The 72089-nt window shown below is 39.4% G+C and overlaps 1 protein-coding gene and 3 pseudogenes across 1 annotated transcript; 2 read left to right on the plus strand and 2 right to left on the minus strand.

Annotated features, from left to right (window-relative positions):
- Window positions 1–1891: 1891 nt before the first annotated feature.
- polr3a (polymerase (RNA) III (DNA directed) polypeptide A) lies at window positions 1892–51226 on the minus strand. Its single transcript, XM_088323733.1, has 31 exons — window positions 50908–51226; window positions 49186–49321; window positions 48966–49103; window positions 45937–46108; window positions 45701–45855; window positions 44211–44450; window positions 42036–42198; window positions 41085–41221; window positions 40910–41013; window positions 40703–40844; window positions 37054–37194; window positions 36904–36973; window positions 35060–35187; window positions 33635–33773; window positions 32651–32815; window positions 32406–32578; window positions 29726–29837; window positions 26737–26855; window positions 26525–26662; window positions 25304–25474; window positions 20342–20455; window positions 16676–16762; window positions 16523–16605; window positions 16291–16461; window positions 13105–13198; window positions 12936–13028; window positions 11876–12040; window positions 8841–9005; window positions 8619–8750; window positions 6560–6692; window positions 1892–4091 (listed from the first exon to the last, which is right to left on the minus strand). Exons 1-31 carry the CDS (start codon window positions 50949–50951, stop codon window positions 3943–3945), a joined length of 4173 nt encoding a protein of 1390 aa, XP_088179859.1. The 5' UTR covers window positions 50952–51226; the 3' UTR covers window positions 1892–3942.
- LOC148346936 (U2 spliceosomal RNA) lies at window positions 18674–18832 on the minus strand (annotated as a pseudogene).
- A 13370-nt stretch (window positions 51227–64596) lies between the features above and the next one.
- Window positions 64597–64731, plus strand: LOC148346937 (U2 spliceosomal RNA; annotated as a pseudogene).
- Window positions 64732–64936: 205 nt separating this feature from the next.
- On the plus strand, window positions 64937–65059 carry LOC148346938 (U2 spliceosomal RNA; annotated as a pseudogene).
- The last annotated feature ends 7030 nt before the right edge of the window (window positions 65060–72089 follow it).

The raw sequence follows: 72089 nt of genomic DNA on the forward strand, positions 1-72089 counted from the left end.
ATAATGATATATATATATATATATATATATATTTTTTTTTTAAGCGCATTTGCCTGAAATTTAGACATTTTCAAGTTGCGCGCCTTGTTGTTTAGAGGCTATACGGTCGCATCCCTTCTCTGCTCCGTTTGTGAGAGTGTGTCTGCGCGGCGTCAAGGAGAGGAGATCAGCGTCTTAACCCAGCCAACGAAACACAGGCGCGCGATAAACGAATGACTCCAGCAAAAAAATGTTGTTCTTTTCCGCCACCGTGGGCAAATGACTGGGGCTTTGTGCAAAAAAAAAAAAAAATACCGTGCTGTTTGTGCATTATGCTTCGAGAGCATTAAACCCCGCCCATCAAGGGTTAAACGTCAATACGTAACGAATCATGAACATGAATTCAAGGACGAGTCTGACAAGGCGGAGACATTAAAACGCGCTGTGTCCAGGTACCGCAAACAAACACAGACACTGAAAACCATTGTCACTGCTAAAAACGGCATTGCTCACTTGCATAGCAAAGCACGGAAAATATTTTACTGAATGCGATTAAAGAAGCGTTCTTTTCGAGCTCGGAGGTTTTGTTTGGTAGCTAGCCAAACAAATGAACAATAAAAAACAAGAATAAAACACATCCACATGTCAGCCAGAAGTGTTGAACGTCAAGAAAAGGGGCTGGCAGAACACGTGTGTGTGCGTTTCAATTTTTTGATTATAGTTCATTGTTGATGAAGAATGGTTGATTCTTGTGGTCAAAAGTCATGGATGTCAACAGGCCTTTCCACACGTTGCTCAAATTCATTTTTTAGTTTATTCATGAACAAGAATAGTGGTAGATAAATAGGTCAATTATAGGATTTCAATGTCTATCCATGTTGTTTATTTGGACTGGTGTAAAATGACAGCTCTGTTGGATATTAAAAATGTTGTGTGAGTCATTAATCTTGGTGTTGCACACGGATTTACAAGGAAATTTGAAATTGGCACTCCTCACCGAAAAGGTTGCTGACCCCTTCTCTGTTATATAGTGAAAGATCAGAACTGAGAAAAAAGTTTTTCCTACTGTGTTGTCAAGTTTGCTCCCCATTGCGCTGCTGAGCCATCAAAACAACTGCTGCCTATAATAACCTCATTATTGTTATGTAAATCAATGTGATGATATATATTGTGGAGGAAACTGGGCTAAACTTGAGAGTAAGTGAGGAAGAAATGGCCGTAGTGTGAGTCCACCCGTAGATGGTCATCTAGTGTTGAGTTTTTTAGCAGTCTTAAGAGCGAGATATGACTACCGTATTTTCCGGAATATAAATCGCTCCGGATTTTAAATTGAACCAGCCAAAAAATGCATAATTAAGAAGGAAAAACATATACAATTTGCACCCGCAATTAAAGTAAAAAAAAAAACAAAAACAAAAAAACAGCGACTTTTAGTCCAGAAAATACGTTCCACTAGTTTTTCCTATTGTGCTTGCTTCATGATGAAACTGACAATATATGCTATGTGACTTAATTGTACTTATGTGTTCGTACTTTATGTTTTATGTATTCATCCATGAAATTGTCCAGGAGATCTTAGTAGGGTTAACGTGGTTTCTGTTTTTAAAACTTAAGATACACTCCTCGTGCTAGATTTGTTATACAAGTGAATTTTATTTTTATGTGATTTACTATGCTGGTATTTTTTGTAAAGAACTTGGTTTTGAAAGATGTTATAGTGATATAGTTGCTATCGTGAGTATTTAAAATAAACTACTATTTTTTTAATGATACTTGGACTGAGATGATTTGTTCATCTCCTGGTTTTGGGGAGATCGAAACACATTCGGGGATAACATTTTTGTCTTTTTAGATTTAGTCATACGGATTAAGTGCCCAATTAAAAGTGAAATTAAGACAAGTGAGTCAAATATTACTGCAGCGATTGGATTTATTTCCGTAATATATTTGCAATCAGATTGAAGAAAATCCAATTGAAATGGTGGCATGAATACGAAACAAAACTGTTGCATAAGTGAGAAATCTAAAAAGCATTATTTGTAGTGTCTTCTTGACAGTGATTTGACAATTTCACAAAAGGATTTTACAGTGCAGTGGAACCTCCAAAGATGAATGCAATACTTTTTCAAAGCAAAATTCCTTTAGCAGAACTCTATTTGGCCTTTTTAAGCATTATTCAAGTATAAATAATAGTTAACAACTAAGGAATACAATTGAAAATTTACACATAAGAAAATTACAGTGACATCTCAAAAAGTTCTCTCAGATCATGATCTTTATCAAAATTAATGGAAATGCCTCAAAAATTTCTGAACCACCCTAAATTATGTAGTGTTGCAGTCTTGAGAAGGACATATAGATACATAATCGGAATTTTTTTAATTCAATGTTGTAATTGAACTGAGAGCGCTGCTCTATCTGATGAGGCTATCGCAGAAACTGGGCTTAGCAGAAAACAGTCATCAAAATAAGAGCACAATTACTGTCAATAACCACGTATGCACTGTAAAAAATAGGATCTCTGTCCAGAAAATAGTTGTGTATATATATCATAACATTGGATGCATAAGTGGGCTCAAAAAACCCGGTTGGATTGTTGTTCTTCAAAATGTTTGAAATTTTAAATATTGTAATATTGTCGTCTTCCAGGTCTTCCTCCTTAAACATGTTTATAACATGCCATTGGTATTTTTAGTTTATTCCCCACTAATTTTTGACCCCACTAATGAAAGAGTGTATATACTGGTAGGTCATGCGAAAAAAGCATTATTGGTTTTCCAGAAAAAGGTTGAAGACTGTTAAATATTGACAATATTTGAAGCGCTTAGTCTTAGTTTTTGAAATCACCAATTAGTTTGTATTGATACCACATAATGAGTTAGAGAATAATAATCACTAATGAGCCAATAATTAATGAAAACGTTTTCTCGTATGATAGTGGCCTTACTGTTTACAGATTTCTTCTTACCAAAATCTGATGCATTTGTAGGGAAACATTAACGAGAAAAAACACTGGATTTCAAAATTATATCATACGCAATATATGCCTTAAAGTATTGTAATTATCGCAAACGTATAAGTATAAGTATTTAAGGCCATCATTGCGTGCAGTTAAATATTGGACTATAGAATATAACAAATTCCCATATTAAAATGTTAATAAAAATATGAAAAACTGAGCACCTTCCTACCTCTCGTGCATAAAACAGACAAACAAACAAAAAAATTCAGCAGTGCCATTTACGCATGATGTTATCGATACGGATTGTAAAAAATGTAAACAAAAATATTGCTTTGTAATTGTAAGCATGATTGTGGCATTTCCATTGTATTGTGTTTTCAAGACTATAAAGCGCTCCTGATTATGAGGCGGATCCTCAAAATATCCCTTTGTATTTCTTTTATATATAGGGCGCACCGGACTATAAGACAAATGACATAAGAACTGCTGTAAGACCGAGAGGTTACAAATATTGGGAAATTTGGTTTCACAATTAAATTAATTTGATTCATGTATATATGGTCTAAATATGTAGAAGCATTTCCGATTTTATCTATGGGAATTTTGTATCAATAAGGCGCATCTGATTATGAGGCGCAATATCAAATTTCTGGCAATTTTTGGGTGATCAGGTGCTCCTTATAGTCTGGAAAATACAGTATGGAATTACTTCTTTAGCCGTTTTTTTGGCTGTGGTAATTGCATTCAACTGGAAGTTCCAATGGAAGTAAAACAAATTAGGGATCAATATTACCCATTCGTTGAGGGAATCAAACAGTACTAAACAAAGCGAAGAAAAGTCAAACGTCAGTTCATATAAACACATCAAAACAAGCAATGGAAAAATTCCCTCCCTAAATGTCCGTTTGTTTTCAAGGCAACTTAAAAGGAGAAAAAAAATGCAACATAATGAGGCACTTACAGATGGGCACTGGGGTGGAGAGTCTCCATTGCCCAGGCTATTACGAGACAAGAGGTAGGTGAAAGTCGGCATTGTCAAACAGCAGCAGCCTCTTGGACAGTGAGGGCTCCCTGTCCGCCTTATGAAGCAGTTTGAAGAGCCCTGTGCCGATGTTCATCGGAATACCCATGATGATGCACTCCGACACGCCTGCAAATGAGAAGCAGGTGTGATTGATGATGTTGACATCAGAATGCACTACGGTCAACTTCAAAATTTTGATACGTATAAGATCCAGTATAGCCATTTATGAGAGCTATTGTGCAAGAGTACTGCTGGACAGTGGCTTGGTGAGGACGGCTTCATTTTACATTTATTTATTTAGATATTTATTTATTCATGTACAAGCATAATGGCCAGGCGTTTCTGGGCATTCTACTTGAGCGAGGTTGTTGGGCCCGTGGTTTGTTGAATAAGCACTAAGCGACCCACTTGGAGTAGCAAAGAGCCACATGGCAACGAAAATAATGTTAACATAACATGTTCGAAAAGGGGTAGTAAGAAGCAGACGCTTATTTTCCCTACCCCTTCATCTTCCCTATTAATTACATTTTACAGATAGCCCCTCTAGTTATGTATTTATTTATATACATAAATAATTAGGATATAGATATGAAATTTACAAGAATACATTAAACAAAGAGCTTATCATGGCTACAATATTTATTTTCCAACAAAAATAGGAACGCCAAAAGGCATGCAAAGCATTTTGCTCAAAGTGATATCCAAACGTTTTCCACCAGTGATTTAGGATCGAGTATTGGTATTGTGACATGCCTAGGTCCACGGCTCATCTCTACAAAGCGGCATGACACTTTACACCCAAAAACAACAGTAGCCAGATTATGAAAGTGCTGTATCTGACTCAGACCAGGAGGGCTCTCCTGCTACTGATATTCATTGGAACCATTACTTTGGTTTCATATAGGGGAGAAAACCCCTACCCAAAAAAACGGCCTTCAGAGGGATGTGCGCCGCCAGGCTGTACTAGCCCAAGACATACCACAGAAAGTGCTGCCCCTATGACCCAGGTGGTAAAGGGGATCCAAAAACCATGATACTTTACATGAATACTTGAACAAAGATAACAGTTTCAGGAAAAACGGAATTCTCTGCAACTAGTACTGTAACGCGTTATTCATAAAATGTAACTCAACTATTACAACGTGGTGCGTTACTATTTTACTTTTTAAAAATAGACAATACATTTCAATGTGTTCTTCTGTACTCTGACAGTTTTCTTTAGCTCACAAAGTGACATACAACAATTATACCGCCACCAACACAATGCTATGGCACTTACAAGGGCAGGTTTGTTTAAATATGACTACAAAATAAAACTGAATACAGTTCCGGTGGCACAATGACACTAAACTTCTAGTGTCTTGTGATATTCTGATATTTTACTTACTGTATGTACTGGTATATAAGCTGTTTTTTTTACATCTGGCTTATGCGAGAACACTAAAATTAATGGGATAAACAGAATCACAGAGTGATCACAGAATTCATGTTTAAAGAGTGCTGAATGTTGGTCTTGTTTTTGCAATACACCATGCCTAGAGGGGGAAAATGTCTTTGGTATTACCCAGAGATCAAGGGGTTTGAAGACTAGAGACATTATGGATATGAAGTGTCTCGGCTGTGTTAATTTGCAAGCTCTCAAGATTAGACAAGCCAAGAAATATGCAGGCTTCACTGCTTCCAAAGGTTTGTGTACCACTTTTCTTCTATTTCTTTTATCAAGCAGTTTTGGGAGGTCAGGTTTAATGCGAGTATGCATGTTTTAGCAGTTTTGGTCCTCCCTACTATTGCTAAAGGTTACAAAGTAGAGATATTTCTTTTTAACGCGAAAGGAAGAATCATATTATTTTAGTAGGCTGCATGTATATTTAGAAATATAATAAAGTATGTTAGTGGCTTTGCAAATACAGAAACCCCTCGCTACTTCGCGCTTCGGTTACCGATGGTTCACTGCTTCACAGATTTTAATTTAATTGTCCTTATTCTCATTATCAACGTAGAGTTAATTGTGGTCTGACAGACCATAGAGTAAGTACTGCACAGGGCAGATAGTATGTGTGTGTGTGTGTGTGTGTGTGTGTGTGACGGTTCGCGCCACCAAAAATCAGTACAGGTTGTGGGATTGAGGTTGTTGTTCAAGTTAAAATAGGTGGTATAAAACAAGTGCCAAGAAGTAAGGATGAGATTTCATGAGAAAAGTTTAGAATTGACAGTCGACAAGGTTTTAAGTACTTTTTCAAGCACTCCATTAAAATGTGAATCATTTGGCTCAATATATACAAAGGACACTTCAGACTTTTTGATTGTTTTGTTCAATGTTATAGGTCGGGGTTCGCGCCCCGGCCGAGTCATTCCTAAGACTTAAAAAGTGGTCGGCGGCGCCCTCTGTTGGCTGCGGCTGCATCGGCTCGCTACAACGGGTCAGGTGCAATCGACATTTCGTTCTGTGTACATTGTTACACAGAATGACAATACAAGGAAATTATTATTATTATCAATAAACATGAGTTCAAAAAGTCTAAATGTCTCTCAGAATTCCCATGCAACTGTTCAATATTATTGATAAAAAAAAAATATATGGCAAATGGGCTTACCACAGACAGAGTCCTTCTGGCCGAAGTAGGCAGCATCAAAGAGGTGGTCGGCCGTTTTCTCAAAAGATGCCAGCATAAGGACACTTTCCTTCATTTTGGCCAAGCCAAACCTCGTTATGCCGAGTATTTCCCCCTGTTTTAGGGCCAGATGGAGGATAGTAAATGTGTATATCAAAAATCCCATTTCTACTTATATCGTTATTCAATTAATTTGTTCCCCTTAGGGAAATTTATTTCCACCAACTGTACCAGGGGGTACAGTCAGTGCTATCGCAGCAGATTGGCAGCAAACGATCTATTTAAAGTCCTTGGGATTCCAAGGCAGTCTCGCATCAGAGTACTAAAGCGAGTCCCGGCCCTCCTTAGCTTCTCAAGATCGAGCATTCTCAGGATGGTATAGTCATAAACAGGTCACGAGTGTAAAAGGGGCGGCAGTAGCTCAGGAGGTAGAGCGCTCGTCTTGGGATCAAGGGATCCCAGTTCGAATCCCGGCTCGTCCGTGTTAAATGTCGAAGTGTCCTTGGGTAAGACACTGAACCCCTAAGCAGGTTAGCGCCTTACATGGCTGCAAGGCCGCTATTGGGAAATGTGGAGCACATTTTAAAGCGCTTTGGGAAGTCAGTGACTTGAAAAGCGCTATATAAATGCAGATCATTTCATTTCATTTCATAAAAAAAAAAAAAAAAAAAACCTTCTATTTTTGCTTTAAGCCAGTATTTTCAGAATCCTTCTCATGTTCTTTCATGTTGCTCAAAAGCAATTATTGTGCTCTGTTTGATGTACAGAAATAATTAGCAAGGCTCACTTCGCATAAAACATTCGAATGTGCATTGTTTGATCATGTAAAGCTGAAGTCAATAGGAATTAAGGACTAAAATGTATGTGTGTATTCCCTACAATTCGGTCAGTGTTACCAATAACCTTAAAGGAAGTGTCAAATTCTTAAACATGCAAAATTTAAAGAAATAGTCCATTGTTGTTGCATCAAATCGATATGTATTTTATTGGCAAATTCCCATTATTTTTCCAGTTAATGTATTTTGAAGACAGCATGTTTTGTCTTCGTCATCCCGAACAGTGACGTATTTCGAGGAACATTAGCGCCCTAGCAAGCCAGTCGCCATATCACTTTACATGTTAATTCGTCAAATAAGTTACTTGTGTTTGTGGAGAATGCCTAGGGGTTATGTCGCAGGTAGGTGCAGTAATGGTACAACAAAGGGCAAGCAGCCGAAAATGGGCTAAATAGCAAAATAAAACAAAAACATGGAGAACCACCAACGGGGCTAACCAGGACTGATCAAAAAAGAAAAATGTGCGGTTGGCCGACTAAAAAACACGCAGTGAGCAGCCAGGCTAACAAGGGACCAACAACAAAAAGTGGCAATGGTTACAGCGACAAACACGATGCTAATCTGGAACAAACAAACCAAAGACACGGGAAAACCGGCGCTAACGCCATGCTATCCGATGAAAAAACACGCAGTTAGCCACCAGGCTAACAGGGAACCAACAACAAAAGGTGGCTAAGGCGACAGTGATAAACGCAAAGGCCAGGAATAAATAATGGGATAGACGCTTAAGCCTGGCTAGCCAACAAACACCAACCAGAAGCAAACAAAACAGGAAACCATTTGGCAACGGGCAGCTAGCCAGCCAAAATTATATCGACCGTGACACCTGCGGTTAAAAACACAAAAGCCACCATCGCCTACCTCTAAGCAAAAATGAGCAGTATGCAATGGTTGTTCACTATAATCGCGGATTATTTCGGAGCTGCCTCACATGTCGTGTTAATAGGACGCCATTTTGAAAGTGTTGTATTAGTTCAATTACATCACAGCTCAACAGGAAACAAGCAAGATAGGTCAACTTGGAGATTAATTTCTAAAGTACCCCAGCACGGATTTTTTGCAATATATTTACATACCTGTGGGGAGGGAAACAGCACATTCTGTGCCTCGTTTAAAACATTGTAATTCTCTTTGGGAATACCTTTAGGTACAGAAGCCACAACATTTGAATCAATCAACCCGAAAACACAAACATTAGCTTGCACCTTATAGGACATGAGGTCAGCTAGAAGCATGACGTGCCGCCGGTCGATACTCATCCCGTGGTTGACCATGGTGTACTGGATTTCATTAATGATTGTCGACCTGGCCGCCTCAATTCCCAGCGTCCTTTCGACCTGCGTTATAAAGAAAAAAAACTTGACAATCAGACGGTGTCATGACTAAGTGAGACTCGGGTCTCAAAAACATTTGCCATTCATTCGCACCTCATAGGTGTTGTTGGATGTGGTCCGGCTTCCGTTCACGCCATGGGTTGCCATGACAGCCCTTAGATTGTCTCCCTCCACCAGCAATTTATATTTGTTTCTGCCACTCTGCTCATCGATGTGGATGACGGCCCGTGCAACCTCAGGTATACCTTGAACAACCACCTTCGGAACACATGGCCAACATTTCATGATTATCTATTCTACGCTGTGCAACTGTGTCCTCTATGGTTATGTACATGTGCAAGGACACTTGCATGTGCGGATATTTTGAAAGACTAAACATTCAGTGAACAGGTCTAAAACAAAATGAGCCATATTATCTGAATTAAAACCTGAACAAGTCAATTGATTGGGCAATGCAAGTTAATTAGCAAGGATTACCATAAATTCAAAACTACCGAATGCGCATAATTGAAAGGCGCATGCTCCAAATTTAACAGCCGAGAAACGAATTCACGAGCATTTCGTATATTTTAAGCCCAGTGCACACCTGGCTCCAACCGTGTGGGGTATTTGGCATCGTCGCCTTTAGATGAAGAACACCATGCCCCCTCACATACGATGCAGTTTTTAGCTGCATTGTTTTTGTCCTCTGTGTTGTTTTAGGACCAAGTGTCTGTTCGATATTACAAAGACGAGCACATATTTACTACTGCGCCAAAAAAAAACGCAAATAAGTGTTATGTCGTATAAAATGAGAGCCCTATATTTCTAGATGACAGCACCAAGGAAACCATATTGTGGATAGTAGTGCCAGATTGCAACACAGATGTGTCTTTTTGTGTTGTCAATTGTGGTTGCCTCGGTAATAGACCAAATTCCTCAAGGATTAAAGGAAACTTTAGCAGCCTGAAATTGACGCCAATGATACGGAAAGAAAAATGTAGCGGACGTATAAAGTGATTGACAGGGTTGGGTAGGGTTACTTTAACTTGATTACTTTCAATTACATTTGGATTACTCCAATACCAAATATGCTAATAAAAGACAAAAGAAACTAAATATGAATAAAATTATGACTCAAAAACACATGGTAAGCTTTCTCTCCTGGCTTTGATCTCTTTGATCTCCAGCAAAACTAAAATGCAACAGAAAACAAAATGAAAATAAATCCAAACAGCTTGCCAAGATCATTTTTGCCGTTCCATGTGTTCCGTTACTCCCCAAGCCTGCACAAAATTTAGTAATTTTATTCATATTTCGTTTCTTTTGTCTTTTATTAGCATATTTGGTATTGGAGTAATCCAGAAGTAATTGAAAGTAATCAAGTTAGAGTAACCCTACCCAAACCTGGTGATTGATTTGTGGGAAAACAAGTAGAAATATCATGATTATGTTGTAAATATTGAATAAAGTACTGTCAAACCTCATGTTTTGCTTCTGTTATTTATTATGCAGAGTTCATAAACCTTTTTAATAGCCAAATTCAAGCATTTTTAAGGGCTCCCAAAGACAATCTCAATTCCTCCAGTATCATTAAAAGAAAAATATTTGGTGTGTAACATGTATTTCTAAGGCTCAGAAATATATGTATGATTTGCATATGCATTTTTTTTAACCTTACGTGTGCAATTTACAATAATAATAATAATAATAATTTCCTTTGTATTGTCATTCTTTGTAACAATGTACACAGAACGAAATGTCGATACACCTGACCCGTTGTAGCGAGCCGATGCAGCCGCAGCCAACAGAGGGCGCCGCCATTTTACCAATAAGGTATGACTCGGCCGAGGCGCGAACCAGCGACCTCCCAGATCTTGAGCAAATCTCGAACAAATTTGTTTTTGAGACAAATGTCTCCCTATTTAGATGTTGGGTAAAAATGGTAATATATAGCGAACATACTCAGTTTCTTATGATGAAATGAAATGATCTGCATTTATATAGCGCTTTTCAAGTCAATGACTTCCCAAAGCGCTTTACATTGTGCTTCACATTTCCCAATAGCGGCCGTGATGTGTGCAGCCATGTAAGGCTGCTAACCTGCTTATTGGGGGTAATTGGGGGTTCAATGTCTTACCCAAGGTCATTTCGACATGTAACACGGACAAGCCGGGATTCGAACTGGGATCCCTTAATCCTAAAACGATCGCTCTACCTCCTGAGCTACTGCCGCCCCCCTCTTAAAGTTATGCTAATTACTATTTAACACTGGGAAACGCTACATTAATTTTTTGCATGGCCCCTAATAAATGTACGTAATTGACATACATTTCTTGAACTAATACACATTTCCCAGTGCCCCGTGTAGGTGTAGCATTCACATGGCTTCTTGGACGCGACCCATAGGAGGGCGATGCCACTTCATAGGACAATGCAATACGAACTATTGCTAGCTGCAGGTGCAATGGCAAACCGAAGCCACCAGAGAGCAGTGTCGGTGTCATTTTGAAGCCAACTTGTTGAGAAGCATGGCAACAATTTCGAGGATTTATAATAATAATAATAATAATAATAATTTCCTTGTATTGTCATTCTGTGTAACAATGTACACAGAACGAAATGTCGATTGCATCTGACCCGATGCAGCCGCAGCCAAGAGAGGGCGCCGCCGACCACTTTTTAAGTCTTAGGAATGACTCGGCCGGGGCGCGAACCCGAACCTCCCAGTCTATCAGCACTTCAATCAAAATTCAAGCATTTTCAATCCTTGAAAATACAACATTAAAATCTAAGCATTTTCAAGGATGTTAAGCCCTCAAACGAACCCTGATTATGTGAATAATGATTGTAACACATGGAATAATTTCTTTTGAAAGGCGTCATACATTGTTCCAGACGTCGCTGCTTTGTTTCATATTTAGAATGCATCGCCTGTGAAAAAGAGCAGCTCGCTGTTTTTCTCCGGGCCGTCACAAAAAAAGAAGAAGCCGGACGATATTTAAAGCTGCTCTGTTTAAAATCAAGCAAAAAGTAGCGGCTTGTAGTCGGTCATTTAACTAAGATACAAAAACACTCTTCACTTATATTATATTGCTACCAAAGGATTTCCTAAACAAATATTTTTCACTCGCTGTGCAAGTTCTCACCTTGGGAAGCTCAGATTTCAGTGACTGCAACACATAATACATGGAGCTTTTGTTGTTTTCCCGTGGTGAAACGCACACCACAGCCTCGCCATGTACGGCTATGTCCCCAGGCTTCACCCGCAGCTTCGACATGCATATGGAGTAGCGCACAGTCTCAGCGTTTACCTAAGAAGGCAAGCAAAACCATTATGAGGGTGACAGTACAAGCATAAAGATCAGCTATTATAATATTTGAAAACAAAAAGGTAGCCCCAGGTGGCAAAAAAGTGGATAATAACGAAAAGGGAAACATGGGAGTAAAAAGGCTGTTAAATGAATTAATGAACTGTGCCTGACATTACATCTATTTAAATTAATCTAATCTACATCTCAAGGCACAAGCTGCAAATCTAAAATAAAATGCTAATCACATATAATCCTAAAATATTTTTTTAAGAAATAATATGATGAAAATTATATTTTAAGACAATAGCTTAAAATTATTGATAAAAACAACAACAAAAAAACCCTTTGTAGCAAGGGTCACCAACCGTTTTGAAGCTGAGCGCTATTTTTTGTTACCGATTGGTGCAAGGACTACTGTTTTTATACAGTTCGTTAAAAAAAAAAAAAAAACTTATGTAGTGACCATTATAAGATCAGGTTGTAATTATCAGATGTTTAATCAACCACTAAAACAGCATGTCAGTTAGAAATCAAATTTACTAGCAAAATACAATGATCCATAACTGCAGAGTTATTTTCAAAACTTGGCCACGGGCTTATCTGCTATTCTTAGCTGACTACCTGGTGCACACAGGCACTATGTTGGAGACCCCTGCTTTTTTTTCTTTTTTTTATCTTCATCGATTTCACCTATCACAGGAACTTTTTGGGACACAATTCATTGCTGCAAAAAACAGGGTTTACTGTAACACTTTATAAGATTTATTTTGACGGATTTCACCTCAAGCTGTAAATCTGCAACATTCCAAAATGCATTTAAGGTATACATTGGCACTAAAAAACAAGTCAGAACTGTAAACCACTACCCCAAAATCTAAGATTTTTTTTATAGTACCTCCAATCGCAGCAGTCGTATTCGCTCTAGGGACAATTTGACCAGGATGAAACAGTCATCTGGTAAAAAAACCTCTTCGATGTACTCAGAAATCTGCAAAAGAATGAAAATGAGTGCTATTCTGTAGGTAAAGAAGCAAGGTTCTTCAACTATGACACCTTTGTAATACCTCGCCGAGGAGAGTTTTCTCGATCCTCCCCTTCACCAGCCGTGCAAAGTCTGCGTCATCTTCTACATCTAAATGTGCTGTGATTATCGGGGTGCTGATTGAGGAGCATCAAAAAAGTTCAAATGAAAACTTCAACTTTTAGTTACCATATTTTCCGAACTACAAAGTGCACTTAAAATCCTTGAATTGGCCAGAAATTTGAAAGTGAACTTAAAGCTCGGTGAATACACCGAATACGGTGCATACAATTGGAAATGCATTAAGTTTTGATAAGTGTGCGGTATTACAAGACAATAACAGTATATTATTACAATTGTGCAATGATCGCTTGATAAACATAGCTGACCATATTTGCAACACATTTTATCCAATGGGATTTAAACCTTAGTCATGCTGGTGTGAATGCCGACATTTTAGCACTAAACACCAGTGGTACAGATGTCCAAAGACAAGGCAATAGAGCTTAACTAAAGATAATTACATCAGGCTTCTTAATTGTTAGAAATGTCTAGCTCAACAAAATAAAGTAGAAAGAAAATATTTTTGCTCTTATATAAAGCACTATAAATAGAATTGTTACATTTGTAGTGTTAGGGTCGGTTTAAACCCGGCTATAAAAACAAGATTATAAAACACCGCGACAGCTAAAATTGAAATCATGTGGGGATTGTCAGTCAACACAGTGACAGCCAGCCCTTACCCCACTCATGTGAGCTAAAAGAGATTCTCAGTTTGCCATTTTGTTAGTATATCTGCACAAAAATAAAAGACATGTAAGGTCAGTTCAGTACAGAGCTGGTAATACGCGGAGTATTTTCCAGGCAACATTGTAGCTTCAGACCTTTAAGATAATCTTAAGATTTAGGATTTGCCAAAATAGACAACAGAACCAGGTATAACAAGCTTGCCGCCATCAGACATTTTTTTGACAGATTGGTGGAGGTGCCTCCACATATGTTTAACTATGTTCAGAGATGACAGTTAATGAACATCGTATTCTATTCTGTGAACATTGCCCCTTCCACGAATACATACCAAGTAAGCCAGGGTAGTGTGGCATCAACATCTGGACAACCTGTGATTGCACATGAGCTATATCTAAAATTTATAGATTTACACAGGTAAAGTGGTGAGTTGCATCACAGAGAGAAAAAACTGAAAAAACATGTGGTCCCTACTAGACAGCATGGCCAATTATTTATCAGCTGTGACCTTGAGCAAGGAGGAAACATACCATAGTGTGAACGGAAAAGAAAAATCAACTGGAACAACCTGCTGAAATGTTGCAAATGAGGGGCAGTCCACAGTTATCATCGACTATTACAAAAACAAAGGATTAGTGGACAACCTTGACAAATTTACTGCCACCTAACCTTGCCTGTGTATGACCAGGAGAAAGCCAATAGTTCTGTTTTATAAAATGCTTGATGTGTCTGCTTATAATGAATGCGGGTTGTGGGCCCACAATTCACCAAAAGTGGAAGTTAACCACCCCAAAAAACAGCGGAAGAGCAAGGAAATTCCCTTGTCAATCCACACACCGAGCAAAGGGAATGGGAGCTGCAAGATTTTCATACTGCAGCCTTGATTAGACAGCTCCAGAACACACCTTAGAACTTCCGTACCATCAGCTACACAAAGAGCATGAACATCAGCATCCTCCTCAGCTAACCTTTTTTCAACAGCCACAACCTCACTCCAGCCACATGATTCTAATACAAAAAAATGTCAGATGTGCCCAAGCAGTAAGGACAGAACGACTGACATATTGTACTTAACGGCAAGAAATAGCTCAGCATAACACACACTAAAAGTGTCACTTTTTGCCACACATGCATCCAAACATACTTGCACGCAAATGCTTTTATTCTTATTTTGTTGTTAATTTGTTTTGAAACAAGTAATTGATGATGCTCCACCTTGGTTGATGCTTGTTTAGCTTTCAAATTTATTTTTTGTGATAAAACTCTTTTTTTTTAGCCTTTTACTTAAAAAAAATGTGTGTGGGCTGAAACCAACCCTAACACTGTCATTAGAGTGAATAATATTAAAATGTAAAAAAAAAAAAGGAATATATATATATATATATATATATATATATATATATATATGATAAGCAGATGTTTTGTAATAACCCTCTGTAATAATCAGGTAACAAAAAATACATTAATTTATACAATTCTTTTGAGGTTCATTTTACCATTTTTAATAGAAATTAAATTATACTTGGGGAGGAAAGGCCCGGAGAACCACATCAAAATAGAAAAAAACAAATCTTTCAAAGATAAGGAAGCCTAACAAAGTAACCAAGATAAGAGAAAAATATTGACGATGTATTTATGTTTAGTGCAGTTACAGCTGACTTAAGACACTGGGTGGCACTGACCCGCTAACGCAGAGGGTGTTACTTGAAAGCTAACACAAGAGAAGGGTTCACTATTCACGGTGCTAGAAACGAATGTTAGAAAATAGATAAAACAAAAAGTCTTAAATTATATACATATATATTTATGTGTATATATATATATATATATATATATATATACACACAAGTTCTTTTTTTACATATATTTGTGCTGGGTTCAGGCACACAATGTCAATCATTAAGTCGGGTCTGGCATTGCTTTTCTTTTAGTTATCCGTCCCACCTGAGAAGATTTAAGTCTGAATAAAGCCCCTGAGCCAAACTGAGTTGGACATGTCTGGTTTAACCTGTCAAAATACTGAACACAATGCACTGTCCAAATCAGTGTTTCCGGCACCATGAATAAAATAGTGATAATGAGATAAAATCGAATGCCTTTTTGTATGTCATCTGTATCACTAGTGGTTACGTTTCAGTTGTCTTTCAGCTGTGGCCCAGGTTCAAATCCCGTTACATAAAATGTTTTGCGATTTTAGTCAGCGATACTTATTGCCTGATCAATCATTGCACCAGTACATACTTCAAGTATAAAAAGACCCCAACGGTTATACACAATCTAACACAGTAGCTTTTACAGTAGTCTCAAATTCATGCGCCTTATGTATGAAGAATATATGACAATTTTTTGGGGTGCCCCTTATAATCCGTTGTGCCTAATGGTGCGAAAAAATTTGATAAATGTGAAAATGATGTGTCGTTTCTTTTACACATGAAGCACTCACCGTTTATCACCCACTCAACAGCGCATTTCAACAACAGACCTGATGTTCTTAGAGGCGTTAATGATTTCCTTGATGCGAGGCACGCCGAGGGTGATGTTCATGGATGCAACACCTGCGAAGTGGAAGGTCTTCAGGGTCATTTGCGTTCCAGGCTCTCCAATGCTTTGGGCACAAAGGGCCCCGACTGCTGACCCCGGCTCCATCTGCGCTCTGCAGACACGATTGTAAGTTTGTGTTCTATCCGAGACGAGTAACTAATCAAAACTCCAACCTCATGTATTTGTCCCGGCAGGTTTCCAAAAACTTCTTTAGCTGTGTGGGGGTTATGCGGTCTAGTTGATAGAGGACTTTTGGCTGCGGGGAAGTCAACAAAGGGTCAGAGGATAAAAGCAGCTTGAGAGCGGTTTGAAACCTCCACATTTACCTCACTGGTGCCGTTGTCGTTGATGCCGTACTTGTCTCTAGTGTTCTTAATCTTCTCTGAGACACCTTTGATAAATTTCTTAATTTCCTGCAAAGGGCAATAGAGGAACGCCAATATTACTTGTGTGCTATGCACTGCACATTTTATGCTGTCACTATCAAAGACTCAAACCCAGCCTGCGAGGCACAGAGGTAAAATCTTAAGCTCAAATCCGGGCCGGATCCCAATTTCGGGCCGGATCGAGTCTAAAATGTCAATCATTACGTCTGGGTCGGGCAGTGCTTCTCCCTTATTGCCTTTTAATTATTATTATTATCCACCCATCATTGTTCTTCTTTGCACCTCTGCCTCTCTCTCTCTCCAAAAGAATCAAAGGCCCTTATTTCCAATTTGGCACAGAACGTGTAGTGTTCCTCCCCACAATCATGCAGCTATATTCTAAAATATTCCACTTCCATGGATCTCGAGGAGCAAAACATGCAAGTGACATGTCAAATTTTTTGACAGTGTAGCAGCACTAAAACCTGTTCAAAAGGTTCAATTGAACATAAACATATGTTTAAAATCATACTGGATTCAAATAGATAAATTTAACAGAGGCAGTGATTTCTTGGCACAGCAAACTTTTGAGAATTACCAGTTAAGTGTATAAAGTTCTAATATTTCAAAAGATTAAAAGCTAGACACTCCTTTCACACTCCAACATGCTCAGCCACTATACCTCCAGGTACTTCTCTGAGCCCGTCTCAGTTAGTGCCTACACAAAAAGTTCAAAACAGGAATTATCACATAAACTCATGTAATGAGTTGAGGGTTTTTTGTGTCCTGCAATAGCATTAAACAACAGTGCTTCACTCTATAATTTTTGAGTATGGTGTACTTGATGACCTAACTGTATGACTTTTAATTGAATAGAGAGCCATGAGGCTTCCTTTTTAGAGAAAAATAAAGAATTTATACTATCTTAAAGCAGGGCATGTAAAATAACAATGTGCAAAATTAAATAGCTATGGAAACCTAGAAGAAAGAACCGTTTGAGAAGCAATGTTTATATTTTAGTAATATCCCTTGAGCCATGGTCCTCGCACCTGACAACAGCTTTTTATTAAAATTATCACTTTAAAAAGATACATAAATATAAGTGATTTAACCAATCTACAGCAGTGCTTCTAAATTATTTTCTGTTGTCATGCCCCCCTCTGCCTAATTAACACCCCCCCACCCCATGCCCTGCAGACCACAAAAGTAATTGTCTAAAAAGTTGTTTTATGTACATTTCTGTATAACTCAGTTTCGTTATTAACATATAAGATTAATTATATATGCAAGTGTGTGTGTGTGTGAACCAACCTACAGAAGAGAATTGTTTTATTGTAACAAAACACATTTAAAAGTATCTTAAATTACAAAATAAAAAACATTTTTTGACTGACCATGTCAAACCATGCTACTGAAATAATAAAATACATTACATCAATTATTATTAATGCATTTAAACAGACAACCAGCAAAACAAAAAATAAAATAAAAGCGCAGAACTTTTCAAAGATGATGTCTAAATAAATGGCTACAATAAGCACATTTGTAATTTGGAGGTGTTTAAAGCGGTTTTTGAGGCAGGAGATTGTAACTCTCAGCTCCTGGTCAATTTCTTGTAAATTCCGGACTATAGAGCGCACCTGACTATAAGCCGCACCCACCACATTTTAAAAGGAAAACAAATTTTGTACATACACAAGCCGCACCTGTATACAAGCCGCATGCGCCCACATTCAAACATGTAACACAAACGCAAAATTAACCCAAACCCGACTTCAAATCCCGCGATTGAAACTAAATGGGGGGTTTTTAAGGGTTATTGATCTATCTTCGTTATTCATTATCCATTATCCGTTATCGGTCAGTTCATAATACGCTACAAAGCCTAGGAGCCGGGACACTTACTCTCAGCCAAAAGGCCAAGCTAAGGTCCTAGCCCTAAAGCCTTGCTGCGATCATTGCGAATGCACCGTTCCCGGAGGTACTGCAATACCGGGCCGATGCGTGGAGTGGACAGAGCAAGCTCATATTCCATCTCCAAAATGCAAAAATCAAAGAGGCCAAGCTAAGGACCTAGCATCAAAAGGCCAAGCAAGGCCAAGAAGGCCAAGCTAAAGTCAATAGTACACAATCCTAGAACCAAAGCGATTGAAACTAAATGTCCTTCATTAAAGTCCACAGTCCAAAAATCACAGCCAGCAAAATGAACGGAAAATGATCCCGGTACTTAAGGTTTGATGCAGACCCGCAGAGTCCAGGTCCCGTTGAAAGTAATCCAAGGAAAAAAGTGTATATTTCCAAAGGTAAGGGTGGGAAAAATATATCAGATGAACACATTTACTCACGCAACTCCTTATTCTTTAACCAACTTTTTACCCCCTCTTCTTTCCTTGTGTGTCCCTCACTTTTAGCGGTCCCCACTTAAACTCGGCACCCCGCGTTTGTTCCGCCCCTCATTTTTCGTTTGCCCGTGCAAAACATATCAGAATAAGTGTCTAAAATAAATACAAACAAATACATTACAAAAATATACAGTTGCAAATACATATTATACATCAGTTACACATAATTACTAAGAAAGACGGTACACCGAGAGAGTTTTCAAAGCTTTAATAATAATAATATAGCTCTGACAGGGCAGTTAATGGCAGCAACAATCGAGCGTCGCTAGCGGCCGCTAGAAAAATTACATAAATTGGCCGCATCACTGAATAAGCCGCAGGGTTGAAAGTTAGGGAAAAAAGTAGCGGCTTATAGTCCGGAATTTACGGTATATGATGCCAACCACGCTTGCTGGTTTACTTAAAGCCACAGCGAGTAGTATTAAACCACTAGATGGCACTGTGTTGCCAAGTACAAGCAGGGGCCAGTGCCACAGTTCACAGCATAGCAGTTGGGAACCAGACAAACAAGACTTAAATGGTGGTTCCAATGTGAAAAAAAAATACAAATTTCTCAACCTCTAATTTTTTTTAATTCAAATTGACATTGCAATGATAGTTTATGTATTTTTGCATACTATTCAAATCTAAGTTTTTTTTTTATGATTGAAAGTTTTTTGTCCCACTAGGAGGTACTAAATATTAAACACTGTTCCTTTAGGTAAAAGTCACAAGGCGTGATGATTGTTGGCAATATTCATCACCAAAGATGTAGGTGTAGGGTTGGCATTGTTGGGGACCAAATCATAAAGAAAACATGTCTCACTTGAAATAGGGGAAAGGCACAGCCAATACATTGGTCCTATGCTTTAGCGCTTCAGCAGAGAACATGTTTTGACCATTTTTGCGCTGTTAATTGAACAAGACGTTAGCATCTTACATGGCTCCAATACAAGGCCGCTATTGGGAAATGTGAAGCACACTGTAAAGCGCTTTGGGAAGTCATTGACTTGAAAAGCGCTATATAAATGCAGATCATTTCCTTTTTTTTCCATTTAATTTGCAAACAGAAGTCCTCGTGCAGACTCTGCCAATGAGAGCCCAACTGAAGTAGTTCAGATGCGAATGCACATTATCTAGGACAGGTAAGAAAAAAATGTTCCGAGGTCAACCATGACAGAGCCTTCCACCCCCTCTATTTGATGAACACTGGTTTACAGCAATTCCCTCAAGTATGTGCATGTACCTCCAAGAAGCTGTCTCTGCAGCACAGAAAATCAGCTTTTTTCATGATGGTGTCTGATGCCAAAACCAGCTCACCCTGGCTGAGGGTGGGCTCACCTGGACATGTGTGGACAGCCTGTGGAGATAGAAAACACATTGGTTGAGTTTAAGGATTGCATCAGTGGATTGGAAAATTTTACAAATGTATTCTTTGTATTGAAAAGTATTGGCCCCCACAAGAACTTTGACGTATTGCTATATATTAGGTTTCAAAGATATAAGAAATACAAAATTTTTGCTAGGAATCAACAACATGTGGGACACAATTGTGAAATAAAAACAAATTTAAGCAACATTTTATATTGTGCTAACAAATAAAAATTGAAAAGTAGGCATGCAAATATATCTGCCCGCTTTGAGTCAATCCTATTTACGAACTCTTTTCTCTGCAATCACAGCCACAACAAGTCTTTAAGGGTTTTGCACATCTTGAAACAGAAACATTTGCCCATTCTTTCTTACAAAACAGCTCAAGTCCTATAAGGGTTGATTTTGATAGTTTATACACAATATTTTTCAGATATTTCCACAAATGCTCAATAGCATTGAGGTCTGAACTTTGGCTTGGCCATTCTAACGTCTTTATATTCTTAGTTTTAAACAATTATGGTTGTTGTCCTGTTGGAATGTGAACCTGCACCCAATTTTCAGATCTATCAGACTTGAACAGATTTTCTGCCAGGATCGCCCTATATTTGGCTCCATCGATATTCCCAAAACCTTTAACCATCTTCACAGTCCCTGGTGAAGTAAAGCAAATCCAGAGCATAATTCACCCACCACCATGTTTGACAGTGGGGATAGTGTTTTCAGGGTGATGTGCAGTGTTACTCTTACACCAAACCTAACACTTCCCAATAAGTTTGTGGTATTCTTTCAGAAAGGGCTTTTTCCTTGCCACTCTTCCATACATGGTAGATTTATGTAGAGTACAACTAATAGTTGTCTTATGCACAGATTGTCTTATCTCAGCCATGTGTTCTTCTTGGTTGCTTCTCTGATTTTTTTTTTCTTGTTTGGGAAGAAAGTTTAGAGGGACAACCAGGTCTTGGTAGGTTTGCAGTGGTTTTATGCTCTGTCCATCTTGATATAATTGTTCAGACAGTGCTTCAAGATATGTGTAAATGTGTCAAAATGATTTTGTATTCCATTCAAGCTTTACACTTTTCCACACCTTCAACCCAGACCTGCCTGTTGTGTTCATTGGTCTTAATAATGCTAGTGTCTTCTTTTACATACCTCTTAGCCCATTACATAGCAGGTGCATTTAAACTGAGACTAAATGACACAAAAGTCCACTCAGTCATTTAGGTCAACACTGGATCACTCAGAAGCAATCCAACTTCTGGAGTCAGTTTGCCAAACTGAGAGAACAGGGGGCAATATATCGGCAACCCCTACTTTTCCCTTTTTAGTTGTAAATATAATATCAAATGTTGAAGAAATCTGGTTCAACTTTACTATTGTTTCTTACATATTGTTGATTCTTAGAAATTTTTATTTTGTTTGGCTTTAAGTTTGAAGCCTGAAAAGTGGCAATAGACAAAAATGTCTTGGGAGGGGGCCAATGCTTTCGCTAGGCATTGTACCTTTACTCCAGTAAAATGTAGGAATTAAATGTCCTCACAGTCCAGGAACGGAACACGTTACATTTCGTATAAATGTTATAACATATATGAGCATGATAGACTGTTATGAGAAACACATGGTCAGGTACTAAAGGGAAGACTGTTTTTAATGTTTTTAAATGATACTTCCTAATGAAAAAATCATGGCCTTTTATAAAGATCACATCAAAATACAGTTATCTATTATGCAGGTATTTTTTTGTAATAGCTTGTCTTGGTTTTCAAGAGAGGGCCCTAAACTGAGAAGCAGTAGATTATTTCCATTAAATTATTAAAGCGGCACCAGAGGCCAAGTAGTTGTGTTGGACCTTGGCTGAAGGCCGTCTCTCAAAACAAAACCCAGACAAGCAGTGGTGTCAGAGCGAGACACTGCTACAAACACACAAAAAGAAATATCCCCAGATTCTTAAGTAACACACTACAGTGTGCGCCTGTAAAGTTTTTTGTGTCTCCTACTTTAAGGGGGCAAACGCTACGTCAAATTGCATGTACCGTGTTTTCACGCACATAGAAGTCTCTGATTCCATTCAAAATGTGAGCCGCACCCCATCACCCGGTGCGCCTTTTGGCGGACGTGACAGAGGACAGCAGTGTGGCCTTCCCCGCGAATTAGAATTATGGGCGTCGCCGCTAAAACGTTTGAATCATGGGCGTCTTGGTTCACAGCTTGATGAAAAAGACAATGTTTATGTCAGAAGACCAGGTGTTTTTTTTCATGCCGCCTGATTTGTGACACTATGCTTGCCCATCCGACAGCCGATGTGAAAAAAATATTTAAGCAAATGAACTCGGTTCTTGCTATCATCCGGGGAGGGTTGACGAACGGGCTTGAACCACTAGACATCGGTGTCAACCGGCCGTTCAAGGTGCTGCGTGGGAGCGATGGATGACTGAAGGGGTGCACAGTTCCAAAAAGAGTGGGAGGGCTACCGGTTATGCCACAATTTGTAAATGGATTGTGGAAACATGGGCTGGCATTTTCGATAGTTTTCAAAAGCCGGCATAATTCCTGAAGGGCCAAACAGCACGGAAAGTGACTTGGAAAATGAAGCTTTGGCGCAGCTTCTGAATGTCCAAGACGGAGGATGAAGAGTTCCGAAGGAGAATGAGAGTACCAAACTGTTAGCTTTTTTTTAAAAAAAAATTTTTTATTTTTTTTTATTTTGCTGTACTCTGGTGTTTTACATTGTGATAAATACTTAATAACCACAAACAAACTAAGTTTTGTTCTTAGTGCTATTTTTTGTATACGCACACTTGTGGTATTAAAGGCGGTCGCGTGAGACTCTAATAGGCCAGTGCGCCATATGAGCAGAAAAACAAATAATTCAAACCAAGGAGAGTGCACAGTTTAAAACAGTGCGCCTAATGGGTGTGCAAATACGATATATGAAAAAAAAAAACGAAACATTTTATTTTCTTTTTCTAAAGCTTGAATGATGCTCACAAAATGTGTTATTTTTTCTTTGCAGAGTGGCAAATTTTCAAAAGGCTGTTACCGATATTCCAATATTGCTGACAATAATGGCATATCCAAACTTTTCAGGCCACAGTAATTGAAGATGATGTCCGTAACTTCAAAAATATTCAACTTGCTGATGCCAACTTCTGTCTAAAATTATTATTGCAGCCTCTGCCTGTGCGCCAAGTGCACATACGTGTCTTTTTTAGATGTACTCGAATAAACTCAGCTTTTTTCATCTTTTTGGGAATTTGGCTGTGGATTTGGACTGTATTTTAAACAGTCCTTTACTTACTTTCACCATTTTCATAATATAAATGAAAGCAACAAACTTGTAACAGTAGGGTGCATCGTTTAAGGTGTCCTTAAAGAAGTCGAAAGTTTAATATTTTCTTAAGTATGTGTTAACAATGCTCAACTGAGTTCAAAGAGCCCTCATCTCTTTTTATCTCACTTATAGCAAAGCTGTTTGGGCCAAACAAGAATGGAATGACAGGGAGGAGTGGTTGAAAGTGACATCAAACATGCACATACTTGTATATGCATCATGAACGTGCTTCAAAGAGGCTGCAATGATGACACAAGCCAAAGGTGGTTACCACAAATAAAATAAGATCCAAATTCTGTAAAGCTTCTATAATTGTTTTAAAGGTAATCACAAAGACCATTTTTAATTGGGCATAGAATATGTAGTGTTCCTCTCCACAAGTGTTCAGATATGTTGCATAATAGTCCACGCACCGGGGAACTGAAAAATTTAGTCTCAAAGTTGACAGGTCTGGCTCTTTTCCAATAGAGCTGTGATGCCATTGAAGGAACACATAACTTTTAAAATGCTGAATCCCAACACATGTATGGCAGCTCCAAAACAATCAACAATTGTAGTGAACACTGCTTGGAGAAATTGGAACTTTACTTACCCTTCTCATAGGGCCCTATTGACCATTGTATGCTTCAACCTCCAAAAGCTGTGTGGGGTAAGTTTACCTGTCACATTGTTGTTTGCCTTCGCCTTCTTGAAGGTGGGCGATTGTGGCTTTTCATTTGTTATTCGTTTGCGTCTGGGCTGCTGAACGCTTCCCGTTTTGTATGCTCCCGGTTAGGTGTTTGGCTGCGCAAAGTGTGATTTTTGGCTGACTAGCCTGCCAAGTCCGGGTTCACGTTTGTCAACGTAGCCATTTTTCATTGTTGGTTCCTGGTTAAACTGGCAGCTCACAGTACGATTTTTTTGATCGGCTTATTCTGGAGTTAGTGCCGGTTTTGCCATGATCCTTGTTATTGCGATTCCCGGCCGGCAAGGCGTTTGTCGACATAGCCGTTGCCACCTTTTGTTGTTAGTTCCCAGTTATCCCCCTGCTCACAGCGTGTTTTTTGGTCAGGCAGCTTAGCATTTTTCTGCCGACACTATTTTTACTAGTTAGCTCTTGTTGTACTATTACTGCTTCCCCTTCCGACAACGCCTAGGCATTCTTCACAAAAACTACCAAAACTTTGCTTGAAAAACTCATAACTTCTTCAACTAATTAACACATAACCACGTAACAGTGACTTGCTGGGGTACTGGTGTCCCTCACATGACATCAGAGCACGTGATGAAAAATACAAAATATGCAGTCTTAAAATGCATTAACTAAGAAAATAATTAGAATATATATTGAAATATAGATGTAAAACATGTACAATTTCCTCACATTTTGCATGTTTTAGATTTCGGGAATACCTTTAAATTAAAACCTGAGGCTGTTTACCACACTGGTACTATTATTCATGATTGGCAACAGGTCATTTAAAAAATATTCAATTCAAGCAGCCAAGAGTGTACTACTGTATTTACCCGAAGGTTATCCAAAACCCTTTTGAACTCCAGTGGTTCGTCCTTGCCCTCCATGTCGGCAGGGTCAAGGCCATCACCGCCATAGATGAACTGGATGATGTCGCCGGTGGAGCTGCGCACAGTCAGATCGTATTGGGTGCACAGATCCTCCAGGGACTTAACTAAGCGTCGCTGTCAAAAGACAATACAAGAAAACCAGACATTAGCTGCTCAGTTCATAAGTGAATACAGAGGCCAAGTGACATAAATTTTTAATCCTCCATCATTCCTGGTATTGCTCTCCTGAATAAAAAGAAGACCTTTTAACAACAGATGACAAGTTGTACTGCTTACCTGCCTCAAGGCGCTTTATCCTATCCTGTTCATAATAATCAACCACTTCATTTAAAATTCTACGCTGTCAATGAACTCCTGTGCAACACACTCCAGTCCAATCATTATTATCACTAACATAATTAGCCATGCAAGATAAGGACAAATCAACACAGACAACCATGATTGGCCCCAGTTGCCTGAAGAACAAAACCTCGTAGAAATTATTTAATTCAGTAAGTAATACACCCGTTTACCCTTCACTCACATCTGGGACATTTAAAGTTATTTTGGAGAGCAACACTTCTTTCAACAGTATGTCCCCAGAATATTTTTCCAATTACTGACATTTCCTGGCACGGCTCATCATTCTCTTCCTCTGGAATTGAGCTGCAGCAACATTCTCTGTGGGCCATCCAAAGTTTGCCATTAAACTCTGTGCATCCAAAACAACAGCCCGCATTCTGTATGTAAAACAACTGACGTTTGCAGGCCGTGTACCATGTCATACAAGCTAATTATTCCAAATTTAACCCTTGGATGCATGACCTATCAGTTCATACACTTTAACATGAGTGTGATTTAAATTGATGCATGTTTGCAATTAACTTATGACATTTATTTCATTTTGGTTAGAAATTATATACTTTGTTAGAAAAAAAAGTCATTTCATTTTTGACATGTTCATTTGTCACTTTTGATTCACATTTTTTACCCACAGATTTTGAATAACAACCTAATAATTTCCCGATTGTACAGCCACAACTTTTTTCTTTATCATTCTACGTGATGCCTAGCAGCAGCTCACCAACTATGTGACATCAAATAAGCAGCGCTGACCTACATTTAACATGTGTGTGGAGGATATTGTAAGATATCACTTATGCATACTATTCTCTTATGACTCACTTGCATGTAGCCCGTCTCTGCGGTTTTAACGGCTGTGTCCACCAGACCTTCACGCCCAGCCATTGTGTGGAAGAAAAACTCAGTCGGGGTAAGGCCGGAGTAAAAACTGTCAGCAACAAAGCCTTTAGCAGCAGGTAACTGTGAAAATAGAAAATAATTGCTAAAAAGGACTTTAAAGAAATACCGAACTCTGTTTACATTTGTGCACCTACTTTTGAGTGCTTGTCAAAGTGAGGCAGGGAGCGATTTTCAAACCCATCAGGTACTCGAGACCCACTTATGGCCTGCTGGCCCACGCAAGCAATCATCTGAGAGATGTTAATAAAAGAGCCTATGTACACAATAAAAAAAAGAAAAGTATCAAGTGTGTGTCCGAGATTTGTTATGTTTAATCACTTTTGGTATGATCTAATGATGTATAAGGAGAACTTACCAGAGGTACCATTCAACTAAAATCACTCAGATACCGCTAACTATTTTTCCCATGGCAGAACTACAACCATGCCCAAAGAAAATCGAATTTTCCCTTTAGGAAACCATGTGAACTTATAAAAACAGAACGTTGCTGTTGCAATATCTTGGCATAATGCCCAAAGCTACCTCTTGAAACAATCATTTCCCTGGAAGAGTCAAATGCAAAGATTTATGTAACCACTTACCACTCAAATAACCACTGTTCAATTGTTTTTCTTTACTTGACTCAACTGATTACATTGTAAATTCGTGGAATAAATAGTCCACTACTTATCTTTACACATCAAATGGGCTTCGTGGAATATTCCCCTACTTATTTTGATAGAGTCAAAACATTTACACAAAGACTGGGTATTGCTTGAAACCACAGTGAGCATCACCAAGCAAGAGAGTACCAAGCAAAACACATGTAAAAGATACCTGAAATCAATACATTATCATTACAATATGCTAGTTTCTGTGGAACTGTGATTTCTTTTTACAAATTTTAATGAATTGGATGGTGTTTAATAATGGACGGGTTTAACAGCCCAAAAATATCAATTGTTTTGCAACACTTTTTACAGAATATCTAAAAATAATTTAAAAGTGTCTTTAGTTCCATTAGTCACAAATGGGGATTTATTTAATTGGTTCCACAGTACTTGGTCACACTTTTTTGTCCGTATCATAGTTTCAGCTTCATATATTGAAAAAAAGGCAGTTCATTAAATTATTCACACCATAACATGAATACGTTTTTAGAAGCATTGTCCCCGAGTGCCAAAACGTAAATGTTTATTTCAACAAAAACGATTCTAAAGACTTTTGCGCAGCTGATTAGTAAGTATCAAGCCTCTGTGAATGATATCAGTATGATAAATCACCACTAGATGGAAAGAGTGGCTTTGGTCAGATCTTTGGCAACACATAGTGCCTAGTTTCGTTCCTGTATCTACCAATTTACATTGTATGGCAGTGTGTAGGCGCTGGTCCATATGCAGAGTATGTGCAGTGTTGTGATAAAAGCAAATGTATTAGTACAGAATGTTAATGCAGAGGACCTTTGTAATTGTCAGAAGGGAGAGGGATGATGTTTTGTGCAACTCTGTTATTGCCATAACTCCCTGAATCATGTGATCACATCACAAACATCGGGGGCTGAAAAGTTCTTACAAAGTTCATGCATAAGTTCAGGGTTCCTGCAATACAATGTTATATTGCAAGAAAAATGCCCTTGTTTTTAAACAGTTCATATATTGAAGGTATAAGGTTCTTGAAATGCATCCATTCACAAAGAGCTGTTTTTCTCTGAAGTTTTTAGGAAATGAGAAGTTTCAAAACTGTAGCATGTTCAACTGTTGTTTATTAAACAATGGTAAAGGCAACAAGCATACTTTTAAATGAAAGATGAGGGTTCAAGCTTTAGTTTGATGTGTCATATACCTATTCATATATAGCTACTGAGCTAAAATGTTCAGTAGTAAAAATAAAGTTAAATAGCAAAAATTAGCTGGCACCAAGACTTCCAATTTTAGAGTAACATCTGGCACTGAAAGAGTTAAGCGAATCCACATTTTTTTTTTAAATTATACCCTGTGACATATCTGCCCTATATGTGCATGAGTACCACAAGCTTATCCAAGAAACAGCTAGTCCAGGGGTGGCGAACAAGTTTGACACAAAGAGCCGAAATTTTTAACAGAGAGTCAAAGAGCCACACCACGCACTGAGCATTTGAGACTTTTTACCTGGCTTTTCAAGGTGCTCAATTTTTGCTTGCGTAGTCCAGTACCTTTGGGAAATTCCGTGTCAATATTAGTATGGGCTGTGCTAAAATGACGCTGAAGATTTGAAGTCTTGAAATGGGATATCATGGTACTGCATAATAAACAAAGTGACTTGCCATTCCATTCAACAAAAAAGTAAGCATCTTCCCATTCTTCCTGAAATGCCCTGGGTTCATCTTCATATTTCCGTTTCGCTTTGCATTTTGACCGTGAGGGTAACAGTCTGCACGCTCATGAAATGTTTACTTAATTTCCCGGCATTAGACGAAACCTACGCTGATGATTGGCAGTCAGTTATGTGTCCGGAACAGCATAAAAACAACAAATCTGCCAAATTAATTAAAAAAAATATATTTTTTGTTAACTCTGATGGATTCAAAAAAAAAAAAAAAAAAAAAAAAAACTAAACATGAAAAGAGGCAAAGAGCCACAGTATATAGAAAATATGATGAGGCAAAGAGCCGCATTCTTATTGGCCAAGAGCCGCATGTTCGCCACCCATGAGCTAGTCAAACCTATTGCAGGGCAAACTTACATAGGAGTAGAATGCTCTTTCTTCCCCCATATCTCTGCGCAGGATAGATGTTATTGTGCTGGAGTATGTACAAGAACAGCACGATTGCACATGCAAATAGTTTAGAGGAAACGTTTACTACAAGAAAACTACGCTACTATGACAACGTGTTTTAAGTGGGTCAGATTGCACAAGATTTGGACGCACATTGGTGTGTGGTAGAACTTGAACACATTTACGGAAAAAAATGTCGCAGAGCCCAGATTGCCCATTTTTTAAGATATATTTTTGCAATGCTCTGCCTTTTTCTCTTGTCACTAAGTCATTGTTGTAAAATTGCTCTTGTACAACACCACCCAAAATAGAACACCTCTAATTGAATATACCACTATAAATCTTGCTCACGCTGTCAAGATGAGTGATAAAAAGGTCCACAAGACTTGCCTTTGGAGCCACAAAGAGCCATGATAAGAGGGCTGTTGCTCTTGTCAAGCTCCCTAAGGCAGGCGCTGCCGGCACGATCTCTGATGACCGACAGCTCTCTCAGGATGAGCGCCTGTCAACAGAGAAAGGAAAGAAAAAAATGCAAAATTGCTAAAGAAAACAATTTGGGGCAGCGCCAAGCAGCGGAACTTAGAGGAAGGTGAAGGCAGTGCAAACTGTCACATGTCACAGTCGTCATTTATCGCATGCAACTATTCAAAAGAAAAAGTGACTCATTCCTGATGTAACAATAGCAGACAAGCAGTGTTACTTTAAAAATGGTTTTAGTTATATAATTTCAAAAACTAAATGAGTTAGTAACCGAGTAACTCTATAGTAAAAGTAACTAGTTACCAGGGAAAGTAACTATTTCAGTTACTTTAAAAATAAGTTGTATGTCAAAAAATTTGAAATTTTCTCAGCAGTATTTGAGTCAGTTGAATAGAGAATAACAGACAGGCAGTTGTGTTATAGAACCTTGTAATATCTATTGCACCTCACCAGCAACAGATTCATCCTGCACTTGAAGTGTAACAAACAAAATGGTAAACAATATGACAAAATAACAATCAGCTGTAAACAATATAAAGTGAATTAAACATATTAAATCTAACTCGAATGGTCTGTTGTAGGGATGGAAATTCCGACTCTTTTTCGAAAACCACCTTTTTCAGCTTTGTAGGCTCTTCAGGTCGTTTAATCCATATATTACCATGTATTATGTATTATTATTAATGACTTTTAAAAGGGGAAAAATAAAGCAGAATTAACACTTTAACACCGAAAACGTTTTTTAAAATATTTATAAAACCTACAAAGATAAAATACAAAAGAATTTTAACCTTTTTTTATTCATCAAATTCAAAGTAAATACCCTGAAAAAATACATTTTGACCAATCACAAGAGAAAAATGGTAGTCACCATTTTGAATGGTGACATGATCCCAAAGGACATGACGTAACGAACTCGGAGGGCGAAACAACGCGTCGATGAAAACAGCGGTCAGCGTACCGTTGGCGTTCTGAAGCCAAAGGAACGCACCTATTGACCGTCAGTAACGTTAACTTCGTTGTAACAGCGGAAAAATTAATTAGTTAGATTACCCTGTTACTGAAAAAATAACGCTTTTACGTAATTGTGGTTTTTATAACGGCGTCATTCCACTGCTGACAAGCAATGGGTTTGTGTGCTGGGAAAGGTTTGAAATAAAAACAAAGAATGAATAAAGAATACATAAATATATAGCCTACTAAAGCAAAATGTTTGTCTTTTATTTTTTCCCTTACTGAATCATACAAACTTATGTTTTACCCTCTTCAACAATAATCAAACAAAAGTCATATACTTAACTATTTCCTCACCACGATTTTCCATTACTCATAAATGTGAAATATTTATTATTGTAAATATTAAATAAAGTGTTTTACTTATTTTTAACTTACCGGTACAATTATGTGTTGGAAAGCAAACATTTTTTCGTATCACAATATGAACGGGTTAAAAATGTTGTGCTGCATTTTGGTGGGTAAGCGCTTATAAGAAAACTAACAATGCAATTCAAATATAAAGACTTTATGAAGCAACTCAGATGCAACTGTTAAGTCAACAATGTTAACAAAAATCGATGATAGAAATAGTAGCCAGACACATTTTTTCAACACAGATAGACATCTTTACTTGAATATAATCCCTACTGAGAGTGCTATCCACAATAGAATTTCTGTCTTGAGCGGTAACAAACATACAGCGTCGAAATCAACCACGCATAAGACTTCTACGGTTTTGTAGTATTTTAGCCTGGATACAGCGGATACAAAAACTACAGACAAAGTTTGTAAAGCAGACTGTGTGTGTCATTGCGGTAAATTGGTAACACGTGACCATCTAAAGTAAATATTTAAATACTCTATATCAACACGTTATATTGGGTATTTCTGTATTCTATTTCTTTTATTTTATTATTTTATTTTTCAACACAAGGATACTGACAGAAGTGTGAATTTACCTACAAGGGTGAATAAAGTATCTATTTATCTATCTAAAGTTCAAGCCGATACAGTTTTGATTACATTTTATAGGTGTATAGTTTGCTATAAAAAAAAGAGCCTGGGCATTATGCCAGACTGTGCCTGATTGAAACTAAATGCATGCAGTTTGAAGAAAATATATTAAAGCGACAAATGTCAGTTTCTAAAACCATTTGTTAAGTTCTTTTGTTACAGACTTTGCAGTTGACTACTCATTGTAGTTCACAAAATGAACATCATATTTGATTTATTTCCTTTCTACTGCTGCTAAGGTGCCTCTTGTTGGATTACATGAATAAAAAATGTTTACTTGATTTTAATTTATTATTTGCCTTTTTCTTAAAAAAAATTAACACAGGTTTATTATGCATTTATGTCTCCACTGGCAGAGCACAGTGCATAATTGGTTTTTGAATTTGTTCAATAAAAGATGTATTTTTCATTTTCCTGTGTTTGTTATCATCTGGCTCATAATTTATCAGCTTCATGAAAAATTTAAGAAAAAAAAAGTATTAATCATCTTATTATTCGACTAATCATTTCAATACTGGGAGACTAGTCGATTATTGAAACAGTTATATGAGTTGCAGCTCTAAAAGCAAAATAGAATTACCTCCAACGTCTCCTCAGCTGAGCATCCAGGCTGCTGCTGCAGCTTGCCCGTCTTTAGGGCCTCAATGTATTCATCACATTTGTGGTAACCGTCATCCAGTAGGTCCTGCTTGGCCTTCAGCAGACCTTGGCCGGGCGTCACATCCCCAATGCCAATGGAAAAGCCTCGGTTAGCTAGAAGTTGGAGGAAAAAAAACATTGCAAGTGAAAAGCAAAATTACCCTCTAGAGGAAGGCAATGACATACAGAGATACACAGGAGCAAGTCGCGCAAGGCGAGACATGGCGTTTGCCGCCTCCAGCTGTCCCCAGTCTCTCAGCAGGATGTAAAAGATGTTGTTCTTGGAGCCTGAGCCCAAGGTGCTCTTGTCCATGCTGCCACACATCAGCTCGCTGTTGTGAATTACTACAACTGGAAACGATAGAACGGATGAAAAATAGTAACAACAAGATCTATAATATTTTTGTCACTTGTATCCAAAGCTAAAAATGCTAGATGTGCCCTCAACGTTAAGCCAAATAGCAACCAATTATTCAAGAAGGCATTATGAAAATATTTGGAAAGCCTATGCAGAAAATAATTCTAATATGGTGAACTATAAGGAGATTAAACCAATACTGTGGATAGAACATACAATAGAATAAATCTCGATATATTTTGATAGGCAGCTGTAAGCCCTGCCTTTAGTTTGCTTAAGCCTAATTCAACAGCCGTAAGATGCTGAGAGCGCAGATGCATGAAATATGTGTTTTGTATCAAAATGGATTCACGATGTGTCTTTTACAAGTCTGAAATGTCATTTCCTTTTTTGTCATTATCCCTTGTGGGGTAAAGTTAAGTGTTCTTGCTTTGGTTTTGAAAGAGTCTTCCCTGCAAGGAAAAAAAAATAACAGGTGGGCACTTATACGCCTCAGCATCAGCCTACTACCTTTTGGGCACATGTTCATGTATAATACATATTATTGTACTGTTCAGCTGTTTTTTTCTTTGTGGAAAAATTAAATTGTTTTGTTCCCTTTTGTTAATTAGTGGTTGATGCTGTTATTTTTTGTACTGTGCCCAAATAAACTTCTTTATTCAAGGGTTGTCCGATTAAGTAGAAGCAATGTTAAAAATGTTGACTTTTTGCAATATACGGTGGCCTTATACAGATTTTAAACTTATCAAAGATGGAGGTTGACACATTTGAAGAAAAAAAAAACACTTTCAGGTACATTTCACAATGCTTACAGGAGTCATTGTGGCACATGTCTTCGCCTTTCCCACAATACTGTTTGCCCTTGGTCCGCAAATTGGCCTTGACAGGACAATTTTTGCTCGGCTTGAGGATGAGGCTGAATATCTGCTTGCCTGTCCAAAGGGCCATGGGCTGGAGGAGACAATTGAAACTTTTACATGCAGGCAATAGACTGGTAGAAATACATTATTCCAGTAATGCAAAGCCATGAAAACGCACACAGAAAACCACTCCGACAGATAGGCAGCCTCTTTAGCGCTGCTGAGTGGCTCCCTGACGCTTTTCTAAACAATATCACAAATTTAAAAAGATTATGGAGGGGATATATTTTAATTTTAACATGGTTTCTGTAGGAGCACAAACATGACACAAAGGCATAAGGTTTTCCAATACATTTCAACTACTTCGATGCAGTTCTCCTTTGTTTGTTTTCCTGTGTTGAAGCTGAAATCACATTAAACAGGTAAAAATACAATACTGTGGATGCCTGACGCAATTTAAAGTTGGCAGTCACCAGACCCATACATCCAGTTCTGTGATACTATGTTGTTAAGTGGCCACATTCCAAAACAGTAAATCAAAGATTATCAATGAGAATAAAATTCACTGTCAGGTCCTCTGAGAGGAAATTTGATTTTTTTTTCTAACTTGATTATAATGATTATATAGTGTAGCCATGTTTAAAGGGAAGGTGGTTCTGAAGACTTCCACTAAAGTAGTATCCCCCTACAGGCTATCAAAGAAGTGAAGGCTAAAACGTTATCCTGAATAACTGTTGTCGAAAGAATGTGGCTTGGTGCGGCGATGGATTGATATACTTACCAAAAATATCGGAATTGTAACCAAATATGATCTTCAATATTCAATCAGTTTAGGACATGACCAAAACATATGAGTTAGGTCAGTGGTTCCCAAAGTGGGCGGTAAAATAATATTCAAAAACAAAGTTCAGTGTGAAATGATAACAGGGTGTTTGACTTTGATGTAGTTTGAAGTAGTTGATATTTGACATTTGAACAAAGTAAACAACATTTTAATTTTAGTTCTCTGACAAAATAAAGTACGATTATGATTTTTTTGGGTAGCACTAACCGCTACAAGATGTTTATTAATACGGCAAATGCCTAACATATTTTAATTGTGCTTCTTTGCCATTTTAGAGGTCTATTCTGGCAGCCATCTCAGTTGGATAAAATAATCACATGTTGGAAAAGTGCATAGTGTTCCATGTGAATTTCCCTGCGGGGATGAATAAAGTATCTATCTATCTATCTATCTATCTATGTTGGTCGCTTGGAATTAAACACACATCATTCTTGAGACATAAAAACAAAACATTCGCTTTTAAAGTGTCAGGAGTCTCATTTTTAAATTCGGTATTCAAATCAGTACATTACCCAATTTAGAAAACTAAGTACCTTCATTATGCATGGCCGAGGGAGCGCTATCTTTACTTTTTCATCTTTGCCAACAAGGATAGACGCCACAATCTGACACGCCTTGGATCGGTCAAAGAATGTGTCCTTCAGAGTAAGAAGATAGCCCGCTAGGAAGAGGAAACAAAGTTTTTTGGTTTAGTCACGTTATGTGATTATTTATGAACTAGAAATCGGGTAAGGTAGAGTGCCTCTCGAAATTATTTGACACACATCAGTCCCATATTTCAGGCTTCAAATGTTTTGATAAAAATTATAAAATATTTTCAAGACATCACCAATATGTGAGACACAAAAGTGAAAAGAAACAAAATGTATTAAATATTTATATTGTGCTGTTTGGGTACAGTATGTCTCTAAGTGTTGCACATCTCGAAACAGAAATATTTGCCCATTCTTCTTTACGAAATAGCCCAAGTTACAACAACTCATGTTAATTTGTATAACCCATAATCCCAATAAGTCTCAGATGGCTCTACAGACTATCACACTACCATTACACCATGACCTAAACTGAAACCTACATTAGGGCAAGGAAAGACTCAAAGATCACAGCATGAGGAAAACAAAACCTTAGGAAAGGGCCGCACAGGAGGTTTGATGGTGATCGTTTTTGCACAGCATTTTTTAGATCTTTTAACAAACTGCCCTGTAAGATTGAGGTTTGGACTTTGGCTTGGCTATTCTAACACTTTTATAATGTCAGTTTTAAACAATTTCATTGCAGATTTTGCCATATATTTAGAGTCATTGTCCTGTTGGAAGGTGCACCTGCGCCCCATTCTAAGGTTTCTTGCAGACTCAAACAGATTTTCTGCCAGAATTGCCCTGAATTCAGCTCCATCCATCTTACGATCAACTCTAACAATCCCACCAGTCCCTGCTGAAGATGCGATGGTAATTTCAGGGGTGATGTGCAGGGTTACTTTTTCGCAAAATGTAATGCTTCGCATTCAGCCCCAAAAGTTCCATTTTTGGCTCATCTAACTAGAGAACCTTGTTTCACATGTTTTTGTTTCTCTCATGTGGCCTTTTGCAAACAACAAACAGGCCTTACTATGCTATTCTTTCAAAAAGGGCTTTCTTGACACTCCGAAACGGGGAGATTTATGCAGAGTAGAGTAGTAGTTGTCTTATAAATAGAATGTCCCACCTTGGCTGTGTGTGCCTGAAGGTCAGCCAATGTGATCATGGGCCTCTTTGTTGCTTCTCTAATTAGTTTTTGCCCTGCTTGTGCCGAAGGCTTAGAGAGACAGACAGGTCTTGTTAGATTTTCAGTGATTTTATGTTCTCATCATTTTGATATTATTGCTCGCGCAGTCCTCAGAGATATGTATAAATGTTGCAAAATCTTCTTGTATCGCATTCCTGGTTTAAACTTTTCCACAACTTTATCCCAGACCTGTCTGGTGTGTTCTTTTTGCTTCATTATGCTGTCTGTTCTCTTCAGAACCTATCACAGAATAGGTACACTTAAACTGAGATTTAATGACTGACAGTTGCACTCTTGTCCTTGCTAGTCATTAAGCTTGACATTTGATCATTCAGAAGACATCAGGTAATTTCTGGAGTCAGTTGACTGAGCTGAGACATCAAGGGAGCAATATGCAACCCCTAATTTTCATTTTTACTTTTGTTCTAAATATAATTTAAACATTTTAAAATAATTTGGTTCCACTTCACGATTGTGTTTTGCGTTGCTTTAAGTTTGAAGCCTTAAATGTGCCAATTTACAAAAAGATCTTGGTGGGCAAATACTTTCACTTGGCACTGTAACAACAAATGAATGTATTGGTTTAAGGTTTGATTCAGGTCATGCAATTTACCTGTCAGAAAGTCCTGAATAGCAGCAATCAGTGGCTCGCCATTTCTTGGTGTCACGAGATTTGCTTTTGTCTGGGGAAATACAAGTCGAGTACCGTTAATTGAATGGCTGATGCCAAGACAAGAGGGTAGAAGATACTGCCAGTATGTACCCCCATAAGGACGAGAGCCTCAGCTTTGGCTTCCTCTGTCTGAGGTAGGTGGAGGTTCATTTCGTCGCCATCAAAATCAGCATTATATGGCGTACACACGCATTCGTTAAAGCGGAAAGTCCTGTGGGGCTTGACTCGTGCCTGTGGAAATGGAAAAATGAAAAATAGATTATGGCAGAGAAGCAATACCTTTTGCTTTTGTTACTTTAAATTCAAAAACTCAGGATGAAAAATCGACTCTAGATACATAAAAATAACTAAAAGTTGTCTCTACCAGCCTTGTGGGCATATTTAACTCATATTTTAAAAAAGGAACAATTTAAATACACTCACCACTAATTTGGTAAAAAAAGATTTGCATTTCCACAAAATAATTGCTGTTCTTTACTGGAATTTGCAGAATTGTTTATAGGTAGGATCTGCGCCAAAAATATATTTTCAAATCATAATAATAATTAATAGCTCTCGTATCCAACTGTGGCATATTTGGCATTCACAAATTAAGTCACAGATTTGTTTGAAGAATCTATTTGGTTTTACCTGAAAATTTCAGTCATTTGCTATTTTTGTACACATGCCTCTTTAATGGCACATAAAAATATTGCTTTGGCACCAGCTAGTGGCATCTTGGTGCAGCACGTGACAGTGAAGTAAGGATATAAATTATTATTGTGATTTGGTATACGATCAGAAATCGAATATATATTTTTGGATTGCAGAATATAGGTGTTGTGTTTTGAAATAATATACACTGGGTTTAACAACTTGTAGTAGCCTATTACCTATCTTGTAACTAACTAGGAAGTTGTTTTTCTTTATTTAACAGGGACAATGCGCAACATAAGCGTAACACATAATAGATTTAGATAGATAAGTCCAACAGGGGAAAAAAAACAAACAATCATATAAAAACAATGACAGCAAGGTTAAAATAAATTGATCAAATCCAGATACAAAACACATAAAACATCATTAAAACAGAAACAAAAAATATATCATAAGTATGCATTTATTCATATTATTTTAACATTTACCTATGACCTAATTTTTGTTAATAATTTAATATAGCAATTCAAATCCCTCAACTATGTCACAGAAGTGGCATGATTTATCTATAAATACTTTAAGGGATTGTTTGAAAGATTGAAGTTTGTGTATAAGAGATCAGATAGCACCATTAAACAGTCCATAAAATGTAAAAATATCTAAATGTGCTTTCATGCTCTATTAAATGATGAGTAACTTGTGATTTTAGCCCCAGGGTCGGCAACCCGCGGCTCAGGAGCCGCATACGGCCTTTTAGTGCTGCCAAGTGGCTCCCTGGCGCTTTTCCAAAAGAAAAAGATTGGGGACAAAACATATTTTACTTTTAAAATGGTTTCTGTAGGTAGACAACATGACAAAAAAACTTTTATTGTTTTCCAATGCTATACAAACTTGCAGAATATATAATACATTTCAACTACGTCGCCACATATCATAAAGGGGGTATGCTAAATGAGTTATTATATAAACTTCGTTTGTGAATTTGATTTTTTATCACTTGTTTAAGAAAGTAAAAAAATGACTAAACAAAGCTTGGCTCCACTGGGAAAAGAAGAGCAAACCGTTAATTAAAATCCAGAGCACATATTGAACAAATATGAGTCCATTAACAAATTGATGAATCGATTCTATTTTTAACATTGGATACCTGAAAAGGACTTTATAGGATGCAAGTTCATCATTTTGACTATTATTGCCCATTGTTTGTTTGTTTTGAGTGTTATGAACTGTTTACATCATTGAGACATTATTGGCAAATCATAATGTTTGATTACCACACGCTTCGGGGAAGATCTGCTTTTGTAAACAAGGAGGTTTGATGAATAAAGAATGCTCAGCGGAGGAATTCATGGAACAGGTTGGAATTTCTTATCTGAGGTTTGGGCTCTCTTCCCTGTTCTCCTCCCAAGTTCAAAATCCATTGGTCAAGTCACATTTATTTGTATAGCCCTTAATCACAAAAATGTCTCAAAGGATTGCACAGGATTACAATTACACCATCGCCTGATCTTAAGCCAACATGCGGGCAAGGAAAAACTCAAAACATCAGCGTAAGGAAATAAGAAACCTTGAGAAGGGGCCTCACAAGTGGTAATCCCCCTTCCAGGATGACCAGGGTGGAATAGATTTAGCATTGGGTCACAGTACACAAACATAGTAAATATCAATAAAAGAGAACACTAGGTAACATGATGAAATTTGTCCGGAAAGTGCATGACAGCAACAACGCCTCAAGCCTTGGTGTCTTCTCTTATTATTTTGAGTGTCTACTAAACTTTAAACTTGTAAAAACCACTTCTGACAGGGTTTGTACACCTTTTTCTTGGGCAAATACAAGCCCTTTTTAAGCACTCTCAAGGCCAAAATTTCAATTTCTCCATTAAAAGAGGGAATCCAGTGTGAATCAGTCCATAGACCTCTGTTTGAGATGACTAACCACTGCCTGCAGGAAAGAGAACGAGGAAATTTGACAAATCCTAAGCCACACATTAAACCACTAGCTGAATGGGGCATAGAAAACTGAGTTTCTGTGCCCAATTTTGTTAGTCCTTGCTGCCATCTGTTTGGTTTATGTTGTATCAAGCTTTCCTATTATCTTGACCACAGACAGCACTCGATGGCAGTATCTTGTACCGTTTAACTGATTTATACCTTGACTTTGTTTCCATAATATTGTGCGAATGGAAGTTTTTTCAGTTGTCATGTTGACTTTGTTACAGTTTAAAGTTCAATATCCCAGTTCTAAGTGCAATATCCCGGTTGTGTATAGTTTTTTTTGGTAGATGTGAATACTTTATATTTTCTATTTATCAGTCTTTATATTGTACCAGCTCGGTAGCCTAGATGGTAGGGCGCCCGCTCCGAGACTGGGAGGTCGCTGGTTCAAGCCTCGGCCGAGTCATACCTAAGACTTACAACATTGGTACTCATTGCCTCCCTGGCGCTTGGCATTAAGGGTTGGAATTGGGGCGTTTGGTCACCTAATGACTCCCAACACAGAGTTGGGTCTAAAATGGCGGCGCCCTGGTTGGCTGCATCGGCTCACTACAGTTTAACTGTATGGGTCAGGTGTATCGACATTTCGTTCTGTGTGCATGGTTACAAAGAATGACAATAAAAGTAAATTCTATTCTAAAATACTTTTGCCAACTGGAGTGCAACCGTAATTTCATCGCAGCATAGAATACATTTGTGATTCCGATGCATCTGTCCTAATCCAAGTGATAACGTTTCACATGACAACGCCAATTGCACCTGCCGTGTCAGTGACATTTTACAATCGAATTAATTTTTATTTTTCTCCGTTTATGGAAAGAATTAAGCATTTTCAAGAATTTCACTTAAACTTCTACAATTTTCCTGACCTTGAAAGCACAACATTAAAATTCAAACGATGTCCTGGATTTCAAGCACCTGTACTAACCCCGTTATCGAATCCAGAATGAGTTACAGGATTATAGTTAACAGATGTGAAGAAACCAATACAATCTAACTATTTTTTTTTTACTGTGGAGGAGTCCAGTTTGTCGAGATCAAGCCTGGGTATGTCGAGATTAAGTAAAGTCTATGTTAAAGTTGTAATGAAAGGATGAACCAAACTTACAATGTGAGCCATGATGCTGAGTTTGTGCAGCGAGGGTTGCCGGTTAAAAAGTACAATGTCTCCGTCTATCATGTGCCTCTCTACCACGTCCCCAAAGCGCAGCTCCTGCGCAATCTTCTCTCGGTTGCCGTATTTCAAGAACCTGCCCAAAGCAAACGTCACAACAGAAAATGGATATGACTGACCCACTTTGACTTCTCTCGTCACCTTTTCATTTGGTTACGTCGATTTTCAATGAAGTTGGCCCCGGGGTGAACATCAGGACCATTGCGGACCAGTTTCCTCATGAACTCCAGATTGGCTTTGTTGACCTTTTGTGACACGATAATGCATTTAACAAAGATAGTGACGAAAATGAATGGTCAGGAGATGTAGCGTTTACCCGCTCAGGATACGTCAGTATTTTGGCCACATGCACAGGTACGGCCACTTCGTCAATTCTTAGATTGGGATCAGGCGAAATGACAGTTCGACCGGAAAAGTCCACTCTTTTGCCCGACAGATTGCCTCGGAAACGACCTGTGTGTGTAAAACATCATCTTACACAAACTCGATTAGTATTCGTAGAAGTTTTTATTTTGTTTTCTGTGACAAAATATATATATTTTTTTATAATTTGAGGGCGTCTGTGTACCATTGAAATGCAAGTAGGGATGCACATTAGAGTCTATTTCCTAACAATACCATTAAAATCCTCCCTCTTAAAACAGATACCGATATTTTTTTCAGTTTATTTCTTTTACTGCATAATTTATTCAGAAAAAAAATAAAACACACAAAAAACCCAATGTGTCCCTTTTTTTATTGCCAAAAATTACATTGTCCGTGAATTGGTGAATTCTTGACAAAATTCGGGTTTGCGTCAGGCTCAGCCCCTCAAATCAAGTTAATTGGTCGTTTTTAGGCTGATTCGTGCTTTAATTTTTTAGGCCCAATCTTACCTCTAATTGGAGCCCTGTAAAATGAAAACAGCTCGCACACAGTGAGTAAAGCACCTGATCGTGGCCGAGCTCTCTGAGTTCCAAAAAGAAAACAAGTAGTGCCACCACTTCTTTAGTGAATCTAAATACATTGTAATGAAGAACATAAATGCTTAGAATCGTTCTTACCAATAAACAGCTGATAGAATCTTAAAGCATGGCTCCAAATGACAAATTATCGTGTCTTTAACAGTGAAATCAGATTTTGCTGCCATCGGCCTGAGAATTATCATGCATTTCTAAAATCCATCTCATCACACATAACATCAAAAGTTGAAATAATAAATCAAACAGTAAAATACACAATGACAAACAAAAATGTTGTCTTTGTTGCCAATGAGCTTGTTGCGTACCTTGCTTGCCCTTAAGCCTCTGCACAAAGCCTCTTGTCCACTTCTTGGGTGCCATGTTGAGTGGAATTCCTGATAGCTCACTATTGATATAAAGTGCGCACTGGAGCTGCAGAAAGTCCCAGTCCTCCATGATCATCTGTGTCTTGGCGCCTGTCATGCGATGCTGTAGTAAAAGAGTTCAGTTCTACTAAGATGTCTCAACAAAAAAGCATTGAACACATTACAATAAAACATTGGCAGGTTGAGGGATAATGTCGCTATATCGAGTTATTATTGTTATTTTTGAATAAATATATTTCAGATTTTATTTTAATGACTCGGCAAGAGATAATAAAAACAGCAATGCACAACTGAATTCATTCGTGCCATCTTATAGCATTGTCCCAGAGTAGGAAAATTTACCCTTTTTTGTTTGATTAAAAAAAAACTAATATAAAACAATGTGCTGCTACTAATCAGTAAGTATCAAGCCTCTGGAAATGATTTCAGTATTAAAAAAATAACGATTAGATTGCACTATTGGCTATCAATTTGCAGTGTGGCACCCTGGGAATGACATTTTGCATGCTCCCTTGAACTGAATCGTTGGATGCTCTCTGCCCAGCCTGAAGGACATTTCCAGCTTGCAACATCACAGCAGAGCCATCAACATTATACATGACTCTTCTCACCCTGGACACAACCTCTTTGACCCATTGTCTCTGGTAGGCGCTACATGGCTGGGGGCGTCGTTGGTGTCATGCTCTTTCCGGACATTTTCAACATCTTACCTAGTGTTTACTATTCTGTGTACAGTAATGCTAATTGTGATTCACCCTGGTCAATCCTGGAAGGGGGATTACCACATGTGAGGTCCTTTCTCAAGGTTTCTCTTTTCTCCTCACACTGAGGTTTTTGAGTTGTTCCTTGCCCGCATGCTGGTTTAAGATCAGGTAATTTTGAAATTTTGTAATTGTAATGCTGTGCAGTCCTTTGAGACATTTTTGTGATTAAGGTCTATATAAATAAATGTGACTTGACAGGGAAAGGTCAACAATATTTTTAAACCTTTTAAATCAACATGAAAGGAGGTTTTATTTTGTTGCCTGCCAAATTGTGCTTTATGTCAAAATGTTATGGTGTATGATATGGCCCCAAAGGTAACAAAGCAGTTTTAAACTCCTTACTGATTGACAATAAACACTTTTATTTAAGCCTATTGGGATCCCCTACAGCAGTGTCCCCTATAGATCCTGGACCAAACTTGTTTTTTGAAAACGTACATTTAAGACATACATTATTACGTTAGTACTAATTGTCACCAAAAGAGAACAAGGTTGAACTAAAGGGAAGAATTGTATCTGGCCCTACAATAGCCTTGTTCAATAGGAAAAAATGACGGGCTTCCAATTAAGCATCTATGAGCAATTACATATCTATTAGTGATGGGCTAAACAACTCCCGACTTCGAAGCTTATGTCGAATAAATGTGGGCGGAGAAAATGAATCCTCGTTTTGAAATGGCGTACTTTTTACATAACTAATAAAAGCGAGGCATCGTTTTGGGCCAAGATTGTCAAGCGGAAACGGTAATGTGACCAAGCTGGACAGAAATTATTTTCCCCCCATTTTATTAACACTCCACTTATTGAAACATAAATATTTTGTTTGTTTGTTGTACATGATTCAATTGTTTGTTTGTTTGTACATGATTCAGATTGAATCGTTTCTTGTACATGATTCAATTGTTTGTTTGTTTGTACATGATTCAAATTGAATCGTATCTCCGGCGCCGTCACGAATGGCAGCCACTCCAGCAGCTCCCGTGTTATTTTCGATTGTTCTCAGTTATTTTCGATTGTTCTCAGCTTAGGGATGCTGCTGGAAAAGTGAATTTCCCTTCGGGGATGAATAAAGTATCTATCTATCTATCTATCATTGCAACCTTATTATGTCTAATACAGCTGCAATACTGCACTACTGCAGCAGGAGTCAGTAAAGATCAAATATGAAGGAAATACAGAGAACTGAACCGTTTTCAGTCAATGTCTCATTAGTACATGAGGTTTTACTTTGCCCATCACGACTTTTCATGCAAACATCAATTACTTGAAAAATTTCACATTTTTTAGCAGAGCTCAGTGAACTAGTGTCCCACCATGAGCCGTGATTATTGTGATGCAAAAAACTGGAAACCTTTTTGATGACGTCATTTAGAAATATGATCTCTGTGAGCTTCATGGTGAGGTCGTCCTCGTTGGTGCCCGACTTGAGGTCGCTGACTACCGAGGGCCGAATGCAAAGCGGTGGCACCAGCAAGCGGGTGAGGATAAGGTCGCAGGGTTTGCCCGCTTCAGGGTTCATTAGCAGCAGCGGAATATCCTCTTGGGGGATACGCTTGAAGATGTTTAGCACCACCAGAGGGTTGAGGTTTTCCTAAAGTGAAGACATAAGCACATAGGAAAACTCAATCCTTTATGTTTTGATTATTTCTCGACATCAATTAAAAATACCGTATTTTCCGTACTATGAGGCGCACCAGAATAAAAGGCACACCCCCAAAAAATAGCCTTTTGAGATATTTTTTCATGTTTTAGGCAAACAGGACCACAAAACACATCAAAATTAAAACTACTGTAAAGGCTTGGGTCTGTATTTGCGCATTGATTGATCAATTGCCATACATCACCGATCAAAATTGCTTATCATTGGATGCAAAAGGGAGTCGAACACAGATCGTGGCGTGGAGTACACCGGTTTCCTTTCCAACAGACCACTAGGGATGCAGACGACACATGAAAAGGCATTAGACCTTCTCATTATCACATTTTTTTTAGTCACGGAACAAAATTGTTGATATCATTGGGCCGGGCCGCAAGAATATTGTCAGACATCAAATCATCTGTGATACAGCCAACTCGAAAAGTCTTTATGAAGCGCACACATTCTGAACTGAATGACAAAAAGGCGGTGTAGGAAGTAATTGGGTTGTCATGAACTTAATGAAGACAATGATAATTTGAGAAGTAATTTAGTTGCATTGCTGCACGATTAACCATAATCTCAACGATATTGCTATGTTACGTAGTGTGATCGCAAGACACTGAAGTTTGAGTCTTGTATGAACAGACAGCAACTATGACAAAGCACCCCAGAATAGGGCCCCGTTTTCTCAAGGTAAAAGCATGTCAATATGATCAACTCTTGTGTTGTCTTCATTTTAAGGACCATTCTTTGGTACTTTTCATACAGCCTACATGGCAATGTGATTAAAAACAACAATTCTTTGTTTCTACGGTACCGTGACTAAAAACAGCGTTATAATGAGATAAGACCTTTTCTTGTGTCGTCTGTATCCCTAGTCATTTAGCAGAGAGGATCCAGCGCTTTCCCCGCCGTTATCCAGGTTTCGTTCCTGTTGCATTCGATGTTATGCAATTGTGAAGAACCATCCCAGTCTAAAGCGGCCTTGGTGGTTAGGATTAAGTTCAATTACCAATGCTATCCAGGTTGCCACCGTTTTTATGGAATTGTGGTCAGCGATATTTATCGACTGATCAGTAACTGTACAATTATGCTAACACATTTCCAATTTTGCCAGTATAAGGCGGGCCGGATTATAAAGATCATTTTTGGGTTTTAGTGTTGGCTTTGTTGTCCGGATAATACTGTAGTTTTTTTCATACCTGTGCCCGCGCCAAAAGAGGCTCGATGAGTTTGTTGTGCTCAATGGCTGTGTCAAAGGACTGCAAGAACTCCGAAACGAAAGGTTCCACTACCTTCTTGGTAGTTTTGTACTTCTCGTGTATAATCTTGAGCAGGCCGCACTTCTTTACCGTGCCTGAGGAATGAGACAAGTAGATACTGGATAAGAGCAGAGTAGATATATTTCAAGAAATAAATTCTTTATGGGATCCCTCACCATTGAACGCGGAACAATTGAGACAAACGTTTCTTTTACGGCATTTATCAGATATCTTCTTCTTCAGCCCTCGCTTCTGAAGGTAAGCCAAATTGGGCCGTTTCAACATGTCCATGAACTGCAGCTTGTCCTCTTTGGACAGCATGATACTCGAGCATGTCTTGCAAATCATCTGAGGAAACATAAGCAAAGATTTCTAGCGCACGCATAATGTCTTTTTGTCAATGCCTCATTCTCTAGGTATGAATTTGAGTTTTTTTCTTTCACTCTCGTTTTTGTTTGTGGCTTTTTTAGGGGCACAGCACAAAAAAACAACAATACAGTGATATAATACATAAACATGTGCCTAAAGAGAGTAGGCTGAAGTAAAAACTTTTAACTCTACCCCATTAAATATTTGTTTGCAGGAAAAATATTCAAAATCAACACAAGAAAACACAACCCCTACCCCACAAAAGGAAAATTAGAAAGAAAAAATTTCAGACCTGTATTTATGCCACTAGTGACTCCTATAACACAGTAGCCAAATAAACTCTTGATATTACTCCTCTATAGCATCCATCCATCCATTATCTGCACCACTTATCCTCAGTCGGGTCGCGGGGGTGCTGGAGCCCATCCTAGCTATCTTCGGGCAGTGAGCAGGCGACACTCTGAACTGGTTGCTAGCCAGTCGTAGGGCACACCCTCACTCACTCATTCACAACTAGGTACAATTTGGACCGGCTAATTAACCCGAAACGCATTTTTTCAGGAATGTGGGAGGAAACTGGAGTGCCCGGAAGAAACCCGGGGAGAACATGCATAATCCGCACAGGAAAGCTGGTAGCTGGATTTGAACACATGACCTCAAAACTGTGCAGCGAACATGCTAACTACTCAGCCGCTGTGCCGCCCCTTCAGCATATTTATTAATAAGAGGTGTAAAATGTGATTTTTAAATTTACCTTATTTTCACGACCATAGGGCGCACAGTGTTAAAAGGCGCAATCTACATAGCTGGTTCTATTTCTGTATTAAACACATAAATACACCACAACTGATTATTAGGCATGGGTTCCCTCTGCTATGGCCACCTTACATCAACAGAGACAAGCATTAAGAGTGATATCACGGTCATGGTCATGGTTTTGTTTCATTTCAGGATAAAAATGGTGAAATTGGAAAAGGACTTAGTTTTAAATACAGTCCAAATGCCAAACCAAATCCCCAAAAAGCTGAAAGAGAAAGAATTTATTCGAGCGCATCTACGAATTTTACCTACTTGCACGTGCAACAAAAGGAGGTGCAAATTATGATTTTAGTCAGAAGATGCTGCAGCATGTAGAATATTTTGAAGTTACATACACCCAGTTTTAAGCTCATCATCTAAATTTTCCATAAACTAATTACTTTTCACTACCAGTTCAGGGTGTCCCCTGCCCGCTGCCCGAAGATAGCTGGGATGGGCCAGCACCCTCGAGATCCTCCTGGGGATAAGCGGTGCAGATAATGGATGGATGGATAGTTCCTTTTCAGGAGGCCAATGAGAATATTGAAACTTGAAGTTATGGATTACCCTTAAAACATGAGTGTTTGCTCTGTAAAAACACAAACGTTGAATGTATGTTGGGAGTTTATGCTAATTTGCTTCATATACTAATATTGGGGAGTCAAGCTTAACTATAATCTTCAAGTTTTAACACGTTTGATTTTGAAACGGCATGTTCTCCTTACAGCTTTCTTCTGTAGTTGAACAAGTGTTTCTATATTGCTCCTTTATGCAATTCCCCAAATGTCTACACAGTAATGTAATTAAGGAAAAAATAATGAACTGTACATTATTTGAAGGTTTTTGGGGTTAAATATATGTCTGCACCTACTCATAACTTCAATGTTCTTTGCCAATTTGGATTGTAAACTATTTTTATGGGGTACCCGGCTAATATGACTAAGAATGAAATGAAATGATCTGCATTTATATGGCGCTTTTCAAGTCCATGAAGACTTCCCAAAGCGCTTTACAATGTGCTTCACATTTCCCAATAACGGCCGTGCAGCCATGTAAGGCGCAAACCTGCTTATTGGGGGCATTAGGGGTTCAGTGTCTTGCCCAAGGACACTTTGACATGTAACACGGAGGAGCCGGGAATTCGAACTGCGATCTCTTGATCCCAAGACGAGCGCTCTACCTCCTGAGAATCACTTAGGTAAATGTAGAATATCTTTCTACTTGAACATTACCTATCTTTATTTTTATATTAATGTATTTTTGGATTTTCCAAAAACTTACTTGGAATAATTGTTTCTGATACGTTTATTGAAAGTTTGTTTTTACCAAACCAATGCTTCACTTTGCTAAGTTCTATAGATGTAATTTCTGCCTGTCAGTCCTGTAAATTTTAGTTAGAATAGAATAGAATATACCTTTATTGTCATTGTTACAAAATGGGTTAACACATTGTGACAACGAAATTGGGCATGACACTCCAGTGTCACACATTCACAGTGAGGTAGAAAGCCAATAAGATAAGGGAACAGAGAAGATAAGGTTATAAAACAAGGAGGATACAGGAGGTATATAGTTATAATTTACACAATATTTACACAAGAAATGTCAGGAAGTAGGATGTTACATACAGTTTGGTATCGTAATACAAAAAAAATATATATATATATATATATATATATATATATATATATATATACAGTTTATAGTATTAAGTGCCCAAACACATTCAAGGGCAAAATTGGTTCAATAAATCTGATTATTTTATTACTACTTATAACGCTATAGCAACTACTGGATGAAGATAATCAACTTTTATACTGACCAGATGTATTGCCATGCTGGTTATAATTGTGGCCTGTATTCCTTTGAGACTCTATGATTAAAGACTACAAATAAATATAACTTGACATTAGAACATGGATTTCACGAAAGACAACTACACCCTGAAAGTTTTTACTGCTTATGCGTCTGCTGTTATTTTACTGCTTTGTTTATTGCAAAGACCATTGAAAAAGAGATTAAAACAAAAAACACTCACCTGCAAGATTCCTATTATGGCTTTGAAGTACCCGACATGAAAACATGGCAGCTCTAAATCCAGGTAGCCGTAGTGTCCCAAACAATCAGCCAAATTCTTCCCGCATGTTAAACATGGTCGGTCTTTCTCGCTAGTGCCCTGTTTGATTAACCATATGTAAATTTGTTAAAATGCAGAATGGTGTGGATAAACTAGGTGTTTAAATAAAGCACTAACATACCATGCGGTGATCTAATACTCCGTAAGGCAGGGGTGAGCGTTTAGTGTCCTGGCTGTAGAGGTTCTTGCTGACCACCTGAATGTGAGCCTGTTGCCGCATCTGATCAGCTGATTTCATGCCAAAGCAAATGTGGCTTCTGCATGGTAAAATGGAGAAAGAAAAAAGGGAAATTTTACAAAATGCAGTCAGGTCTCACACAAAGTCAAGTCAGTAGCTTTTGTACAGCCCATAATCACAAATAAGTCACAAAGGCTTGAACAGACCACTAATACTACATCAAAATGATCGGAAACCTACATGAAGGAGAGGAAAACCTAAAAATAAAAAAATAAAAAATAAAATAAATAAATAAATAAATTAGCATGAGGTAAATTAAGAAACCTTAAGAAGGGGTCGCACAAAAGGTAATCCCCCAGGATGACCTAGCTGCAATGGAAATGGCAAGGGCATCAACAGACAATACAGTCAACATGAAAAATCAACATAACTGATCACGGAAATCATGCAAAAAGTCATTTTACAGGAACGACGAAGGGTGTTTCTGTGAAAAGAAACATACTATACGACGACAAATGATTCACTATTTTAGTTTTTTATGTTGAGGCACCATTGAGATCATCCTGACCAGCTGCATCACAATGTGGTATGGTCGTTCCCCACGGTGTTCTGCTGAAAGACTCTGCAGCAATATTTGTTACATTTGATGATAATTTGATTCCAATGTATAGGGAAAAAAAAGAAACTAAACTTTAGTACCTAAAATATTGTTTCCCCATTTTAACAACGTAGCATTGTTTAGTTAAACAAGTTTTACATCAGGGAATGGTATAATAGTAGTCTGTACAGCCCTTTGAGACTTCTTGTGAATAAGGGCTATACAAATAAACATGACTTGACCTGAAGTGCATTGTGAGAACAGCAGAAAAGATCATTGGGTTCCCCCTTACGCCCATGCTGGACATCTACAACTCCCGTCTTACCCGCAAAGCCACCAGGATTGGGGGTGACCCCAACCACCCATCTTTGAACATTTTTACTCTACAACTAGTGTATTTTTATATATTTAATGACAATGTTGCTATTTGTATTGTGTCAGAATTTTGCATGTTTGCACTTGGGGAAGAGGAAGTAATTTCATATGTGCTGTAAATTGTGCATATTGCATATTTGATAATTAAGTTGAAAGTTGAAGATAAAATCATATCACATTACCTCATGTGCAGCCCCTTCTCAAGGTTTCTTCATTTTCCTCATCCTGTGTTTATTTTTTACTTTTTCCTTGCCCTCGTGTAGATTTTAGATCAGGGAATTTTACAATGGTCTATACAGCGCTGTGTGACTTTGTGTGATTAAAGGCTATTCACATAAACATGACTTGACTTATGTACACCTCTGTACAGCTTTTGATCGTTTATTTCCATGTATACTTGGCAAGGCGCTTTGTTAATCCTATACTCTTTAACTATACATCTTTATAATTTTCTGTGCTTAACCATCACCATTAATAATATCAGACTTTAGGGAGAAATGAGACCATACACTCGGAACTTTTCAAAATTATTCTTAGCGATTTGGCACGTTACAACTACTCCAAGTAGTATTCTATGACCCACTGAAGACATCTATATTGGGAATATAATGGCATAAAACAAATAAAAGAGAATGTAAGTGAAAAGATGACAAACTGTCACTGGCATTAGCATTAGCCGAGCAGCCACTCACATTTTCTTGGCCACGTCCGTCTCTCTGAACTGCTCCTTCACCATTTTGGCTCCGCTTTGTTTCCAACACAAATGTTAAAAAGATGAACTAAACATGTCTTGTTGCATTCTTATCCCAGTCAAAAATAAGATGAGATTCCGCGTCACGTCGGCATTTTGTGGGCGAGTTAGCCTAGCAAACAAACACACGTTGTATTTCTCGGGTGGTGGCGCATTCATATGCAATGGGAATTTATTTCTAACCAGTTATAAGTCTCAGCATTATTGAGAATAAAAAGGGATACAATATCAAATACATGCCACCCATGTCATCATATAAGTGCTGCATCGTTATTGATTACTACTCAAGAACACAAAATAAATAAATCACGCCTCTGAGAAAGAGTATACCTGCACACTTAAACTTTATTGGAGACATGAACGCAGCAACATTTTCCCCCAATAGCTTTATTTGTTCGATGTTTGCTTCAATATCCAGACTTTAAGATTTAATTTATTTTCTATATGAAAATACACACAAAATTGCACATTTACTTTTTTGCAGATGATTTAACTATTTCTAATAAAATGCGAAGTAACGCTGAAGTGATCACAATATTACATTCTGGCCACAAGATGACACCAGACTCACTTGTCACTGAGCGGGCCGAATTGAGCATCAAATCAGAATCAAATCTGTTAAAGCGTCTCCTAGTGGTTAAAATACTTCATAAAGAAAGCCCAATATTTCCATGAATATTCCGTGAAAATGCATTAGCTATCAAATAAATGTGAATTTTTGTAATTGTTCGTGGTTCAAGAATTTTGAAACAAAATATGAGGCTCACCTAAAGGGAGCTGACATGATTGTCCGCCATTTTGCTGCTACGGATACCCCCAAAACCAAAGACCTTGTGAAAGGCTGGACAAAAAAAACAGAGGAGAAAAGTGGTGCGTCTGGTCATATTTAGTCCCCCTAGTTTTGAAATGAAGTGAAATGATCTGCATTTATATAGCGCTTTTAAAGTCAAGACTTCCCGAAGCTCTTTACAGTGTGCTTCACATTTCCCAATAGCCGCCGTGCAGCCATGTAAGGCGCTAACCTGCTTATTGGGGGTATTAAGGATTCTGTGTCTTACCCAAGGACACTTCGACATGTAACAAGGAGGAGCCTTGTGCATTCGCATTTGTTTTTGGTTGCACCAGACCAGGGGTCTCCAGCACGGCACCAGTGGGCACCAGGGTGCCCCCAGGTGAGGTGCCGTCGGACCGGTTCTGCAAACAGCGCACCAGTGCTGGGTCATTGTGATTTTCTATTAAAACGATTTTTTTTTATTGTTTGACTGAGTTTATTTAACCCTACTTACTATGGGAGGTCGCTGGTTCGCGCCTCGGCCGAGACATACCTAATTGGTATAATGGTGGCGCCCTCTGTTGGCTGCGGCTGCATCGACTCGCTACAACGGGTCAGGTGTATCGACATTTCGTTCTGTGTACATTGTTACAAAGAATGACAATACAAAGGAAATTATTATTATTATTATTATTATTATAAATAACCTTATAATACACAATAATAAAGTAGTAATAGCATAGTAATAACAATATGTTGTTTTAAAAATGCATATCAAACTAGGTAGATTCTGAGCTAATTGCTAACAAAAAGTAGGCTTGAAAAAAGTTGGATAGGAAAAAAGTTGGATATCTCTCTTCTAGACAATACAGTGACATATAGTGGGGTGAAATAGTACACAGAGTCCCTTTTAGTACTGTAGACAACTGGTTACACGTTTTAAATACTTAATTAACAAGCACAAATTACTAAATGAAAGTCAGTATGGTTTCAGATATAAAATGAATAGATAAAGACAAAATGCTTACTTTTATGCTTCTACTTAAGTGCTAACCAGTCTTGGGCGCAATACTGAAAAAAAGTAATTAGTTATATTTACTAGTTACGTAATTTAAAAGGTAATTAAGTCCATACACACTGTCTCTTAAAGTGCAGCCCTGGCGTATTAAGGATTAATTTATTAATGATTGATAGATTTACATAAGAGGCACCACGTCAGCTCAGTGGTTAACCCATGTGTGGGACAGTTCTGAGGTCATGAGATCAAAAAAGTAGTGAACCCTATATATTTTTTGGCTTGTGCAGTCTTGAGAGCTTGCAAATGAACACTACGCCGAAACTCCATTTTATCTTCAAACCACTCGAATATTTATTTTGCCGTTTCTGGATACTGTCGGATCAGTTTTATTTTTTCTCTCTGGGCAGAGTGTATTGCAAAAATACAAATAAATAGACAAAAATCCAACCCTCTTTTACCATAACTTCTGTGCTCAAGTTTGCCTCTACCATTCGATACTGCTGACACACAACCAAAAATGTGCATATTACCTGACTGATTTCAATATGTTATTTCATAGTTGTAAATATGGATGAGAGTTGATACGGTAGGGAGAATATCAGAATATCAGTAGGGCGAAATTCAGTGTTCTCATACTCTGTGTTTGAGACGACGCTACTGTAATTGCATTCAGTTGTACTATGTAGGTACATTTTGTTATGTTACAGCCTCATTCCAAATTGTATTAATTCAATCTCTTATCTCAAAATTCTACACAAAATACTCCATTATGACAGTGTGAAAAAGTTTTTTTTAACTTTTTTTGAATTTATTGAAAATAGAAAACTAAGAAATCACATTTACATAAGTATTCACAGCCTTTGCCATGAAGCTCAAAATTGAGCTCAGGTGCATGTTTTTTCCACTGATCATCCTTGAGATCTTTCTACAGCTTAATTGGAGTCCACCTGCAGTAAATTCAGTTGATTGGACATGATTTGGAATGGCACACACCTGTCTATATAAGGTCCCACAGTTGAGTGTGCATGTCAGAGCACAAACACCAAGCATGAAGTCAAAAGAACTGTCTGTAGACCTGCGATACAAGATTGTCTTGAGGCACAAATCTGGGGAAGGATACAGAAAAAAATCTGCTGCTTAGAGGGTCCCAATGAGCACAGTGGCCTCCATTATTCGTAAATGGAAGACAGTTGGAACCACCAGGACTCTTCCTAGAGCTTGCCGGCCTTCTAAACTGAGCGATCGGGGAAAAAGGGCCTTAGTCAGGGAGGTGACCAAGAACCCGATGGTCACTCTGTCAGAGCTCCAGCGTTCCTTTGTGGAGAGAGGAGAGCCTTCCAGAAGGACAACCATCTCTGCAGCAATCCACCAATCAGGCCTGTATGGTAGAGTGGCCAGACGAAATCCACTCCTTAGTAAAAGGAACATGGAAGCCCGTCTGGAATTTGCCAAAAAGCACCTGAATGACTCTCAGACCATGAGAAACAAAATTTTCTGGTTTGATGAGACAAAGATTGAACTCTTTGGTGTGAATACCAAGCGCCATGTTTGGAGGAAACCAGGCACCGCTCATCACCAGGCCAATACCATCCCTACAGTGAAGCATGGTGGTGGCAGTATCTTGCTGTGGGGATGTTTTTCAGCAGCAGGAACTGGCAGACTAGTCAGGATAGAAGGAAAAATGAATGCAGCAATATATAGATATATCCTGGATGAAAACCTGCTCCAGAGCGCTCTTGACCTCAGGCTGGGGCGAAGGTTCATTTTTCAGCAGGACAACGACCCAAAGCACACAGCCAAGATCTCAAAAGATTGGCTTCAGAACCACTCCGTGAATGTCCTGGAGTGGCCCAGCCAGAGTCCAGACTTGAATCCGATCGAACATCTCTGGAGAGATCTGAAAATGGCTGTGCACAAACGTCTCCCATCCAACCTGATTGAGCTTGAGACACGTTACAGTAATTGCGTTCCAGTAACGCGTTCCTCTGTAACACGTTACGTTATTAGATACCATACCTCTTTTTAAAAACCCCTGCGTCAAGTTCCTGCCTCCCCCACATGGGTCTATCATCCTCCAAAAAAGTAACAGTGCTGATGATGAAGTCATATGATAACTTATTTGGTTGTTCAAAAATACTAAAAGACTAAAATGCCTATAAAAACATGCACAAATCAGAGAAGATAAAGGCTTGGTGTAATTAACATGACTAATCACTGTGTTGCCAAGGTCCATGATAGCTTGCTAAGCCTTATCTGGCGACAGTGTATTGATCTTCAGCTGCCTTTGGAGTCACTCTTAATGGCATCCGCACACATGCAGATTGGCCCTTCCTATTCCTTTCACGTTTCTTCCAATAATATCGGCTGTATATGTGTGTCAGACGCAGGCGCACATACATGCAGTCTTTTCAGCCTTTGGTGGCTGCAGACGGATTCAATATTCCGTTGGGTGATTTATGCAGGACTAATTTGCCACAAGGAACAGAGCAAGAAATGTGGAAAAAGAGATGGGGGGATATGGGGGGATGTAAAGAAGAAAAGGAAGAAGCTAAGAGAAGGCGGTGCAAATAATTATCCACGGAGTCGCCGTGGCAACATTGTCGGAAGATGTTTGTCAATAAACTATCGAGCGCCAAAATCCATTTTAATTTCACACATGCTGCAAAGGGTCAAGGAAGAGTAAGCGCAATGCAAAGAGACGCTGTGTGTGTACAATCTAAGTGTTTACCTGCTGTACAGTGGCTTGGCTTAATAGCTTCGTTACTATAAGTTGGCATTTTCTGTTTTACACTGAAATGGTGAGGATAATGAAGCAACCTTGAAAAGAGACCACACATGAGGTAACACCCCTTCCAGGAGGACCAGGCTGCAATGGATATTGCATTAACAAACAATAAAAATTAAAATCAAATATTTAAAAAATTAAAGTGTAATTTAAAATTGAAAATACAAAATAAAATAAAAAGGATGACAGAGTTCGCAATGGATGCAGCACAAACAATGCACAGTTTTTCGCTTGCCCTCATGTAGGTTTTAGATCAGATGGTGTAATAATAGTCTGTAGTGTGGAAAAGTCTGTGGTCTGTGGAGCCCTTTGAGACTCCTTGTGATTAGGGGATATACAAATAAACATGACTTGACTTGGTTTTACTTAACACAACCCACTCAAACACTAAAAATGTTGTCGTTTTCCCTCAAAAAGAGTTTTAGACTGAATTTCTTACACCTGACCCAACCCAACATGACCTCGCGGTTGATGCTCTAATGGGGCACTGTCATTCTACGTTTTTTCTGTAAGTTGTAAAGGATTTCATACATCTGACTATAAAGGATTTCATACGATTGAATACAAGTTACATTTACTGAGTTTAATGTAAGATTTTCACTGAGTGGGCTTTAGTTCAATGACAGGACAGGCTGTTTGAAATGCATCATTTTTTGTCTAGGGAATTTTGATAACAGAACTCTGACAGTTGACGCAGGCGTTGTTTTGGAGAAGCCAGACATCAAGACGCTCGTCTATGAGGTTGTGAAGCCCACGTTGGGCTTCCGTTGGGCCGGTAGGAGGAGCCGGCACACCATTATGCGGGGGAGAAGATGGCCAATAGGAGAACGCTAAAGGACTTCAGAAAAAGGCTTCCCAGAGACTCCAAAGTCGCTTCTTCGGCCATCTTCGATGGAGTTCTCATAGTTCTTTTGTTAGGGAAATTAAATCTGCCCCCGTGTGATAATGTCGGCTTTCCTGTTATTTTGCCCTCAAAAAACGAGCGCGCATAAATTGTTGGGTGAATGTAGGTTGTGTTTGGTTAATGGAGTCAGATAGCTAATTTTTGAACAATTTGGTAAACGGTACACAGTCGATCGTGTGATCTTGTTGCAGAGGTTAGAGGACGGGGTAGGCATCTCTGGTCCTGCCCTGAAATGGTTCCAGTCCTACCTCGGGGACAGGAAGTATTTTTTTCAGATCGAAGACTATGTGTCACACCAATTGGCAGTGACCTGTGGGGTCCCCCAGGGGTCCATCCTGGGACCCCTCTTGTTAAATCTTTACATGCTGCCCCTGGGCCAGTTAATCCACAGTAATGACGTGTCCTACCATAACTATGCAGATGACACTCAGATTTACATCTCACTGACAGCAGGTGAACATGGGCCCGTGAACTCACTCTGTCACTGCCTCCAACAGATCACTGTGTGGATGCAGAACAACTCTCTCCAACTAAACTCAGACAAGACTGAAGTGATTGTCTTTGGTCCACAAAAACCCAGAGAAAGTGTCATCAGTCATCTGGAATCACTTAGTTTAAAAGCTAAAAAACAGGTTTGAAATCTCGGGGTAATAATGGACTCAGACCTAAACTTTGACAGCCACATTAAATCCATAACATCATCAGCCTTTTACTATCTCAAAAACATTGCCAGAATTAAAAGTTTACTGTCTAAACCAGACTTAGAGAAACGTATTTGTGCATTTATCTCTAGCAGGTTAGACTACTGTAACGGCCTTCATACTGGACTTTCTAAACGAGCTGTAAGACAGCTGCAGAACATCCAGAACGCTGCTGCTCGGGTCCTGATTAGAACCAGGAAGTACGACCATATTAGTCCTGTGCTCAGGTCTCTGCACTGGCTTCCTGTCGCTCAGAGAATAGACTTTAAAACAGCTCTGCCTGTGTATAAGTCTCTTAATGGTCTAGCACCAAAGTACATCTGTACATCTGTCCCATATGAACTATCTCGGACCCAGAGAACCTCAGGGTCAGGCTTTTTGCTGGTGCCCAGAGCCAGGACTAAAAAGGGTGAAGCTGCGTTTCAGTTCCATGCATCTAAACTCTGGAATGGTCTTCCTCATTACGTCAGACAGGCGTCTACTTTGACAGTGTTTAAGTCCAGGCTGGAAACAGCTCTGTTCAACTGTGCATACAACTGAAAGGGTTCTATCTGCACTCTTCACTTTTACTTTATTTTAATTCATTGATTTTATTATGTTTTATTTGTGGTTATAATGCATTTTAAAAAACACATTTTAAATTTTTAATGTCTTTTCTTCTATGTTTTAACTGTAATTGTGTGTTTTTAACCTGTCTCTTTGCCATATCTGTAAAGCACTTTGAATTGCCTTGTGAATGAATTGTGCTATAAAAATAAACTTGCCTTGCCTTGCCTTACATTTTGATAATTAATTCCCAACAGTTGGAATGTTTTTCTAAGACTATATTGATTTTAGAGGGCAATTAGAATTTACTTTGCTTTTACAGTATGTCACAAAACCGAGTAAACCTCCACATTTCTGCAGAGATTTCATTATAATGTTTTGTTAAACAACACTAAGAAAGAAACATCACGTTGACACAACAAAAGGTATTCTGTATACATCTTATATGGATAAATGATGAATGGGATGCATTTCTATAGCGCTTTTCAAGTCAATGAAGACCTCCCAAAGCGCTTTGCAATATGCCACACAGACAAACACACACACACACACACACACACACACACACACACACACACACACACACACACACACACACACACACACACACACACACACACACACACACAAACGCAGTGTACATTTATTTTTCCCCTCAAAAAACTCAAAATATAGCCATTAGTAGCTAAATCCTTGGTAACAAAAGTGAGTACACCCTTAAGTAAAAGTTCCTGAAGTTCAATATTTTGTGTGGCCAATATGATTTTGCAGAAGCACCCTAATCCTTCTGGCCATGGATTTCACCAGAGTCAAACAGGAATGCTTTTCCTTTCCTCCATGGTGGAGCTAGGGAATATTTGAGATTTAATGTTTCTCTAACTTCAGCTTGAGAATGCCCTAAAGATCTTCTATTGGGTTTAGATCTGGTAACATGCTTGGCCCGTCCATCCACTTTACCCTTAATCCCTTTAGAAGAAGCTTTGGCCTTCTAATAAGTGTATTTGGAGTTATTCTCAGGCTGGGATATTGCCCTGCGACCCATTCCCTGGAGGGAAGGGATGAGGCCTTGTGCCAGTATTTCACAGTACATCTTGAGTTTGTGTTTCCCTTAATGAAATGCAACTCCCAAATTCCAGTTGCACTCATGCGGCCCCAAACCACGACATTCCCAACACCATGTTTGACTTTAGGCAAGACACAAACATGTTTGTACTCCGCACGTGATGCCTGCCACACGTGCTTCACACCATCTGAGACAAGTGAATGAATTTTTATCTCATTAGACCAGAGGATATCTTGACAGTAGGCTAATTTTCATTGTTTCAAAGCGATGTTTTTTCAGTGTTCTATTAAACGTTATAATGAAATATTTGCAGAAATTAGAGGGATGTACTCACTTTTGTGACATACTGTATACTTAAGGTGTATTTCCACTGTTTCCACGACGCATGCGCTCTGAATACAAAACACCATGGTGACGTCTGACAACATTTATGGCGTCCTTCTAGAGGAGAAATTAGTTCAATTTTTTTTCCCAACATTATTCATTTAATACATAACAGGAGTAAAACGGAGAGGGGGGTTTAGCGTGGGGAAGGTTGAAGGTACTTTATTTAATATTGACTACATATCCACAATATATAAACTTTGTCATCCACAAATCACTTTTATACATCTGAACTGAAAAGCAGTGGATGTTACCCATCAATAATGTTTATATTCTTTTATATATTCTCATTTGTTTCAAGAAGGAATGAGAATGGGAAGAAATTGATTGAGTTATATGTGGAAAATGAGTTGGTGATTGCAAATAAAAAAAGGGACGTGAATAAGTATACTTTTGTCAGAGTGGATTGTGGCGAGATGGTGGACAGAGCACTGACGGATTATGTAGTGGTTAGGAAAGGGATATTAAGTAGATTGTTGGATATGCATGTTTACAGAGGTGAAATTATTGGTATGTCATCATTTTTATGCAGAAGGAAAACTGAGAATAGTTGGATCGTGGAGGGCTAATTGTTGGAAGAGTTTAAGAGAAGAGGTGAAAATGTCAGTTGAATAAGGCAGAAAAGGAGAGAGAGTTTAAAGAGAAAATAGGGGAAGAGTATGAACGGATTAGTGGAAGAGAAGTGGAGAGTGTGGAAATGGTATGGAAATAGTTTAAAGGGGCAGTGTTGAGGAGAGCGAAAGAAGTGTGTGGAATGAGAAAAGTTGGTCATGGTATTAGAAAAGGAAGTGAATGGTGGAAAGATGAGGCCTCAGAGGTTGTGACAGAGAATATATATGCCTTTGTGGAGTGGCTGCAAGATAAGAGTTGTGATGTGTATGAAATGTATAAAGTGAAAATAAGGTTGGTAAAAGCGGTAGTGGAAGCAGCAAAAAGGAAAGCAAATGATGAATGGTGTCAAAAATTAGGAGTAAACTGAATAAAGGAGAAAAGTGTTCTGGAAAGAAGTGAAAAGAGTAAGAAAGAGCGAGTCTGGAAAGGAAGAGAACGTGAAAGATAGGGACGGTATATTTCCGGGTTAGTCGTAGTGTTGTCAGGACGAGATGGGCAGAGTATTTTGAGGAGTTGCTGAATGTGAAGGATGGGAGAGAAGTGACAGTTTAGGCGATTGGTGGTATGGGGAGAATGCCCGTGTTGGGTGATAAAAATGTAAAGCCTGTGGAAACATGGGAGGTGCAAAAAGGCAGTCAAAGAAATGAAAGGGAGGAAGGCGCCTGTGTCTGATGGTTGTACTGCTGAATGCTTGAAGAGAGGAGCCACGGCTATGATTGACTGGTTAGTACGCTTGTTGAATGTACACTTTTTATGTGGTGTACCTTCTGTTGATTGGTGTAGTGCACTGTATAAGTGTAAAGGTGATAAGTATGAAAGGAGCAATTTGAGAGGTATCGGTTTGTTGTCTGTGCCGGCTAAACTGTATGGGAAAGTCTTGATGAAGGCAGTGAGAGGAAGAACAGATGAGGTGGTGATGAAGGAGCAGAGTTGTTTCAGGAAAGGAAGAGTTGTGTCGATCAGGTGTTTGCAGTGAGACAGGTGTGTGAGAAATATTTTGCAAAAGGTAAGGATGTCATGGTTGCCATGGCGCCCAATTGGCCGCGCCAGTGTGTGTCACAGTCGCTATGGTGCCCAATTGGCCACGCCCATGTGGCGCCAGCTGCGGCCCGTTGAGAGATTGGCTTTCTACCTATATTGAGCTCGGCGCTCTCTTGCTTCCTTTGTCAGCCCGTCAAACGAACTTCTGCCCCACAGGACGTGGGTTCTGACTCTGTCCCATTTTCCTGTTGGGATTTCCAGTCCGGTATTGTTCCCGTTTATTTTTGTCCTGTTTAATTTCGGGTTCCAGTTTTGTTTCCGTCTGTTTTTGTTCTGTTATTTTCTCCTGTTTTTGTTTCCGTCTAATTTCTCCTGTTTATTTTCAATATCCTGATTCGTTATCTATCTTGTCTGTCCCGTTCTGTCCGGTATCGACCCCATCTGTTCGGTATCAACTCCGGCAATTGGAATCGATCTCGTCGGTCTCTGGCTTCCTGTCTTTCCACGCAAGACCGGACTACTTTTTCATTTTTTCTTTTCTTTGTTTTCGTGTATGTGTTTGTCTTGCTGTCAGTCAACCCTCTCGAGGGATATCACCAGGGTAGATAGATAGACGGATAGATAATCTTTTGTTATATCATCAGAGTCATTGTCAGGTTGCTAGAGTTTTAAATTCTCCAGGAACAATGGCAAACCTTTGAAATTTGGTCCGTCACAGCGGAAACCTCTGAAGACAACACCACAATAACTTTGTCTGTGTTGCAATCTGGCACTATTCTCCCCAGTATGATTGCCTTGGCGCTGGTGCTGGCTATCTAAAAAAATAGGGATCTAATTTTACGCAATGCAGCATTCATTCACATTTTCTATTGGCATAGTAGTGAATATGTGCATGTTTTTGTAATCGCTGGAATAATAATTGTCTTTCTTGTCATTGATAACAATGGAGTGAACATTGTTTGATACGATAATCGCACCACTGATTTATTTTTACATTATTAATGTTTTATTTTTATGTTTAGATTATACTTTGAGAAAAATATATGCAAAGGCTCTTTGAAGTCAGTTGTTGTTCTCTCTGTAAATGAATATGTTCATATTATTTTAAAAGTGTGCCTGATGTATTGTGATATTTCCTACTCAGAAGCAAAAGTGTGCACCTCTGATGATCCCGGCTTTACTATTTCACTACATGCACATTTGCTTTTGTGAAAAATGTGTCCCTTTATACTCAGTGAACACAGTGAACATAATGTCCTTGTCAGGCATACATCCCATTACGTGTACTCACTGTCACTCTTATTAAACCCATATATCTTGCAGTGTCTGGCGGAATGCGACCAGTACGTGGACAGTCGCTCAGTCTGTAGAGCCACATGAATAATTGATCCAAAATAAATTTTAATACCAGCCAAGGCTTCTTTTTTTCATTTATTGTCGGATTCCTGTGCACGTTTTGGCCTTGCATAAATGAGCTCCACAGACATATTTGCATAAACCCACTGCCGTTTGGCGTGAAAGGGAAGCAATTAGGATTCACTGCGGCGCTTGCTATCTTGATACTCAGCTGTCACGTGAGACGTCAGCCACTGATTGATATGAAGGGGCATGGCCTTCCTCTTCATCTCTTATATCGCACCAGGTGGATTGAGGATGGACAATAGAGCATCGTGTGCTACATCCATCAAGTCTGGTTCTTCCTCCTATTATTGAGTAGCTAAACTTTAGGTAACATCAATGTATTATCACAGTTCACGGATCTCTTAACCGCATGGGTTGTCAGGGCACCTATCAGAACGCAACACTGGACAGCCTTCTTCACTGTTGACGGTCTCTGGCCGGTTCCCAGGTCGTGGCACCAGTCCATTTCTTGGGGTTGTTGGCCCAATTATTTTTCGGTCTTTTGGGTTGAAAGTGCCCTCTGATGGTGTTGCGCTTCACTTTCTTTATGACATGGGCTAAATAGCTTATGCCTAGAAGTTTCCTGTAGCATTGTATCTCCACGGCTTGGATTTTCTTTCCCAGTTTTGCTGTGAGAGGCCATTTCTTGCAAGCGTAGAGGAAGATGGAAGTAACCAGGTCTTGTATGGGTCTGATCTTTGATATAACTGCTATGTTATTTCCCCTCTAGATTAGTTTAAGTCTGGCAAGTGAAACTGTGGTTTGAGCTATCCTAGCCATGATTTCTGGTTTTGACCTGTCTTCTGATGTGACAACTCCAAGACAGTTGAATTTTGGTGTCAGGTTCTAGCTCTCTGTGGTTGATGTTTGTGGTGATATCTTGGGGATTGTTGGTCATTACTTTTGTTTTTCTTTTGGTGCTGATTTCTATCCCATAATGGGTTGATGCTTTGTCCAGGCGATTGACCAGAACTCTGAGTTCCTGATTGTCTCCTGCCAATCAGGCAAAATCATTGGTAAAACAGAGGTTAGTGACATTGTGTCCCCCAATACTGACTGTACCTTAATGTTGCTCCAGAGCTTCGGACATGATCCTCTCCAGGAAGATGTGGAATAAAGTTGGAGAGAGAATGCAGCCTCCGACTGTGGTTCCAAACCACGCTCCATCGATAAGTACTGCACTGGCATTTGGGGAATTCTGTCCATAAAAGTTATGAACAGAATCTATGACAAAGGGCTGCCTTGGAAACAAATCCGACTTGCTGCCGGCAATGTGGACCAGACTCTGGCACCGGGCATACAGGGACTGCACAGACCGGATAAGACTTTTCGTACCCCATACTCCCGAAGCACCCTCCACAGGGCTTCCCAAGGAACACGGTCTAATGCCTTCTCCAAATCCAAAAAACACATGTAGACCGGCGGGGCAAACTACCATGCACCCTCAAGGACAATGCAAAGTGTGTAGAGCTTTTCCACTGTTCCACGGCCAGGACAAAAACCACACTGCTCCTCTTGAATCCAAGATTCGGCTTCCTGACAGACCCTCCTCTTCAGTAACCAAATAGCCCTAATCAGGAAGGTTGAGAAGTGTGATTCCCCTGTAGTTGGAAAGCACTCTCTGGTCCCCCTTCGTGAACCCCCAGTCTGCCAGTCCAGTGGTACTGTCCCCGATGTCCATGCGATGTTGCAGAGGCGTGTCAAACATGACACGCCCACAACATCCAGAGCCTTAATGAACTCAGGGCGAATCTCATCAACCCCTGGGGCCTTGCCACCTTGGAGCTTTTTGACAACCTCAATGACTTCAACCCAAGAAAAATAAGAACCAACCTCATAGTCCCCTGGCTCTGATTCCTCAGGGGAAGACATATTGGTGGGTTTGAGGAGGTCTGTACCTTGTTGGTCTAGTGCTTCGGTCTTAAGGTAAAAATGGCACACTAATAATTTATAGTTGTCAAACAAACTGGAAAGAACGACGGAAAGAAGACCTTGTGTGGTATCCTGGAAGATGGATTACCTCATGTGCGATCCCTTCTCAAGGTTTCCTCTTTTCCTCATGCTGAGTTTTTCCTTGCCCTCATGTAGGTCTTAGATCAGGGGTTGCTGTAGTGATAGTCTGTAGTCTGTAGTCTGTAGTATTCTGTGCAACCCTATGAGACTTCTTGTGATTAAGGGCTATACAAAATAAGATGACTTGACTTGACTTTAATGAGCTTCCATATAAAGGATTATTTAGCGATTCACAGCCAAAACGGTGTCTGTTGGTGTTACACCCTAACTGTAGACAGTAGTTAAAATACATACATATACTGGACTGAACCCTTTGCACAGTGAGTATTTTCTTGGCTTTGAACGTGTAACAATCAGCTCCATGTGTAAGCTTTGATGCTAGGTCCTTAGCTTGGCCTGTTAGCAAGGCTTTGATGCTAGGTCCTTAGCTTGGCCTGCCTAGTTAGGTCCTTAGCTTGGCCTTAGATACTAGGTCCTTAGCTTGGCCTTTTGATTTTTGCATTCCGGAGATGGAATAAGAGCTTGCTCTGTCCACTCCACGCATCGGCCCGGTATTGCAGTACCTCCGGGAACGGTGCATTCGCAATGATCACAACAAGGCTTTAGGGCTAGGACCTTAGCTTAGCCTTTTGGCTGAGAGTAAGTGTCCCGGCTCCTAGGCTTTGTAGCATATAATGAACTGACCAATAACGGATAATGGATAATGAATAACGAAGATAGATCAATAACCCTTAAAAACCCCAAAAACCCCCATGTGTAAGCTTTCTAATTCCGCTTTGATGCTAAGTCCTTAGCTTGACCTATGAAGTCACTATCTTTGATTTTTGCATTTCGGAGATGGAATATGAGCTTGCTCTGTCCACTCCACGCATCGGCCCGGTATTGCAGTACCTCCGGGAACGGTGCATTCGCAATGATCGCAGCAAGGCTTTAGGGCTAGGACCTTAGCTTGGCCTTTTGGCTGAGAGTAAGTGTCCCGGCTCCTAGGCTTTGTAGCGTATTATGAACTGACCGATAACGGATAATGGATAATGAATAACGAAGATAGATCAATAACCCTTAAACCCCCCCCCCCATGTGTAACAATAATTTTAGTAAATGTGCAAATCCTATTTTATTGCCAAGCCATACATACTCATGAAAAGAGCCATATACTGTATGCCTTGCGAGCCATTAGTTTCCAACCCCTGGTGCATAGCGTACTCCCACTCTACAAAGAGGAGACGGACCTCTGGATTAAAATGCAGCGGGTACAGTCAGTGCTGTCCTGCCTACTGACATAGATGAATGTTACCGTTACTTGGCTGATCACTGCAATAAAGCAATGGTATTTATTTTTTGCAAATATAAAATTGGGCAATTTCCCGGAGCACACCAAGCTAGGTCTCATGGCACACTAGTGTGCACCGGCACACTGGTTGAAAAACCCTGGTTGGGAAGACAATTTTTGCCACGCACACACACACACACACACACTCACACACAAAAACACACACACACACTCCAATCTTATTATTGTCACTCGCCCTTCCCCCACCGTTCCCTTGAGGAGTAAGGAGGGATTATGTCAAATCAATTCAATTGTTTGAGTGGTAGTAATGATATTGTGTTCTTATCAATTCATTTGCTACTGGAAAACATATACTTAACCCTGTTGTACTGCTCATTTTTAACACAAGGTCAATTTTGACCTCTGACTCTAGTACTCTACTATCGTAAATTACAAACTACAAGCCACTACTTTTTAAATACTACATTTTAAGTACTGCAGCTTTAGCACATTAAAACAAATCAACCACTTTGGTTTTTTTCGTGGAAGGACCGGAAAAGACGACGACCTACTCCTTTCCAGAACAGTTAACTACTAAAAAAAATTATTACTCCCTTCAAAGTTTTAGTCCATGTTTTTGCCCACATTATTATTAAAATACATAACAGGAGCAAAATAGGAGGTCTGAAAGTACTTTACTAGTACTTACTCAATTTATACATACCAATTGAACTGCAGTGTACGTTATCTATCGAAAACGTAACACTTCTCTTTTCGTATCATCGGCGTCAATGTCAGGTTGCTGAAGTTTCCTTCAATCCTCGAGGAACAATAACAAGCGAATACATTTTGATTGATGACTGCGGAAACCACCAATTACAACAGCATAAAAAGACGCGTCTGTATTGCAATCTGGCACTTTTCTCCACAGTACAGTTGCCCCGGAGCTGTCATCTAGAAATATAGGGGTCACAATCTATGCAACGGAGCACTTGTTAGTTGTTTATTTTGGTTCAGTGGTAAATACAGGGAGTGCAGAATTATTAGGCAAATGAGTATTTTGACCACATCATCCTCTTTATGCATGTTGTCTTACTCCAAGCTGTATAGGCTCGAAAGCCTACTACCAATTAAGCATATCAGGTGATGTGCATCTCTGTAATGAGAAGGGGTGTGGTCTAATGACATCAACACCCTATATCAGGTGTGCATAATTATTAGGCAACTTCCTTTCCTTTGGCAAAATGGGTCAGAAGAGGGACTTGACAGGCTCTGAAAAGTCAAAAATAGTGAGATATCTTGCAGAGGGATGCAGCACTCTTAAAATTGCCAAGCTTCTGAAGCGTGATCATCGAACAATCAAGCGTTACATTCAAAATAGTCAACAGGGTCGCAAGAAGCGTGTAGAAAAACCAAGGCGCAAAATAACTGCCCGTGAACTGAGAAAAGTCAAGCGTACAGCTGCCAAGATGCCACTTGCCACCAGTTTTGCCATATTTCAGAGCTGCAACATCACTGGAGTGCCCAAAAGCACAAGGTGTGCAATACTCAGAGACATGGCCAAGGTAAAAAAGGCTGAAAAACGACCACCACTGAACAAGACACACAAGCCGAAACGTCAAGACTGGGCCAAGAAAAATCTCAAGACGGATTTTTCTAAGGTTTTATGGACTGATGAAATGAGAGTGAGTCTTGATGGGCCAGATGGATGGGCCCGTGGCTGGATCGGTAAAGGGCAGAGAGCTCCAGTCCGCCTCAGACGCCAGCAAGGTGGAGGTGGGGTACTGGTATGGGCTGGTATCATCAAAGATGAGCTTGTGGGGCCTTTTCGGGTTGAGGATGGACTCAAGCTCAACTCCCAGTCCTACTGCCAGTTTCTGGAAGACACCTTCTTCAAGCAGTGGTACAGGAAGAAGTCCGCATCCTTCAAGAAAAACATGATTTTCATGCAGGACAACGCTCCATCACACGCATCCAAGTACTCCACAGCGTGGCTGGCAAGAAAGGGTCTAAAAGAAGAAAAACTAATGACATGGCCTCCTTGTTCACCTGATCTGAACCCCATAGAGAACCTGTGGTCCCTCATCAAATGTGAGATTTACAAGGAGGGAAAACAGTACACCTCTCTGAACGGTGTCTGGGAGGCTGTGGTTGCTGCTGCACGCAATGTTGATCGTGAACAGATCAAAGCACTGACAGAATCCATGGATGGCAGGCTTTTGAGTGTGCTTGCAAAGAAAGGTGGCTATATTGGTCACTGATTTGTTTTTGTTTTGTTTTTGAATGTCAGAAATGTATATTTGTGAATGTTGAGCTGTTATATTGGTTTCCCTGATGAAAATAAATAATTGAAATGGGTATACATTTGTTTTTTGTTAAGTTGCCTAATAATTATGCACAGTAATAGTCACCTGCACACACAGATATCCTCCTAAAATAGCTAAAACTAAAAAAGCCCCACTCCAACTTCCAAAATATTCAGCTTTGATATTAATGAGACTTTTGGGTTGATTAAGAACATGGTTGTTGTTCAATAATAAAATTAATCCTCAAAAATACAACTTGCCTAATAATTCTGCACTCCCTGTATGTGCACGTCATTTTGGTTAGTCACATGATCCAAAAACATGTGACGTAAACAAGTGGGAGCAGAACCGAACAACGACGCAACTGTAAAGTGTCATGGTTCAGCGCCTGCAGCGCCTTCCCTTATCCGAGAGATGGCAGAATCACCCAATTTCCAATCCCCCTCTCAAAGGCTGTGTCCTGAGCCCCTTGCTGTTCACCTTGATGACACACGACTGCGTCCCTAGGTCCGCCACAAACCACATCGTGAAGTATGCTGACGACACAACAGTGGTGGGCCTCATCAGGGACGACAACGACCTGGCCTACAGAGAGGAGGTGGAGCAGTTGGTGGGCTTGTGCAGGGACAACAGCCTGGTCCTGAATGTTGACAAAACTAAAGAGATCATTGTCGACTTTAGGAAAAACCAGCCCAACCATGACCCACTTTGCATCAACAACAAGGCTGTGGAGGTTGTCAGCAGTATCAAGTTCCTAGGGGTGCACATTACAAACAAACTCACCTGGTCCGTGAACACTGTATCACTGGTTAAGAGGGCACAGCAGCGCCTGTACTTCCTGCGGAGGATGAGGAGAGCCCACCTGCCCCGACCTTCCCTCATCGCATTCTACAGGGGCACCATAGAGAGTATCCTGACCAGCTGTATCTCTGTGTGGTGTGGAGGCTGCAGCGCTACCGACTGGGGTAGTGTGAGGAGGGTAACGAGGACAGCAGAGAAAATAATCGGGACTACACTTCCCTCCATTCAGGACATTGGCCAGAAGCGCTGCCTATCCCATGCTAAGAACATTATCGGGGACCCCTCTCACCCCCATCATGGACTGTTCACTCTGCTAGCCTCTGGGAAGAGGTACTGCAGTGTGCGGTGCAGGACCACCAGGTTCCGCAGTAGTCTAGTCCCCCTGGCCATTAGACTGTTAAATGGTCAATCTAACATATAGTTAACCTAAATCTAAACGGCTGCTAATCTGACTTTTTGCACTACTGGCAGTTCTTTATAGCTTGCCACTCCTTGCACATTTGCTCTCTGCACTATTGTACTTACAGCGTTATTGTTACAGTGTTAATGTTACTGTTTACCTGACTTGTTAACCTGACTGCCCATTTTGCACATCTGGTTAGCTACTCCTCTTGCACTATCGGCACTATGGTAAAATACTATACGTAGCCATAATACAATACAACTTTTACTTATATCTGTACATTCAAGGAAACTGTGCGGGTCAGATGTATCGACATTTCGTTCTGTATACACGTGTACTAGAATGACAATAAAGTAGATCTGAATCTGAATCTGAACTATGCCCCCCAGGTGTGTCCTATTAACTAATTAGCCACCCTCTACCATAAACACTCCGTGCTTTCACCTAATGTTGCTGAATCATTTTAAATTAAGTTTTTCACTCGCCAAGACGATAAGCTTCTCTTCCAAGACCTTTCTTTAGTTCCTTCCTCGTCAAAAGATCTTAAACTGCAACCATCATCCTCCTTACCAAGATTTTTGCCAGCCCAAAACCCGCTCTTAAGTTTTCCTCTCAAGTCTACTGGTTCCACACTACCTTCTCTCAAGTGATTGTTTTTCTTTGTTAAATAAACGTTGGGGTTTGATCACATCCCTTTTTTTACGACTCCTTGTGTCCTGCATTTGGGTCTGCCCGACACCCCGTGAGAGTATTGGTGTTATGTGTGCATCAGGCTTAAAATAAAAGGAATTTACATCAATTAGTTTATTACTATGGCTGTTTAAGCCTGCAACTTAAAATCCAGGGCGGCTTGTACAAAGGCAAAATTGAATTTCATTTTTAAATTTGAGCGTGCGGCATCTGCTGGAAAGTGCTGAATGAAGAAAGATTTATTTGAGGTCAGCAGACACGCAAATTAACTTAAAATAGGCATTAACGCTTGGTTTTGTCAGCTAGTTTATTGTCAGAAGCATGGCCTTTGAGCCTGGGTGTGTTATTAGTTAACCACGGGTGGCGCTTTACCCTCAAAGCACTATCTACTACATGGAGTCAAACCCGAGCATCCCCCCTCTACTCCCCAAGACCTATTAGCATATTTATCATCAACCTCAAGGAGTTCAAAGTCAGCGTTTGCTTCCCAGAGAAACGGGATGGGGGCACGTTTAGAGAAAGAGGTGGTGGGTGTTCAGGAAACAGGAGCAGATTGCAACAGTGGTCCCTGGGGATCAAGTATTTGTTTAGGTAGTGGGAGGGAAGAAGGAGCCAGCTTAGTTTATTTGCTATTTGCACTGCTGATAATGTTTTAGGCAAATGTCATTCAATATCTGCTGCTACGTAGTGGCAGATAATTTGTGTATCATTTCCTAATGCAGTGGTACTCAATTGGTCTAACTTAAGGAAACACCATTCCACCCTAATGACAAGGTGCAACCCAAATAAATAAGAAAATTCAATTTCTCAATTTGATGAAAAAAAATGTTCTGTTTAAAGTAGAGATAGTAGAATACATATAAGCCTACGTCGGATATAAGAGACCCCCTAAGACTGCTTTAGAATAGGTATATACTAAAAAAAGTTTGTACCCAAAACATTAAAAAGTCGTGTACCTGAACAATGATAATTGTATAGATAAAAAAGCTAAACACATTAGTAAAACAGTGTATAAAATATAACATGTAAAACCATTTACTGTACCTTCAAGAAGTGCTTCAATGGCAGACACTTGCATTCGTATTTCACAATCGTTTCCTTTGACTCGATTGTTGTTGTCACTCTTTTACACTTTTCCTTGCACGTATCACTAACTTTCTTGGTACCCATTTTAATGGGCAGAAAAAATAAATAAAACAAACAAAATCACAATAAATTGAGACGGAGGTCTCTCTCATTGCGTTTGAGGCCGGGCTTAGCCATAGGTCAATTGGAATTGCGCCGATAAAACAGGAAGAAGAGATCAAGCAGGGCATTATCGCCATCCACTGTGTAATTGACCCTGAGTATTATCTTTTTAGCATTATTCTGCCAGAATAAAGGCCCCACTGAACATGTATCCGCGATTCACTTTTGGGTCCTAACCCACCAGTTGAGGAACATTATTAATATGTCACGATCTGTCACCACACACCTGTCCCTAAATACAACAAGCTATCCCTGGGTTGAGGGCAAACACCTAAAAAACGTTCAAACCAGAAACAGAAAACTGAAACTAAAGGCCCGGTCACACAGCCTTTCATGGGCGTATCGAGGCTGAATCAGGGCCAGAAATTTCTGCCCGTGAAGCAGACGCGGTGGAAAATGTGCAAAATTGGTTAAACCCGCTGTTTACCCGTGGTATGCCCGCGAAACAGACGCCGGCGACTGTTCCGCGTCCTTATCGCGGGTAACCGCGGCTGCATCGCGTTTGACCGTGCTTACACGCGGTACACACGCTAATGCACGTGATAACACCGCGATACAGGCGCAGAACAAACGTGCTATGACCGTGCTCCACCCGCGATTACCCGCTAAAATTTCGCGTCCTACCTGCGTGTAACCACGTCTTGGCCGCGGCCGTAGCACGTCCTAGCACGTTCGTACCGCGTATTTACCTCGTGTGTACCACGTGTGTCGCCCGCAGTTACCCGTGGTCTAAAGTTTTGAGCAGCGCAAAACTTTTTCGCGCGGCCATCCGCGTGTGAATTTCTTACCGCGTGTAAAGCACTGCTGTATCTCGTCTGTATCGCGATCTCAAAGCGTCCAACAGCGTGTGCTTCACGGGCAGAAATTTCTGGCCGTGATTCAGCCTCGATACGCCCGTGAAAGGCTGTGTGACCGGGCCTTTAACCTGATGTAGCAATGACAGTGGAAATGAAATGACCCGCAAAACATGACAGAATGACCCGACTACTTAAAGACCCCGCAGAAAGCTTCCAAATCCATATGCTGGTGGCGAGGGGAAGTCCCTTAGCCGGTTCTGTATCCTGTCCCAGCACCAAGGTAAGGGTGCCTCAGCCGCTTCTGTACCCTGTCCCGGCAGTGAGAAAGATCCCGTCATGGCGACAAGAAGGTCACCTGGCTGCCTTTAGCATGTTTTGGCGGGAAGGAAAAAGACCTTCAGCCATTCCCTGTCCCTGAGAAAGACTGT

The sequence above is a fragment of the Urocampus carinirostris genome, chromosome 19 (genome assembly GCF_059441175.1).
Source record: "Urocampus carinirostris isolate Australia breed hairy pipefish chromosome 19, RoL_Ucar_1.0, whole genome shotgun sequence".
In the NCBI taxonomy this organism is placed as follows: Eukaryota; Metazoa; Chordata; class Actinopteri; order Syngnathiformes; family Syngnathidae; genus Urocampus; species Urocampus carinirostris.

Excerpts from the sequence above, each read along its gene's own strand:
- polr3a (XM_088323733.1), bottom strand. The coding sequence starts at position 50,951 with ATGGTGAAGGAGCAGTTCAGAGAGACGGACGTGGCCAAGAAAAT. Across the intron at positions 16,763-20,341 it reads GCAGAGACAGCTTCTTGGAG|GAAATTAAGAAATTTATCAA; the intron begins GTACATGCACAT and ends TGCCCTTTGCAG. Across the intron at positions 13,029-13,104 it reads AGAAAACTCTCCTCGGCGAG|ATTTCTGAGTACATCGAAGA; the intron begins GTATTACAAAGG and ends ATTCTTTTGCAG.